This window comes from Gordionus sp. m RMFG-2023, chromosome 2 (assembly GCF_954871325.1).
Source record: "Gordionus sp. m RMFG-2023 chromosome 2, tfGorSpeb1-WG-v2, whole genome shotgun sequence".
Taxonomy (NCBI): domain Eukaryota; kingdom Metazoa; phylum Nematomorpha; class Gordioida; order Chordodea; family Parachordodidae; genus Gordionus; species Gordionus sp. m RMFG-2023.
The window spans coordinates 52164333-52236421 of NC_088776.1; the positions used below are offsets into that span (position 1 = coordinate 52164333).

At 27.2% G+C, this 72089-nt stretch overlaps 2 protein-coding genes across 2 annotated transcripts; both read left to right on the top strand.

The window, feature by feature from the left end:
* Positions 1–8144: 8144 nt before the first annotated feature.
* LOC135923602 (trafficking protein particle complex subunit 13-like) lies at positions 8145–21123 on the top strand. The gene is made up of 11 exons (XM_065458444.1): positions 8145–8199; positions 8241–8409; positions 8448–8535; positions 8575–8699; positions 8743–8860; positions 8946–9073; positions 9700–9806; positions 10009–10094; positions 13961–14061; positions 19862–20021; positions 20817–21123. The coding sequence occupies exons 1-11, from the start codon at positions 8160–8162 to the stop codon at positions 20922–20924; spliced, it is 1230 nt and encodes a 409-aa protein (XP_065314516.1). The 5' UTR covers positions 8145–8159; the 3' UTR covers positions 20925–21123.
* A 6284-nt stretch (positions 21124–27407) lies between these two features.
* On the top strand, positions 27408–49785 carry LOC135924443 (GATOR2 complex protein MIOS-like). Its single transcript, XM_065459500.1, has 27 exons — positions 27408–27474; positions 27550–27620; positions 27668–27721; positions 27933–28068; positions 29139–29240; positions 31223–31335; positions 32601–32642; positions 33273–33334; positions 33470–33534; positions 33897–33938; positions 34398–34555; positions 36381–36506; positions 36841–37100; positions 37227–37298; positions 37573–37688; positions 38052–38195; positions 38746–38906; positions 40226–40294; positions 42132–42204; positions 44505–44685; positions 45573–45614; positions 45698–45761; positions 46929–47144; positions 48183–48282; positions 48343–48462; positions 48892–48994; positions 49665–49785. The coding sequence occupies exons 1-27, from the start codon at positions 27408–27410 to the stop codon at positions 49720–49722; spliced, it is 2817 nt and encodes a 938-aa protein (XP_065315572.1). The 3' UTR covers positions 49723–49785.
* The last annotated feature ends 22304 nt before the right edge of the window (positions 49786–72089 follow it).

Here is a 72089-nt window from a genome sequence, read left to right on the forward strand (position 1 = left end):
TCGTCGTTTTTATTGGATGTTTATAATTATTATCATTATCATTTCTTTTGTTATTAACATTTATCTTATTAACAACTGGCATATTTTTATTTGCCATTTCTTTATCTGCTCGCTCAGAAGCTAATGCCAGATCAAGAATAAATTGAAAAGTCAGTACATTATTATCTCTATCAAGACCGTCGGGATATAGATCTCTAAGATCTCTTTCCAATCCCGGTATTTCCATGCCAACCATAAACTGATCACGTAAACGCTCGTCAATATCATTAAGATAATGACAACGCTTGCCAATTGTTCTAATTTTATCTGCAAATTCAGTTATGGTTTCAGTTGTTCTCCGTAATCTAACGAAATCAAATCTAGAAGCAAAAGCTGTTGACGTCGGTTTAAATAGTTTAAAACATATTGACTAATTTCCTTAAAGATAATCGATAACAGGTCCACCAACTCAATATTCTTATTGCCAAAAAATGTTAAAAATATATCTTTATATTGACATTCAGATGGGCTTACGTTTTTTAACCGAAAACTGGCTTCCCATTGAGAAAAATATCTGTGGATAGAAGTATCCAACTCGAATTTATCAAATTTAATCGTAGATAAATCCGCTATTTTTTTTGAATCTCCATTTAAGGAATTATTTTCTCCATTTAAGGAATTATTATCTCCATTTAAGGAATTATTATCTCCATTTAAGGAATTATTTTCTCCATTTATCGTCGCCATTTGTAGTAATACCAACTACTAATTATAAACAATACGACCACTGATTTATATTTCAATTTATTTTTGATATCAAATTTTTATTTTTCGAATGTTCGATTCTTTTTTAATATACAATATACATAAATAATCATTTATTAATTTATTACACATAGCTTTTTCTAACATCACTGGCCCATTTAGACTGCAATTTTTACTTCGCATTTGTGTAAACCAAACCAATAAAGCTGCTTCTGTCTTTGGGTAACAACTCATTCTAACTCTTTTAGTGGTAGGAGGTTTATTCCTTAGAAATTGTGAGCATAGATTTTCTTTATTCGCTATTAAACGGTAGATTGTCGAGACGTGGCAATTGTAATTTGATGCTAATTGTGTTTTTGATGTAGTGTTTAATTTATCAATTATTTCTTTTTTATGCTTCAGGGTTAATGTTTGGAATGATTTTTTTACCATTTTTATATTAATTTCTGGCGTGGTAATGAATGAATGAATGAATGGAAAAAGGTTAAATAAAAAAAATGATGAATAATTTTTTTGGATAAATTTTTTTTATTTTTTCACTTATCCGATTAAATTAACGTTATTGTTATATAAATGGGACCTGAAAAATTTTGCAATTATCCGATATTTCGCAATTAACCGATTCGCAATTATAAATGTAATTTAACATTATACCATAGTAATAATTATCAAAATCGCGGGGTTTTTTCGCATTTAAAAGTTTTTGCACTTAAGCGATATGCAATTAAACGGTTTTGACTGTAACAATTTGCATTCAACTATTTAACGCCATCTATTTATTTAAACTATTTTTACATTTAAACATCTTATTATTCATCCCAATGGATGTTATAAATTAGATATCTTTTCTTCTCTTTTTTTATGTGTTTTTAGGAAAGCTATTTTTTTCAAATTTGAAAAACAGTTTTGAGTTAAATTTTTAATACAAGTATATTTTTGATATTTTTACAAACTACTTATATTTTAAGATATAATATACCAACTAGAGGTTGTGCGACAATTTATAAAATCTTGATTGTTTTATCATATCATTCTGGTCCTTATTTTATTCCAAAATGTCTAATATCTAATATGGCATCCTTGCCGTGTAAATAACTCAAGGCTTCAATATATTTGAACAATTATTTCTTCCAAAGATTTTTAGTGTTTTTATTTTATTTATCCAACATAATAAATTCTGCTACTAGTTTACATCGTGAGTGTTATGGCTAATACTGTAAATTAACCAGCATCTTTTATTTGTGTTGCTATGTAATTTCAGATTATTACTACAACTATACCTACAAAAATACGAATCGAATCGAATAATGGAATTATTCGTATTCTTTTAAATCGAATAATTTATTATTCGTATTCGTATGAATAATAAAATGATTATTCGATTCGATTCGTTGAATATTCGATTCGATTCGATTCGAAAATTTTATTTACCATGAATTAAAAAAGATCTATTATAAAATTTATTTTGTAAAATTTAACTAAGGATAAAGACAAACAATTTTATTAGTGAGACAAAATAGAAGCATACATATATAATATATTTATATACAATGTGGAAAAATCAATATAATATTCATATCTATAATGTAGAAGATAAATCTGACAACAGCCAATTTTTCAAACATAAAGTTTTTCGGATTGTTTCCTCCTTTAACGACATTCTGTATTTTGTAATCATATGAGCTCCAACAGAAAAGAGTCGCTCACATGGGGTTGAAGATCCCTGTATCGACAATATGTCCCTCGCCATTTTAGATAACACGGCATTAGCAATATTTTACAAATAAAGTGGTAAAAACTTTAGGCAAAAAGTCAAATTTATGATTTCTCCATCATCAAATGAAAAAGAAATATCAGGTTTGCTCGTCATTCTTGATGTGATGGGATTAACAGTTTATTATAATTGTATATGTTATGTGTTATATAAATTACCTTCTTCGTCCATCTCTATCATAAAAGAAATTTCTAAAGTAATGGTCTATTATGAGATAAATTAAAATGGAGTTTCAAAATTTGGCGCAATTTTCATTATTCCACTAGGAGATTTTATTAAATTGAAATAATTTCAAATAATTCCTAATAATAATATATGATTTATATATGATTATTTTCCAATATATATTAATACTATAAATTATTTTAGTCGAATAATTCGAATAATTCGATCGAATAATAGATAAAAAATTATTCGACGAATAATATATTTTCCTTATTCGAATTCGATTCGAATTTTCGAATCGAATAATTGTGTTTTTCGTATTCGTAAAATACGAATCGAATCGAATAACAAATAATTCGTTTTAGGTATAACTACAACGGCTGAGAGCATATGTTTGATTGCATATTTTAGATACAATAATGGTCAAATATGTAGTCGTTTATATATTATATATCATTTAAAATGATGATAATCTTTTAGAAATTTAAAATCTCACAATTATTTTCTCGATTACTTATTTAGCTACCATGATGTTCATCTATAAGGAAGCTCTAACCACTTAATAGTTTTATGATTTGGAATGGGCGTTTATACTATCTTCTTCAAGAATTGTTGATTTGGTTTAGGCCTATAAATTTTTCCTTATTAGTCCATTTATAAATGTGTAAAATGGTAACAGAGAGTTATATTTTGATAACCTTTTGTCAATGTAAGCTGCTAAGAATTATATTATTGCATTATGTGGTTTTTAAAAACTATTATAAATTGAGGCATATGTATGAATTAATTAATCTTTTTTATCACTTGTAATTCTTTAGGCACAAATTTCTTTTATATCAGCAATCGAAAATATTTTATACTATAATAAATAGATTTGTATTAAAAAATTTTATTTTTAGAAATGTCTTGTATTTTTTTAATATTTATGTCAGTTTATTTTGTATGCATAATATAATAAATAAGAAAATTAAAATTCAGAATAATTATTCAGAGTTAGCAAATTTAAAAAAAGTATTATATAATAATATAAAACCCGACCGAAGGCCGGACAAAAGCGGGCCGAATTCCCGCAAATTAGGGGCATGGGTTAGTTGAGCCTCCAGAAATTGTAAAGGCTATCGACATCCCTGTATTGACTTTCGAATAAACTTAGAATGAATATAATATAATAAAATTTAGTTTTTAATAAATTTTATCCAATTAAAAAAACTCTTTCAGTTCAATATTCCTTGAATTTAGATAACTTATAAATAAAACCCGTCTTGAAGCACAACTATTATTGGTTAGGGTCAACTAGTTCGTATGAACATTTATGAAAAAACGTCAAATGACCTAAAATGGCCACAAATATTTGAAGCAATTATAAAATTGTATAACCTTGAAACGTTGTAACAGATTTGACAAATAAATTAAAAAATGCTTTTTATTTTAAATTAAATTTAAATGGCTAAATGGCAATTAATGTTTATATTAATACAAGAACAGTATATATTAAAAAATAAATTGCAGACAATTTACAATATTTTGGTAAACTCTTAATACTCGAGATCTATTAATATATACAGCACAATTGTTTTATAAATATATCTTTGATATAACATTATTAAAATTTATATCAAATATCTCACAATAAAATTTTTAATTAATATATAAAAATGCAATCTTTTTTTTTTGCATGATAATGTATAAATTGAATTAAATATTTGTTAGAATAGATCATATTATTATTGTTGTATTTTGATTTAATCAAACCATATTGAACCATTTGATAGTTAGAATTGTTTTGAATAATAGCTTTGTTTAAAAATGATATAAATATCTAAAAGATACTATTTACTTGGACTAATGGTATTTCTGTTAGGCATCTATTTCCTCCAAGACTTCTTGGTTCATAACTTTGTTAAAAAATAGTTATAGCAATATAATTAAAATTTACTTATACTATTTTTGTTATCCAAAACTGGTTCTTGTAGATTAATAACTTTGAAAAATTATTGTAAATATTAATTTGATATTTTACTTTGGCATTCTGCACATACATTTAATACTATAATATAAATACACAAGCCAATATAAAATTAACTATAAATATCTTTAAAAATTTATAAAATTAACTTAGAAATTTTGGGAATCAATATAAAAATAACTTACATTATATTTAAAATATAAAATTAACTATAAATATATTATAAATATTAAATAAACTTATAATATATTTAAAAATTTATAAAATTAACTTACAATTTTACGTACGTGATACGTGATATATAGCGCTTATGCCCTCTAGTGTTGAAATGCAACAGAGCTACGCTAGGTTTTCCTCATTTCCATCTTATTGGAACAATTAAATTTGGGTATAAAAGTTAAAATATGAGGAGCCCTCCACACGTTTGTGGGCAAGCCGCACGTACTTGTAGGCGCAACATTTCGAAAAATATTACTTAAACCTCTATAGGCTTATATAAAAGGGAATGGGACAAAAAAAGAGCCTATACTCAATAACTACAGTGAAAGTTAATTACGTTGTGGTGGGTTGAGGACAATTTACAATTAAAAATATTTACTATATTAAAACAATTTTTAGTAAGGAAATATAAAATATACTTATGAGAGGATTTGAATGTATGATGGTATTGGAAATGTTTGATAATGATGAGTTTAAATTTTTTGAAATTTATTACGATGGTAAATATACTATAGGATTAATGGGTGATGATAATGTAACATACATTATGAGAATGTATTTTTGTATTTATTGAAGGTAACTTTTCTTGATGCGAAACAGTTTTTTAATGGATCTTTTATTGTTGTTCAGTTTAATGAATTGTTTCATGTTAACGTTTAGATCCATTATATCTTTTATAGTTTTATAGTACCATAATGTTTTGTATTTTGTGTACTGTTTACCTTTATATGAGTACAGCCATGTTATCGCATCATGGACTAAATTATTATCAGAGTTTCTTATTACATGGCCTAATAACTGAATCCATCTTTTCTTAAGAGTAATATTCACTGGTGTGTGAGTAGACTTCCTCCAAAGATTCGAGTTAGAGAATACTCTTGGATAGAAAATCCCGTGTATCGTACGAAGACAATTATTTATAAAAGATTGAAGCCGTCTAATCTCTGTTTTGTTTGCCTCCCAGATATCTCCACCATATAATGCAATTGGAACAATCAACAAGTTGAATATTCTCAATCTAGTAAACACTGAAATTTCGCTAGCTTTCCATATTTTCATATATCTGTAGAAAGCACCTCTAGCTTTCTGTATTCTCATCTTCATCTCATCTTTACAACTTTCTTTGTTATCCAAGATTACCCCTAAGTATTTTATATTCTCTACTATTTTCACTGTATTCCCTCCAACTGTAAAATCTTGAATTAAAGGCGCATTTGGGGAGGGAAGAATAACCGTTTTGTTAAAGTTGATCCTAAGTCCAACTCTATAGCTTACTGTCTCAATTAGATAAAGTAGATTTTTGGTCTCTTCAATGCTTTTCGAAATCACTACAATATCATCTGCATAGGATATTATCCTATTAACAAAAAAAATTTTCTCAACAGATCCTATGTCTACTAGATCTGCAGCTCCCAATACTACTTTTATTATTTTATTGATGATTATGTTAAACAGGAGAGGTGATAGGGTACAGCCTTGTTTTACCCCTTTTTTAATCCTGAAAAAGGGAGAGATTTTATTATTTATTTTGAAACAAGCGAATAAATTTGAATAGTGATTTTTTAAGATACGAATTATCTGGGTTTCAATACCACATTCTCCAAGCGTTTCCCACAACGCTTCATGATTAACATTATCGAATGCTCTACTGAAATCAATAAATGTGTAAAATGACGGAATCTTATATTTATAACACTTTTGCATTATTATCTTCAGAGATAATATGGGTTCTAGTATATTTTTATTTGGCCTGTAAGCACAAATATATTTAGAAAAAAGATTAGGCGTCGAATGAACAATCTTATTCTTTATAAGTTCCATAAATATCTTTGACACACAAGATGTTAAAGCACACGCCCGATAATCAGTGAATTTCAGAGGGTTTGCAGTTTTGGGAAAATTGCATATAAGGGACTTGTTCCATTCAGTAGGGGTACTTCTGTTTTCCCATATTTTATTGAATAGGGCTAGTAGGAAAGAAGATGTCGTTCTAGGTGCAATCTTCAGATGTTCCGCCGTAATGTTGTCAAGCCCCGGAGCTTTATTGTTTCGTAATTTCTTTATTACATTCATAATTTCCATTACAGTGAACCCAGACTGGGGTGAAGCCATATTTATATTTACACTTGTTGCTCTAGTTACTTTACGTCCATCGAAAACCGTTATATAGTAATCGAGCCACAGCGCCATCTGTTCTTCTTGATCAATTATTATTTTACCATCATTTAATACTATTGAGGGTTACTTCTGAAAACTGTTAGGTTTACAAAAATATTTTAATTTCTTATATGCATCATGTAGTCTATTTTCTCTTACATCTTTGTCAATATCAAACGCTTTCTTCGCACTATAAACCCGTCTATCTCTCCGCAGTAATCTTTGTATCATCTTCCAAAGATCCTTATTAGAGCTAAACGCTGTTCTTAACTGGTTTATTTTCTCCAGGGTATCATTCGCCATCCACTCCTTCCTATGGATAAGACTTACATCTGGCAATACTTTGTATGTATCGACTAGGGCATCTTTAAAAAGATTCCAGCTTTTCTCAACACTTGCAAGCCTAATAGTGTTCAAATAGCTGGCTTCTTTCCCACTTAATATCTCATCAAAATATCTTGCATCATCTAATGTTCTTATTTTACTCAGTTTGCGAGTTATTACATTACACAAGGGAGTAGCGCTAGATCTAGTAGAAGATTGTCTATTTCCGTTATGATACCCCCATAAATTTTTAACTATAATAATTGCTCTAAGCAGTCTATGATCTGACAAGTTCATATTAGTTAGGGCTTTAACATCCACGAACCAACGATGAATATTCGAGATGAAGAAGTCAATTTGTGATTGCTGCTGAGCTCTTACAAAGGTATACGTATTCCTATCACTATGACTAAAAAAAGTGTTTTCAATTTTGAAATCTTTATTACAACAGAAGTCAAGTAATTTCTTACTGTATTCGCTATTACTCTGTTCTAAGGTAGCATGCCCAGTGACATTTCTATTCATATATTCCACTTCTCTGCCTATATCCATATTTAGATCTCCCAATATTATGATGTTATATCTCTCTGGTAAGGAGTGTATTATGTTAATCATTATATCTACAAAGGCTAATCGCTCATTCCTTTTAGGTGGGACATAGAAATTTACGATTATACTTACAATTTTGGGAATCAATGGGAATCAATTGGAAAAATTTAAGTTTTAGCAAAACGACAAAACACCTAATTAAAAAAAGGGACGATACCATTAAAACATCAATCCTAAAACATATGGTTAAATTTAAATACGATGAGTGTGACTGAAAAACTACATTTAATTGAGTTGAAAGGTTAATTTTAAGTGTTTGATATGATTATATCCTAATTATAGTCATGCGGCTTACTTTACCTACATTTAACTCAAATATGTTTTTCTGTGGAGAGACTAGGGATTATGGGACTGATATTCTAAAAAAAGATTTGCTCAATGAATTTATATGTTCCGAGTATGATGTACCATCCTCTGTAGGAGTAATGTTGAAGCTTCCTCAAACATTTGGGTATATAGTTTTAAATTATAATTTAACATAAACATTAGTACAATATATCTTGGTGAAACATTTAAAGCCTATGTCACAGTACATAATTTGCAATCAGATCAAAAAGTCTTTCAAATTATTTTAAATGTAACCTAACTTTATTTGCATTTATATATCTTGCATTAGATTTATATCCAAACTGGGACTCAAAAAATAAATATTTATAACCCAGATATTATAAAGGAAATTGATGTAAATAATAATTATGATCAAATTATTCAGCATGAGGTTAAGGAATTGGGCTCTCATGTGTAATACTGAAATTTATTATTATTTGTATCATCTCCTATTAAGTTTGGTATGTGAAGTTACATATTCAGCAAATGAAGGGCAGACAATGCATTTTAGAAAATTTTTTAAATTTCAAGTCAACAAACCATTAGATGTTAAAACAAAATTTTATAATTCTGAAGTAATTAATTTTTAATTATTATTAGAATTATTAAGTATTCACCTGATCCAAATATATATTTATGTAATATATTAAACATAAAAAGACTGGTAAAGTTTTTCTTGAAACTCAAGTACAAAATTTAACCAACCATCCCTTGGTGCTTGAACAAATGGCTTTGTTTCCTCACTCAAATTACATAGTTAAAGATGCCAATTATGATAACAATAACGAGTATATTTAATAAAGAATCATTTATAATTAAGATTTGATCTTTATCATATATTCAAATACTTTTTATTTGTCATATATTATGTCATATATAATATCAAATTTCAAAAACTAATAATTTTTCAATTTAAAAATAATAATATAACTATATTATAATCTTTAATCATATAAAAAAATTTAGACAAAGAATATAGAAAAAAATTCACTTTTGCTCTATCATTGCTGTCATTGCAGGGAGATTAAAGCTCCCTTAACCCCCCCCCCATCCCATTTATTATGGATCGCATCTATTTATTTTTGATTTTTTGAACCCAATTTTCTTTTGGTTTTGATTTGTAAGTTTTTTAAAATGTGAGCTCATTCTACTAGTAGCATCTTTTGGCTCTTTAAATTATTTTGGGTTTATTAAATAAAATATTTATGTAGAAATTATTTTTTATGGATCTACCATTTAAAACAATAATAGATGTATGAACCATTGTTTATGCACAAATTCTGTTATATTTCTTTTAGATATTATAAAATTATTAAAGTTTATTAATCCTCCTATGAACCAAGATTAAGGCATCATTTAAACTGTTAACTTTATTAATCATAATTAAAAATTTTTTTAATGTTTATTAAATAAGATTCATATTTAACAAAATCAATTGCCTGAATCCTATGGATGTGAGACAATACCTATTTTGTTTGTACATAAAGAAAAAACCCATTCAAAACAAAGAGACATTAACTCGTAAATATAAATTATTATTGTATTGAACTTTATTTTATTTGAGCATTTTTAAAATAAGAATCTGAATGTATATTATATCTTTAAAAATTTATAGTACAAGAGGGGATAACATGTTTTTGCAATCATTTTTAAGAATTATTATAATAACTATTCATTTTTAACAAATTTCCCTCTTATATAAAAAAAATACCTTTTATTGAAGTTACTGATGTAGGTAAATTACACATATCCTGGAGAGGGCCTTATGGGGAAAAGGGAGCTCTGCAAACCAGCCAACTACATCGCTTAGTGAGTAGAATATATTCCAAATAAATATGAATAAAAGGGTAGAAACCCTACGCGCCCCCTATGAAAGAAGCTTAATTTAAATTATATTAGTATAGAATCGTATTTAGCTTCATAAGATAAGGCGGAAAATGTTTTTTTTTATTTAAAAAAAAATAGAAACATAGTAAAATTTAAAAAAAATATTTTTTTTATATGATTAAAATACGCGTCCCTACGCGCCCCCTATTAAAGAAGCTTAATTTATAAAGAGTGAACGTAGAATATATAGAGCTTATTAAAAGGTATAAAAAAATGTTAATATTATATTTTAAAACTTATTATAACCTAGTGGGCTTTTGATAAAACAAATTTTTTTTGACTAAACTACGCGCCCCCTATCAAGGAAGCTTATGTCATAAAAAATTAATGCATAATCGTATTAAGAGGAATCAAAAAATGTTAATATTAAGTTTATAAATAATTATTAACTTATTGAGATTTGGAAAAAACACTTAATTTCTTCTTTTTTTGACTAAACTACGCGCCCCCATTGAATATACATTATTTTAAAAAAATGAATACAGAATCATGTATAACTTTTTAAGGAGATTCAGAAAATGGTATTATTAATTATTTTTTTAAAAATATTTTTTTGACTTACGCGCCCCCTATCAAAGAAGCTTATATTAAAAATTAAAGCATAATCGTATTAAGCTCATTAAGAGGAATCAAAAAATGTTAATATTAAGTTTATAAATTAAATTATTTATAACTTATTGAGATTTGGAAAAAACACTTAATTTCTCCTTTTTTTGACTAAAATACGCGCCATCCTTAAATATACATTATTTTTTAACAATGAATACAGAATTAGCATTTTGCCAATCAAAAAATATAATTAGAAATATCGAAATTTTTTGGTAAATATAACGCTACTTATACAGAATTTAGCTTAGATTATCAATAGGATCTAGTCAATGAAATTGATTTTTTTCAAACAAGCTATAAATCGATAGGAGCCCTCGTTATTTATGTTATAAGTTTTCAAAAAAATGGTTTTTCTGTAAAATCTTAACAATTTTTTTTTAACTTTATCAAAAGAAAAGAGAATATTAAAATACCTTACGGACTGATTTTATACTATTAACTTAATAGTTTCGTTTAAAATGATTTTATACTAACTATTTTTGAAAAGTATATATAGATGTTTTTAAATAAATAAAATTAAAACTTTCTTCATTTTGTTATTCTCCCTGCCTACCTTAACATCTTAATACAATTTTCTGGTTCCATCTAAGGGGGGTGGGAGGCATATGATAGCTAGGATGAGAGCGCGTTATCCCAGTATTGAAATATATTTCATAAATGGAAGTAATTTACAAAAAATACATATCTTTTTAGGAGAAAATTGCAATAATGTTAACTATTTATTCTTAATATTCTAATAAACATTTTAATATAAATAAATTATTTTTAACAAAGATACACTAAAATAAGGACGTTTTAAAATAGGTACAATATAAAATATGTTCCTGCTGCTTTATTCCGATTTAAGGAAGAAGTTCTAAACTTTACTTTTAAATAAGCAATGTTAAAATTTAATAAATGGTGTAATGTTAAATGCTTATATTTTTTATGATTATATATATTTCTAATTAATATATTTTCAAATTTTAGTGGCGTATTATTTATCTAAATTTATAGTCAAAAAATAATTATCTCTCAAACTCCTTGTTCAACAGGGATAAAGAAATTGTGGGGATTTGTAAGTGCTGCATGGTCCAGGAGGCTCATTGTATCTTCGAAAACTATTCGCTCGTTTGCGTGGAAGACGATGACGTCGTCTAGGTATACAGAATAATTAGCCCTTTTGATTATTTTTGCACAGAGAATACTATATTTTGGAGAGCGTAGGGCGAACCGGCTCCCATTGGCAATGTCTTGTAGCGGTATTTATTGTTAGCCGTAGCGAAGCCAAAGAATCTTCTCATTGATTGCGCTAGCGGGATTAAATAGAAAACTGATTTTAAATAAATTTTTGTTGCCTTTCTTGCGCTCGCTAGCATCGGTGCAATCATTATCGTTTTTAGTCTAACTGGATATTTGATAAAGTTCTTTGAGACATTCGAAAAATCCGAGATTATTTAAGAATAAGGGTGAGCAAAATGCCGTGTCTGTCTGCTCGATTACCCCGGCGTTTAATAGTTGGTCAATGATGGGCTGGTATCTTGATGCGAGCCTAATGAATCTATTTCGAAAGTACCCCCCCCCCCCCATGATCCGCTATAGCTTGATTGTCGAATTCAGGGCAAAATCCTCTAAGGCGACTTTTCTAGTAAACGGAGATTGCAGAGGATGTGGCTTTAAGATGAACGTCGCGAGATATAAAGAAGCTCCTAAATTTATTGGGACTGCGTCCGTTGTGTCGATACCCATCAGTCTGAGCAACTTATGGAATCGTCCCATAGTTGCGCTGTCGACCGTTGGCGCTGACGGAGGCAAGACAGCGTTGGCGTAAGGGGAAATTCTATCCATAAAAATATTCGCCAGGATTATTAGTTCCCCTTCGTGCTCAAATTGCTCCGTGATGGGTAGGTCGAAGGAAGCTTCTTGGTCTTCTGTTTCTGCGTCGTCTCCCTCGGCAGGTTCTTCCTCTAACACCCCCCCCCCCTGGCGAATACTTCTAGCGCCTGACGTCTCGGATCCATTGGCGAATGTGTTCTTTGTCCAACGACGAGATGCAGGTATTCGCCCAGGGTGCTAGGGCCTCTGAAATTCCTAATTGTTGGGCGGACGGGGGGAGCGAGAGAACGAATTCATTTACGGTTAGGCCTAGTGCCTCGCTTGATTCCGTTCTTGTTGGTGATTGAAATAATGGTCGGCTCATCGTCATCGGTGGTGCCTAGTTTACCTTTGGAAATTGTTGCCTGTTTACGGCCACCTCCATAGGCAGGGTTGAGGTTCGGGGGGGGGGCTCCTCCAACGAATCTGCATATGGAGTTTTGGGACTCATATTTTATTTTGTCCCATCCCCAGGCGACTGACTTGGCGTATATCTGTGTTTTGGATGCGATAGCCCTTAAGTATTCGAGCGATGAATTTAAATTCATTTCCTTAACATATAACTTGGGGGCTGGGAATTCATAAATATCTCTCCCCTTCAATTGGAAATTGGGCATGGATTCGGCCAGACATATTGCGTTAAGAAAATGCTTGGCTGTAAGTTTACATTTATCTGTCTATGCTTGAATATTGAGAGTATGGATCTCCTCTTCCGAGATTCCTCTTAATGAGCTTAATACGATTATGCATTAATTTTTTATGAAATAAGCTTCCTTGATACGGGGCGCATAGTTCAATCAAAAAAAAAATTGTTTTTTCAAAAGCCCACTAGGTTATAAAAAGTTTTAAAATATAATATTAACATTTTTTTATACCTTTTAATAAGCTCTATAGGATTCTACGTTCATTTTTTTATAAATTAAGCTTCTTTAATAAGGGGCGCGTATTTTAGTCATGTAAAAAAATAATTTTTAAAATTTTATTATGTTACCATTTTTTTAAAAAATAAAAAAAAAACATTTTCTGCCTTATTTTATGAAGCTAAATATGATTCTATACTAATATAATTTAAATTAAATTTCTTTCATAAGGGGCGTGTATTTTAGTCGTACCCACTTTTTATAATTTATTTCTAAAAATTCTTGTGTTATACATATAGGTTTTATAATATATTTTGTGTCTATCAAAATGAGATTAATTTAATTTATATATTTTTATGAGATGTGCCAATTTTATAATGGTAGATAAGGTATTTAATTACCAAGCATAATTTTTTTAAATAAATTTTACATTCTTTATTTTACTAAATCGTTTATTTATAAAAGCCATCACAGATACCCGATATATTATTGCAAGTTGAAACCATTCCAGATCAAATTGAAATGGAAAAATCTTTTGCTTTGAATTGTAGAATCACCAATTTTACGTTAGCAATATTTATATATATATTAGTCATGTTTAATAATTATTTAAAAGTAACGAATAAGAATTTTTGTAATGTTATATGAACGCGTTCGTGAATGAAGTGGGGTTTTTGAATAAAATGATGAATAGCATTCTTTTTATTTTTGACGAATTTTGAACTTGAACGTTCGTTCTATTTTAGAATATCTTCTTATTTTTATTCATTTGAAAAGAAAAAATATTAATCCAATTTTTTTTAGAGAAAAGTTTTATTTCTTAATAAGTTGTTTCTTTTATTACATTTTTTAATCAGCCACTCTTTATGTCCTAAAATATAGTTTAGTAATTTGAAGTTATTATATTTTATAGATTAGCATAAGCATGGATGTTGTTATTTCACCATGATCTGATTCTAAAAATTCAGAATCAGAACATTACCATAGTCCAAATATAATAAATGCTTTACAGTAACATCTTACATTAAATAAACTATTCTTACCAAATGTAAAATGTGTCCAAAAAGTATATTATCAGCTTCAAAATCTTCATGTTCTAATTTAAAGTGATAATTGATTGTAATATTTATTATATATTATATACATAGATATAAAATAAATATTTTTAGAATTTATTTATTTTTAGTGTAGTTATTTGAAATTTTGCATTATTTTTAAGTTTTTATCATAGGTTTTATATTTTAATAGTTGAACATAATTTAAAGCATTATAAATTTGTATATTTTATAATTAGATTTTATATGATATATATAAGTTTTATATTTAAAAATATATAGGAAATTTGTTTTTATAAATAAAAATTTCTTTTTATTCACTTTAATTAAAACTATTTATTTTTAACATGGCATTTAGAATAGGCATATTCAAAAACGAATTGAATCATAGATTCGCCTTGAATCAAAAACAATTAGTAAATTATTCGTTTTTCTTGAATACAAATAAATTATTCAATTAGAATTTTTGTTCGATTTTAATAATACAAATATTCAATGAATTATTTGTTTATTAGACAAATTTTTTTTTATTTAAATAATTTGATTGAAAATTCACAATATTCTTAATAATAATTATTTTTTAAAATAAAATTTAATCATTTGTCATTTCTTTTGATAATCAATCGGATATTTAACAAGGTTATGATTAAACTACTTGTGAAAGGCTTTTCTTAGTGGTAACTAATTTGCTGTAAAAAATGCATGTCTTAAAAAGAAACAATAAAAAAAACTCTTCACCTCAAAAATTGCTTGGCAATAAAGGAATTTAATTTGTTTATAACTTGATCACATGTTCTTTTCATCAGTATAATTTTTTTATGTTTAACAGAAATTAATTAATTCAGTACAAATAATTTATATTTGAATATGCCCATCATGGAGTGGCTCTTACCAGACAAATTGGCTCAACATACAGAAAAACACTATTATTATTTTTTCTAAATAAAATTTTATATAATTAAAAATTTATTGCATTTTTATAATAAAAAGTAACAATATCTAAATATTATTAACCAGTTGAGAAAACTCAGCTAAAGCTAGTGGAGTTTTTCCAAAAACTTTAGATATTGCTAGGTAAACAGCTAATTGTTCTTCCACTCCTCTCAAATTAGCGGTAGATACAACAGTCCCATCTTTATCAAAGTTTGATAATGCAATTTCATAATCTACACTGTAATCTGGTGCATTTTGATAATTCCCAAAATTTTGGCGAAGAGCCTGCATAAGGATTCCATTTGGTATAATTGCATTACCAAACGTCCCAATTCTGCCAAGGTAAGCCTCTGCATCCTCATCAAAGAATTCTATTTTTTCAGCAAGGGTAGTTATCCCTTCACACAAGTATTCAGCCTTAACATGATATAATGCTGGATGCTTATTAATGATTGAACAGATATGGTACAAATGAGAGAAATCTGATATTCCTGGGCACATAATTATTGTGGGAAACATAAGCCTTACCATTTCAAATGCTATAAAATGTAGAGTTGTTCCTGCTGGGTTGCTTTTGATCAAGGATTTAATATCATCTCGAGGTTTTATGCAACTATTTGCATCTACTTCAATTACTGGGCATGGAGGGCACACATTGGCTAGGCCTAATTGTATGAGTACCGCTCTTGTAGAAGACCATTGGCCAATTTGATCAATAATGCTTCTAAGTGCGAGACCAGTTGCTGGGTCAAATAGATTAGTTACCACCTCTTTTACATAACCTGTATACTCCTCCTGGCCAGTGTGACAATTCTCTTTGTACCAATTTATTTTTGTAGCTGCTATCAATGTTGTACATACATATATATTATAACTTGATATTGCATTGTTGATTTCTGACTGTTGCTGTGCAGTTATTTGTGCAAAGCGATATGTAGAATATGGAATTTTTCGCCATTCTCCATCTGGAACAATCGTAGAACCAACTGTTTTCGTGCATATAAGTCCCGTACTAAAGCATATGAATGCTGCTCCAATCAGAATCTTTCGTTCTTGTTCATTAGATGTTGGTCCAGAGTGATTGTGGAAAATATCTATTATTGCATGAATGATCGCTCTTTTTTTATTATTGGTTATGGTATTACTATTTGGGTCACACACAACAGCTAGTTTTGCAACTTCTACGTTTCCACCAGTCGTTAAATCTCTGTCCAAGTCCATGGGAAAATATATTTTAATTGCTAAGTATAATTGATCTTATTGATAGCTGTCAAATTTTTAGCAGATGCCAAAATACCGTATCAAGTATAATTTTTTTTACAGGTTGATTTTATTCCTAATATTCAGTATCAGTTTTGGACATAAGGAGCGCTCATAGCTTTCTAAGAGTCAATGGTAAAGAAAATTAGAGGGCCAGTACTTGGCAAAACTAAAATAGTGTAAATTAATAATAGCAAAATTTTGCCTTCCAAAATATGTACCCATCGTTAGTGTTGTTAAACGGCTCGATTTGAGTCTATTTTTTAAAACGGCTATCTTAATATTTTATCCAGAAAAGTATTAAGCAAGCCTGAAAATTTTGATCATAGGTGGTACGATGGCTTGGGCATCTATAGGCGAAATCTTGAGGCTTAGACAATATTTTTCTGACTAAAATATTGAATTAGCCGTTTATAAAAATAAACTTAAATCGAGTCGTTTAACAACACTATTCATATCTACATAAGCGGTTGAGTTAGGAGCCATTTTTTTCCAATTTTTTTGAATAAGAATAGGCATTTTACGGTGGATAGGGAAAAAGTAACAATATTTGTAGATTAAGGATAAATTAAATGGCTTTATAATATATAAATTGATATTTAAATTTTAATGCTGAATCAAAAATTCATTTAATTACAATGATATTTTAAGTTTAAAACGGTTTCACTTTAAGCTATGACCTAAATATATTTTAAAAACCTCAAAATTTCAAGACTTCATAACTTTATAATATTATGAAACATTTCTAAAATCTTCCATCAAAAATATTTTAAAGTTTTGTAAGAAATTTATAATTCCTATTAAATTATTTTTATACTTCCCATTTAATTTAAATGCTTCCCATTTTGATAATATAACTACCCATTTCTTATTATTATCTGAAAAATATAAATTAATACTTTTTTTCCTAAAAATTCACAACTTTTTAAGCTAAGTTTTATTAATTTTTCTAACCTTAAAACATTAATAAAATTCGTAAAAATGATTAAGGCCACTATTTATTTTTTAAAATTATAAGTAGCTTATATTTCTCTTTTTTCGATAGTTACCGAAGTTTATTAATAATATTTTGGATATTTAGCTGACAGCCTTATACATTCTTGAGGTTAATTTTTGTATTACTTAGTAACAACCCAGTTTATTATCACCCACCTAGAGGGTTGCCAGGTCAAAATTTTGAAATTACAAGATATAGATTTAGAATCACCTTTTATTTCCAAAATTACTTTATGTCATATTTAAAACCTAACAAAATCAGGATCGTTTGATTATATTTAATCGGTAATAATTTATTCTTAGTTTTAATTTATACCTCTTTGTAGTAGAATTGTTTTATTTAATATATAAAAGTAAATCCTTTGATTTGATAAACGAGACCAAATTTTTATTAAATAAGACCTATATTTATAAATCTATAAAAAATATATTAATTTTATACAAAAACACACGTTCATTATATTCCAATATAAAAATGCAATTTTTTAAAAAAATATAGAATATTCTAATAATAAATAGTTTGTATAATATTAATTATATTTCATTTGTGATTTTAAATTTTGGGGATTAAATATCTTCCATCGTTATTAAGAAATCTATAAAATTGTTTGCAGAACATATTGTAATTTTATTTAACTATAAGTTTTTTTATCTAATTTTGTCAGAGCTAGCCTATTTCTTACCTTTCTTCAGGGTCTTCATGAGGCTGGAAAAGATGCTAGGGGAGGGGATGCCAGAAAAATAAATGAATGATATATAATGTATGAAAAGGATCTAATTGAACCCATGTTTTAAAAACGGCTGATATATTTTTCCAGAAAAATATTACACAAAGCTTGAAAATTTTGCTCATAGTTAAAGGTTTGGACATCTATCAACTAAATCTCGAGGCTTAGGCAACGGAATTGATACGAGATTGGTATCTAATATTTATGTATAAACATCTTGGAATAGCAATACAACATCACATCTTATATATAGAGCAAAAAATTATTTTAAGGATTTAGAATCGAACGATTTGAAATTTATTCAAAATTAGTTTTGCGGATCCAAAACCTAAGCTGATTTATTTTCCGTTACCAACCCCTTCTTAAATTATTTTTGTTCGATAACATATTTTTAGATGTTATTAACATTCTAAGATGGTTATATTAGAAATATCTGTCAATCTTGTGTCAATTTCAAAATATACATTTATAACCAGGCCATTTTAATATCGGCAAAAAATCGGTTTAGACATAAATCTTAATTACTTGCAGTTCTGTAATTAGAAACCTGCGGTCAAGTTTGTTTTGCTTTTCTTTTAGACAATTGATGTCCTAGCTAGATTCATTGGTTTGTATATTTGTTTCTAGTTCACTACGAATTAATAGTTATTAAAAAGTTTGAAAGACTGTTTCCCTATTTTATTTAGCATATTATTTATAGGACATTTATTGTTACCACGGAATCTTTCTAGCACTATTATATAACTAAACAAATCATATTTTATTAATTTTAATATTCAAATTAAAGTGAAAAAGAAATTTAATTTCCCCCAGAATTTTTCTCCTACCACCCTGAAAAATTTTTGATGTATATATTAGAGATCTGCAAAGTTAGGCCCGGCCCGAGTCCGGCTCGGGCCTCGGGAATAATCGGGTTCGGGCCGGGCCTAATATTTTTAAAAAAAATTCGGGCCGGGTCGGGTCGGACCTTGGAAATTTTATTAAATATATCTAAATTTATCAATTTTATATTGAATTTTTTATGTAAAATAAAAATTTTTATTTAATTTATTGAAACTAAACGCTATATAACATATGTCTTTTATTTTAACTAATTATAAAAATTAATTTCTATATTTAAATAAATTCGGGCCTGGCCGAGCCGGAAAATTTTTTTACATAAATTTCGGGTTCCGGCCGGGCCGGCAAAACTTTTTAAAAATATTTCCCGTTCAGATCGGACCGGCAAATTTTTTTTAAAAAAATTTTGAGCCGGGCCGGGCTTGAAAAATTAGGCCCAATGCAGATCACTAGTATATATCTCCTACCCCCCACCCTACCAATTTCCATTTAAACACTGGATATAAAGCGAGAATAATGGCAGGAAAGAAATAAACTTTTTTTTATGGTTTTAGAGAAAGAGTGATGGATTTGGATATGCGTTTGATAGATGACATGAACACCAAACAAAACATATTTTGGCTAGGAATGACAAAGAAACATCTTGGAAAATTAGAACCAGGTCAACACTCCCTCCTTCCACTCACAGTATACGCTACCCATCCCGGATTTAAGGTTAAAAATTGTAAACCGGATATTATTTTATTATGAGGAAAAAAAAATACATAATCCAAATTTTTTTTAATTAATATTTTCGATGTTAAATTTAAGAAACACTAGATTACTATAATACAAGCCATTTTATTACATAAATAAATGTTCCCATTTCCTCAGGTTCTTTTACGAAATTCACCTCTCTTATTTTAAAATAATGTAGAAATTTAATTTTTGTACTGCTTAATTCAAATAGATAAATTAAAAAAATATATATATTTATAAAAAAAACCCTTATTCATCTATCTTTAAAACTAGCAAATAGCACGTAACAATTAACTGCATCTACATCTTTAATTTAAAAATTAATATTTATCTAATCATAAATATTCATAATTTGTAAAATATAGTAAAAATTTATAAATTTACATGGTAATTATTAGGAATAATATATATGTTTTTTCTGTTTAAAATAAAATTGTTTTATTATTACTAAAATCCATATCGAAAAATATAATTTACCAATTTTTCATTACGCAATTATTTTAAGAAATGATCAATATTTAGATACAAAATTTACTATCAATCATTTTATAACTCGCTTATTTTTATTAAATTATGTTTATTAAAATAAACCAACTTTTTTTATAAGAAAAAGAAAATTAACTCCATAAATTTAATTTCCCTTATCTTCAAAATTTCATTGATATAGTAGTAGCCTGTTTTTGTTCTGATTTTTACCTGTTTTTTACGTTGAAAATAAAAACCATTTTATTTTTTGGTTTTTTAAAAATCCCTATGTTTTTTTTTAAACAGTCTATATCAGGTATACGCTTGTTGGATACCTTCCTGAATCGAACCTACGAATACGATAACATTGGACAGGTGTACGTTATGGATCCGATAATCTCTATACCGGCCTGAAACAAAAATAAAACCCTAATGTCTATCCTATTAGTAAATATATTACGACCACTATCTGTTTCTTTCTATCCAACGTCCATAATAACATTGTAATTAATATATAATGCTATTCAGAAGTGTGTTTACGATAAATTGTTCCTCACAATTAATAATATGACACCCTTCTTACAAATTTACTTCAAAAAAAATGGTAAAGGTTTAAAATGACAATTGTTTCTTTCGCATTTTGGAAAAAATTGAAAATATTCCTAAATAAAAATTACTAGTAAAAGATTTTTTTTTAAAAAAATAAGAAGTCAATCAATATCTAAGTCATTTTCGATAACGGTCCATTCATAATACATCTAGCTTGAATTAATATTCTCAAAACTAATAAAATTTTCTTATCAATATTTTATTTTTCTTAGAAAATAGTCAAATATGATAACAAGTCTATAAGAGTATAAACATTATTATCAGGTTACAATTTTTAACGGTTTATATAAAAATTAAAATTAATACCCTGGCACTCCAAGAACCCAATTTTTCAGCTCAGTCGATTTTTTGGCTCCCGTTCCAAAGCCTAGCCCATGCCAAGTTGTTTCGGAATCGGCTTGAGTGGAGACGATTTTGCATCACTACTTATGTCCAGCATCTAAATGAGTGGGGAGGGAAGAAGGGTGTAGGAACAGTTTGTAATTTTTTTTGAGGCTGGTAGGAGGTAGGGGGCGGGGGGGGGGGGTAGGATAAATTTATTGAGGGGTTATCTATTAAATTAAATATTTAGATGAAATAGGTCAAAATGTATATTAAAAATTAATACTTAGACATTATTTTTTAAATAAAACTTTCTGCTATCCTTTTAAATGAAATTTAAAAGGGTTAGACAGCGAACTCATATTCTTGCCAAACAATATACTAGCTTTGATTATAAATGAGGGAGTTTTTTTTTAGAATTCTACAATATTTTGATAATTTGTTATTAGGGCATTAACAATTTAAGTTATTCATTTTAAAATTTATGAAGAGAGTATCATAAAGGTGTAATAAATAATGTTAAATGGGTAGAAAAGTTTGGACAACTATTAACGAAATCTAGCTTTTTAGTAAAGCTAATTGCACCTATTTGTCTATAATAAGCCTACACATTTCTTTGCCTTATACCCATATAGAATTATTTCATTCGTATTCTACGAATACGATTATCAAATTTTTCTAACCAAATACGAATAAGGAAAATATATTATTCGTCGAATAATTTTTTATCCATTATTCGATCGAATTATTCACATAATTTATCGAGTTATTCCTGAATAATAAAACTTATTCATAAATATTTAAAATATTTGTAAGTATTTAACATGCTCCTTACGGGAATATCTTTTGAGTAAAAAGCTGTGAAGATTTTTGATCAAATTTTACCTCAAATTATAAATATGTGTAATAAAAAAAAATCTTATTAGGTAAATCTTTCATAATTTTTATGCAATGAATTTTTTGAGATGAAATCACAATTTGTTTTTAAAAAAAATAATCAGATCTATTCAAAAAAAAATTTGAAATTTTTTATTATCATATTTTCATTTTTGAAAATATTTAAAAAAAATTTAATAATCGAATTGAAATAAATATGACCTCTATTAAATTGCAGGATCTGGTAACCATATGAATATCTTAGAAATGTATCTCCCATATTCTTAGTTAAGCATTGGGTAAATAATCAGACATTTGCCGTTTAATAAGATTCACTCATCTTCCTGTTTTTAAAGTACAATTATTTGATTTTAGGGCAAAATAAAATAAATTATTTAATAAGCTTCCTCATTTGTGATTTTGAATATTAAATTTAAGTTTTAATTCTAAACAGTATTTAAAAATGTTATTATGTTTAATTAAACAAATAATTGTATATAAAAAATAGATATATTATATTTCTAAAATTTATATCTATAATTGTTTAATCTCATCCCTTAATTATCTAATTTATACTTTTGATGCAATATAATTTTTTAAATTTGCAATAAATTTAGGAATTTGCATTATATTATTATATCACGGGAAATTGATCTGAGGATATTATAAAAAAAATTGCTCTAACATATAAAAGATTGTCTTATCTTAATTATATCTTATACATTTTTTGGCAAATACGTTTAGGCATTTTGCCTTATAATTTTATTTTTAAAATAATATTCATTAAAGAAGGACTATTAAAAAATTTGGATATTTTAGTACATTATTATTTAATAATTTTTAGAAAGTCTTTTGCTGCACTTTTATTTTACATTCGTAGTATAGTATTTTTTATATGTTCATCATTTATTAAAATGATAAATATTCAAAGTATATTTAAAAATTTCGATCTATTTATAATGGTTACGTTTGGTAATACAACAAGACCAACAAATATTCTTTATAATAATTTCTTGATTGATATATATATTACAATTTTATTAATTTATATAAATGTGATATTAATAAATAGTATTTGAATCGTTAATTATAAAAAAAAACTCTTAAAGAATAGCGCGAAAACGAAGGCGGTGATATTTCTGTAGGATGGGGGGGGGGGTGGTTTGATTCCAACTGAGAAAAGCCTTTCACAAGCAAGTTGGTATTCCTTTCGATATGCATTTGCCTTCCACCACATTAACGGGCCAGTATCATTCTTTGCTCATGGTTTACTCAGATATAAATCTATTTCACACAGTTGAATATTATTTTGTTTAAAAACAATGCCTAGTCTGTTATGTTGATATTCATCCTTATTTTTTGATAATAATTATCATCTTTTAAAATTAAATCTTATTTATTTAAATGGGGGTAAAAAATATTTGTATAGCTGTTATAAATCTCTTTGAATTTTTCCTTTAACTTGGATATATCAATATCATAATTAATAGATATTGATTTAAAATATTCTACTTTAAACTTGGAATCATATTGTAGTTATTATTGCATCATCGGCAGTTAAATTATAATGGCCCAACAATTTATCATATGCTTAATTAAAACCTTTGTTATAGGATTTATGGAAATCAATTTTTCTATTTTTTAAGTGTTTAGAATATAATATGATATAATCAAATTATTAGTATGATAATTCTCCCCATATACCATATTTGTAGCTTCATATAAAGGCCATAGGATAGCTTTAGTTTTATAAGATTTCCTAATATATGTTGACAAAGTAATATATTATTCCCTAATTATGAATTTTAGTTTACCTATGATATTTGTTTTCCTTGAATAATTTTGATTTTAGTCATTAATTCATGACAAATTTTGTTATAACAGACTTTAACAATAAGCCTCCAATCATTTGGTAGGTTCACAATCTAATTGTGGTTTTAAAATAACTACATATATTTTTTTAATGAATTTAACTTTTTAGGATTACAAATTTATTTCTCAGTTTAAAAACTGATGGATCTAAAATTTCTTTGGAAATGTGCCTTTATTTTATTAATGGATATTTTAAGGAAAATGTACGAATAAAGATTTTATCATTAGTTGCATTATCCAAATTTATATGTAAAAAAATTTAATTTATCCAAAATAAAAATTGTATTTATTTTAACAAAGGCCTTAAATATATTTTCATCTGAATGTGCTTCATTTATTGGACCAACATTCAATGTTATTTAATTTAAAATGATCATCAATAAAATGGACTGTAAGCCTTAAAAAAGTAACTATGGACTTAGAGACCTGCAGGCCAGGCCAGCGGACCGGGCATGAATTTTTTTAAAATAAATATCCAGGCCAAACCTAATATTTGAAATCGCCATAATTAGCTATAAAAATCAAAAATAAATATAATATATTTTTAAAAAATACAGGCCGGGCCATGCAAATGGTACCTTTTTAGGTCTCTGGTTGAACTAGTCCATATGTCAGATGAAAAATTAATCTGACTTAAATTTTGGATATTATTTCCTTTACCAACTGTTCTTTTCTGCAAATGTATTATACATATGCAATTTAAGTGTATTGGAAAATATTGATTTTACAGAACTATCAAGATCACTTATAAAATCTTTTGTAATATTAACAGTTTTAAAAGGTATTTTTATTTATTAATAAATTTAGCAAGTTGTCTTAAAAATTATTTTTTTTACAAAGAAAATAGTGAAGTAGCTTAGCTTTAAAAAAAGTCAATTTTATAACAATTTTTACGGAGGTGTGATGAATGCAACCTGTTATAATGATTAATAAGAGGGGTTGTTTTGCCTTTATATTATATAATACTCTTGCAATGATTGCAAGCAGCCTTTTCACCGTTTTTATTGATTTGGTATTGATCCCATATAATCGCTCTTTTTGCTAGGAAATTTTGTCCTTAAATATCAAGCATAACTATTTTATATGAAGCATACTCCTATAAGCTAGCTAATGATAATTTATAGTAGAAATGTATTTTTTTATATACATTTGTTTTGTGTAATTTTTTAATATATTATTATGAGATTCAAAAAATACGGAAGATTTAAATATCGCTTCAATTTTCACTATTTTTAAATTTGTGCAAGTCTTTTTATAATCACATTACCTGTCAGATTAGCAGGTTATCAAATAATAATGACAAATATTAAATCTATTAAAAACAGTTAATTAATAATCCGAATAATTTGTTTTATTTGAATCGAATAAATGGTTATTAGATGAAACAATTTTATTATTCATATTCATAATTATTTGATAAGATTTATTATATTCGAATCAATTTTTTTTTTGAATAAGGCAATGACATGTCACTGGAATAAGCCTATGCATGGACACTTTAAACTGCATTCAATGAATGAATTGCCATTTCATTAGTATATATAAATCCTAATGTTGATCTATACTTACTAAGTTATAGTTTAACCATGAATTACATTGCTTGAGCGAAATCGCTATAATTTCTTATTACTATAAACTACTTCAGGGTTAGTGATACAGAATCGCTATCTTCCGATTTTAAAAACGTTTAACTCAGTATTTTATTCAGAAAAATATTATGCAGACCTGAAAATTTTGCCCATTGATGGCACAAAGGTATGGATATCTTTTAGTGAAATCTCGAGGCTTAAGGAATATTTTCTTCATTGGCATCTACTAGAGGCAATGATATATAAAACTATAAATTGACGATTCACTTATACATTATAAAGGCGTCGTATACATTGAAATCAGCTCTAACGCTATTTTGTAATTTGATTGTCAATTATTTGTCAGAAAGAAATATTAATATGGTATATTCTAAAAACAAGTCTAATTTATTTGAAAGATTTTGCTCTTTGACATAATTTTTACAGCTTTTTCTTAAATAATAAAATAAAATTGAAAATTGTTTTAATTATTTTTTGGTCTAATAAATATTTATGAGGGATGACTAGCTGATTATTCTAAAAAATATTAGTTTATCTCACCTTGTAATTTAAAAAAAAATAGTTTAACCTAATCCAGCAAGGTCTTTTAAATTATGTTAATGCATGATGGGATACATTAAAAACAGGTTTTTAATATCACTATCATTTATTATGTTACATTTATAATGGGAGTGTGCTTCTTGTCAAATTATCATAATACAAATCAAATAGAATATAATAATCACACATTTCTTATTACAAATAAATGCTTTTGATATTTTATATAAAAAATATTTTTTTAAATTAATATAGAATTTAAAAATATAAATTTAATACATATTTTATAAGGTGTTAGTCTTGAAGAATTTTAAATCGTTAGCTTCTTTTAATGTTCAAGAATGAAATTTGTATTTATCCCAATGTCATTAATTTATTTAATATAAACAGCATCATCGAATATTAAAAAAATATTTGTAAGGGATATGAAAAAAATACCTAAAATTATTTAGTAAATATGAATCCCATTTATATATAAAATACTTATATTGATATTTTACTCATTATTATTCTGTCTTCTTTTTTTTTATAGATTTCCATTAAAATACAGAGATTTATTGAAAAAATGAGTGCTGGCTGTAAATAGGAAAAATTTTCTACCTCATAAATATAATATTATTTGTAGGAGGGTTTTACACCCAATTGTTTCATTCAGACTTTATCAGGTAAGAATATATTGAAGGAGGAATCGATTCCAAATCTATTATAATGATCGAGACATTTGACAAACGCTCAAACTACAAAATGGCGCTACAGCTGACTTCAATGTGTGGACGCATTAATGAATGAATCGCCAATTTATAGTTATATATATCATTGACTACAAACAATAACGACAGATGACTTGAATAAATGTAAATGCAATATAACTTTACTGTATTTTAATGAAAGTAGTGACAATCCAGTTTATATACATATAAATTTAATTTATATAAAAGAGATTGGTAATAAGAAAAACAAACTTAGATCATGTGATTTTAGTTGCCATTTTTGGCGGTCTTACCAATTTTTTAAATTTAAAATATTTGAATGAATATTTTTATCAGCATTTAATTATGAATTATTGATCAAAATATAAAAAATATTTGATAAAATGTTATGCAATAATGAGATATTTTGGTCTCCTTCATATAAAGATATATTTGTTGTATATGGCGATAGTTTAAATTTATATAAATCAAACATAAAATGTAGCTAATTAAATATTTTTTTTATATATAATGAATATTTTTTAGCATATTCAACAGTTGATCAGCAATTAAATTGTGATCTGATATGGTCTAATAATGAATTTCCATATATCAAAGTAATATAATATCCCATTATATACTTAATTTAACAATTTTGATGCAGGCGATGGATTGGAAAAATAATGGAATGGTCTGTATTGGTAGAACAACTGGCTATGTTAATATTATAAATATAGATATTAAAAATAATTATATTGCAAATAAAATAGTAGAAATAGGTAGAATAATTTAATAATATGAAAATTTTATTATTTTTTTAAGAACCCAAATATAGTCGTCTGATTGGAAATCTAGCTTGGAATCCTCTGATCCCTCACAATGTGAATATATTATGTTTTTGTTTTTAAAAAAAAAACATTTTAAAAAAGTTAGCAACTTCTCATGTGAAGCATAAATATGATTATTCTTTGTCAATATGGGACATTAATAAACTTCATAATAGTAACTCAACATCCAACACTAAGGATCCTAATAAATGCCCTTCAATACCTATATTTAATGCATGTAAGTATGTACATAATTATTTAATTACTAGATTATTATGTCACTTACGTAAGGCCTTACAATTTCATATTTCAATTTTTTTTTAGATTAGACCCAATTTATATATATTTGACAGGATGGAAGTGAATTTATTTTTAGACCTTAGCCCAGTTAGAATTTTATTTTTAGGCATGCCCCAGCTTGAAATTTTTAATTGAAAAAAAATATTTTAACACATTTATAAAGTTAAATAAATTAAATATCACTAATATCATTTTAATCCCAAAGAAATTTTTTTTAGTAAAAGAAGAGAAGTTTTATTTTTCAGAACTTTCTTAAATCCCAGTGAAAAAATTGGATCTGCTACATCTCTTCTATCTATGAATTTGTCAATAATAACTTCATTTCTTTCATATTAAAGACTTTTATTTTCAGAGAAAAATTATAACTCCTTTTTAATAACATAAACTTATAAATTAGCTCAAAAAGCGTAAGTTTATATTTTAATTTTTTGTATGTAATAAAAATTTACTAGTGTTCACTAAAAATGAGCATTAAGTGACCCAAAAATTGGCTTAAGTAAAAAATAGGCAATTATAAATATAACCTAAAAAAGAAGGTAATTTTAAAAAAAATTTCCAAAAATATATTTCTGTTTTTTTAAGTTAAGCCCCTTAAGAATTTAAAGGCTAGTGACATCACTGGCTTAAACTAAAATATGATTTTCAATATGATCAAAAAGTTAGTAATAAATTAAGATAACTATTGTATAACTAGTTATATTTTGGACAAGGTAACTTTTCAATGTAAATAATTACTTTTGAAAAGTTACAATAGCACTATGTTGTAATCTCTACTTATCAATAAAGAGTTTTATTAGTTCATTACTTTCTTGTCCAAAACTATTTTTAAATTGTTTTATTAATCTAAATTTATAATAAAACTTCATTTAAATATGGTAATTTATGTATACTTGGGGTTTTTTTCTCTCTGGAGGTATTGTAATTCTGTTTGATTAACTAATCATAAATACATCCTAGAAATAAATTCAAAATTTTAAATTATATCATAAATTATCTGAATATTTAAAGGTTTAGGAGAAACTGTTTCCTCATTGCAATGGATTCCGAATGCCAACAATTCCTTAATGATTGGATTAAATTACAAAAATCTGAAAGTCATCGATACTAGAAGTAAAGAATAATAATAAAAAATTTCCTATAACCCGGACTATTATTGGCAGAGTTGTGAGCGCCGCTACATTTTTTCAAAAACATCTGGAGTGGCCCTTCTTTTTAAAATTGGGGAGCGGGAGCTAGCTCCTTTTAGGGCTGGAGTGGAGGAGCACCCTCCACCGCTTCTTTAAATTTAATGTATAAATTAAATTATTTTTTAAATATTAATAATATTTGTTAATTAAATTTAATAAAAATGAAATTTAATTTAATTTAAATTTATCCATTATTAAATGTTTAGCCGAGTTTTATATTGGTTTTTCATCTATTCATTTTAAATATTAAACATTAAGTTTTCCTTTTTATATTGAAAATTTTTTGGAAAATCTTGTAAGTCATATTAATATTCGTTTTATAGATATATAATAAAAAATAGTTTTAGATATTATGGATTTAGATATCATAGATGAAGAAATCGAATTTCCATTTACATCATACAAAAAATATTTTAAACTTCTAAAAGTTGTTGATCCAAATGATCAAACAAATTATGGGCAAAATGTCTTTTGTGTTTAAATAAAACTATTTAATTTTCAAAAGTGAGCAGCTTCAATCTTAAAAAGCATCTAAAAGTAAAAAATCTTTCTTTTAAATACAAATTAATTTGGAAGATTTTTTTGGATTCCATGAAATTGATCATCAGGAAGATAATATATTGGACAAATATTTTTTAAATAATGATACCAAAATTACTATTTTCGATAAATTCCCTGAATTAAAAAATATCTTTATAAAATACAATACCCTGCTTACTTTTAGTGCTCCTGTGGAGTGCCTATTTAGTATTGCAAAACAGGTCTTAGGGGAGAGGCGTGGATGTTTGATAGATTCTAATTTAAAATTTATTACTTTTAAAAGCTAATAAAAGGTTATAAATATTCTGATAGTAATTTAATATAAATAAAGCTTTTAGATGAAAAAAAATAAGATTTTATTTCATATACCCTCTAAAAAAATGAAAATCAAAGGAGCGGTTATGGAGTGACACTCCATTACTTAGAGCGGGAGCTAGCTCCTTTCAAAAATGTAGTAGCGGGAGCAGGAGCTATCTTCTTTTGAGAAGGTAGGAGCGGGAGCTAGCTACTTTTAAAAAGGAGCGTTAACAACTCTGATTATTGGTTATGCAATATATATGTATAGATAAATAAGTAAATTCTGTTATCCTCAGAACCGTTTCTTTTTTTTTAAAAAAATTTTAAGAACATGAACCTTTGTTAGTTCAAGTTTCAAACTCTCTGATTGTTAGTGGATATGAAAGATTTTTGAAAAAGGCGTAATTAAATCTCAAAATTAACATATAAAGCATTCTAAGAAACAAGTTTTAAAACACCCCTTTTAGCTATAAAAATAAAATTAGGAAATTATTTTAACTCAGTCGAACTGAATATATACAGGGCCCCTATCAAGAATCTACGTTTTAAAAAAAAGATTTATAAATGATAGGTAAAAAAAAATCGCGACTTTTTCTTCTAAACCCGTCTAACTTATTTTTCAATATTTAAAGAGCAAATTAAAACATTTTCGATAAATATGAGTATAGAAAAACCGCTCCCCTCATTTAAAATTATATTAGATTAAATATATATTTCCAAAAAAGAAGGGATTTTTGGGAGACAGGATTTGGGCGTAATACATCTTTTGTTACCATAATTTTGTTTTACAATTAAGTTTACCTATTAATCTTAGTAACATTGCCACGGAGGAGTAAAAGGGTACTCTGCACGCCTAAAATATTTTCTATCCGAACATTTGTAGAACGCGCTTGAATCAAAAAAATTGCATATTTTTTTAGCATCTTATTCTTTAAGCATAATGCTGATTTTAATTATGCTAGTAGGTCTATAAACGTACTGGGGAAAAAAATTTATGAATAAATTTTTATTACTCTTTTTTTATAAAAAATCAAATATATGTATTTTTTTTAAATCAATTAAAATTAGTTAGTAAACCTAAAAGTTCTAGTTCTTCTTCGAACACGAGTGCATCAACCAAAGCTGTCTTTAATATCCAATTCGATCCCTTCAACCCGCACCAATTTTCTTCCGTATTCGAGGTTATACTAAAAACGGATCATAATATATTAATTGGGCCCCTCGTGTCAGAATTATGTAGTTGGGTAAACGACTCCATCATTCAGAATTAAAATTCTATGCGTTAAGGCGCCAATTAATTTTTTTTCCCCCGATTTATACAAAGTTGGGCTAGATTTTTCGAAACTTAAATAATTGTTCGGCTATAAACTCTGTCTCTCTTAGTCAATTTTGCAGTTGGATGAAACGACTGAAAATAAATGGAGTGATTACCCAACTTATAGTCAATATAACGAGGAAAAGTAAAAAAAATTACTTTTATAATAAGCTGATTTGTCCCAATTTCATTTGGGTGTATATTATATAATATTTTTTATATCATTAAATTTTCTAATATCTCGTCCGACAATTATTTCCCTTGTTTACTGCTTTTATTGATTTATGATAGTGACTATTTGTTTAAAAATTTCTTTAATAAATTTAAAATAAATATTTTTAAATGGTAAAATGACAGTCAGAAGGAGAAAAAAATAGGGTCATTTTTTACATTTTATGATCGTCTAATTTATTGGCACAAATATGATTACTAAAAAAAATTGCATATCTCTAAAAGAAGAAACAATTAGCAAAATTTTATGCCTAGAATGAATGATTTTTTTATATATAAATTTACTTTCAATATAATTTACCTTCATACGAGTATGAATTATGCAATGAAATGTTTAAATTTTATCTACTTTATTGTGTACTAAATAAAATATCTTAAAGAAGTTATTTTTTTTTAAAAAAAAAATCAAATTGTTCTCTTTTGCGAATATGAGTAACATATTCAATACTTACAAAAACTAATAACATTCTATTCTTGCAAAAACGAATGCTAAATTATTCTACTATTCGAAAATTTCGAATCGAATAAATACGAATATTTCATTATTCGATTGGGATAGGTTCTAAATCTCTAAAACAAAAATCGCTGAAAATTGAAAATTTGGGAATCAAATTGGTAATATAATTCCTAGCTACGCCACTGATGGGAACCATTCGATTTGCCTCTCTGGAAGCCTACTATTAGGATTGTTAAAAAGCCCCATTCGTCTCGATTTTTGCTCATAGATGGCAGGAAGGTTTAGACCTTCCCTATTTGCCAAATCTCGAGGCCTACATAATATTATATTGGCTAAAATCAGAATCAGATAGTTTTTGAAAAATCGACCCGAATTGGGCTTTTTAACAACCCTACTTACTATTACATTTATAATATTAACCTAAAAAAATTAAATTATTATAGAATAAGCTGTACTTATGGGACACCCGACGTTTGGAAACACAAGTTACAACTTTTCAAAAAGATTCAATTTTCTTTTTAATTTATATAATGTTTTGAGTAATTTATCATCGACTAAGTTGTGCATTATTTCACAGGCATCCGCATTTCTAATGCCTTCCGGCGTTCCTCCTCTGACCTAAAAAGTGTTTTGTTCAGTTTTGCGAAAGTTTTTAAGGCTCCGATAAGTTTTTCAGTTGCTTTATAATTAAAAATAATTTGTTTCCTATTGATGCATAGTTCCAATTCTTTTAAAATTGATGTTCTCATTAATATTTTTTAAATACAATCTAGCTTAATTATATTAAATTACAGTACAGTCCAGCATGGCAGGCCAGGCAATAGCATAGCACAGGACTGGTCCAATCTAAACTCTACCAGCCCGTGGCTTATTAATATTATATTTCCTTTCTATCATAAAATTTAATATCAAGAGGTGGATATCATTTTCTTATATCATATTTTGTAATAATGAATAAAATATTATTAAATTATCAGAGTTATTGCTGAATATTTACATGGGCTACAGGTTGGGCCTAGACCTAAAGGAGACATATGCTACTGGGTTACCGTTTTTAGCTCTATCATTACACCCATATTAAGAAATTGTATTTTAAAAAAATAACCTTATCGTAGATCAGCTCTTATACGATAAATAACATCAGGCCTATTCACAAAATATCGTGGTCCCCGAACAGGTTATTAAGTATATAATATTTACTTTAGATAAATGGGAGAGAGAGGGGAGTGTTTAATTGGTTTTTTTTGAAAGGCTTTTTAAGAACAGCATGCATATTTGTGTTAAACTATTTATATTTTAAATGCTATAAAAGGCAAAACCTGATAGCCATTTTGCTCGATGAATCTCGTGTCGTTTACTTTTTAGACATCAATACTAGTAAGTCATGAGAGAAAATATTTATTTATTATTGAGCGAATCTTAATGTAATAAAAAAAAAGGATATGAAAATCATAAAAATTAAAGGGTGGCATATTTAATTGTAAAATAATAGTAAATTCAATTATAGCGTTTTTTATAAACTTTCCTAACGTTGATTAATATTTAATTTTTTTTAAAAAAAACCCTATTTAAGCTAGATTTGATATAAACTCTCGAATGAAGTAACTTGTTTTTTTTTAAAAAAAAATTAATTTTTTGGCAAAATATTCTACCTAATGACAATGTTTCGTTAGGCACTATTTCATCTTTGATTTAGAAATGAAGTTTATTAAATATTTATTTTCTATTAACTCGTATAGCTCCAGACGCCGCTAACTTCGAAATATACGAAAAAACTTGCAGTAAAATTTCTTTCGAGATCTTTGATATTAATTTTATTGATATATTTTACGGTATAATTATAATTCCTTATATTATTTTTTAAATCGGGCAACAAAATTTCTTTAAAAACTTTTTGACATAAGGATTTGTATAAATTTGGTAATGGTTCACATCAAGGAATGTTTCAGCTAAAGGAGATTTTTTTAATTGGATGAAATACATTTTAAATTAAACAAGTATATAGAGTAAGGAAGAAATCGAATTTAAAGGTTAAGGTTAGTTAAAGGTTTGACAAATATGGGATTTGAGTTATTATTAGCCTGTTAATTCTGACATGTCGTTTGATTACAAATAGACGAATAGAATTTTTTTAACGAATTAGGTGTTGTAACGGCAATTTCCATGAGTTGGGACCTTGATCATTAATTAAAATAATTTTAATAAAAAAAATTCTTTATTAAATTTTTTTTTAAAAAAAGGTAACAATGATGGAATCATTGCATCTTTTAGTTGGTACAATATGGATCCATCTTCTAGTCCTAATCCTACTCAAACTTTGCTTACCTTAAGCGATCAGCATGACGATCAAAACGATAAACTCTTTTGCAACATTACTTTTCACGAAAAATTAGCTATGGTATAAAAATATAAAATAAACTTTTCTCCCTTCTAGGGTTCGGAAAATTTGGGCAGATTTTTAATCATTATTTCTTTTTTTTAAATATTATTCAAAAATTACTAATTTATTTTTTTAAATCAATAATTAACAATTGAATACTCTCCTTTATTAAAAACATTTTAATTAAAAAGCATTTTGTAATGAACTTAATATTTATATCTCGGATTAAAAAAACAAAAAAAATTGTTGCTCAATACTGAGGCTTTAAATGAATTTTGCTTCTATTTATGGATTTAAAAAGAAATTATAATAGCCACCTGTAAAATCATTTTACTCGTTCAAAAATTTCTCAATTTTTTTATTTTGCAGTTAGAATAATATTCGACAAAATATAGGGTTGGCAAAATTCGTGATTTTTTTTAAAAAAAAAATTTAAAAGAATCTATTTTTTTTACATATAAGCCAAATAAAAATAATTCAAAGTTTATAAAGAATTCGGGATTAAGATTTTAAAATTTCTTTTTTTTTAAATTTCAGTTCTTGCAAGCTAAGGACTAATGCTCAAGGGAACAAGTCAGGAAATTGTTAAAAAATTAAATAATAATATGTTGTAAATTGATATTCTTTTTAAATAAAGAACCGATGACATAAAATATACAGTTATTTTTAAAAAAAATTAAAATCAGTTGTTTGCTAAAATAAATCTATTGTAGAATTTTCTGATTCAAAGATGTCAAATGAAATTTAATTTTTCAAACTAAAATTAACTATTGCTATTTCTCAACCGGTTAAGAATTAGCCCAATTTAAAACCCCGAATGGTTGGAAGAATTTGCAAAGGTTTTTCACTACCTTACATGCTAATAAAGTAGTGATAAGACTTTCAACCTTTTCTAAACGATACAATCAAGCTTTAACTCCTAAACACTTCCTATTCTAACTTTTAAACCTGAAATATCGTTCAAATTTAACAACCAATTAAATGGGAACGTTAATGTAAAACGGCGGACTTTTATATCATAACATTTTATCTATATTGGTAAAGTTTTAAGCAGGATCAGAACCATTTACTAAAATTATGTTTTCGGATAATATAGTAAATAAAGTAGATCCAATTGAATGGTAAATGACCCAAGAATATGATGAAGGATGTAAATATTTTAAAAATAATAAAACAACTATTTACTCCTTCATCATCCTATTCAGTCGAGAGAGTATTCTCGTCGTTTGGATTGTTCACTCGAAGCTTAGGTATCGGTTAGGAACAGGAAAGGCAGGAAAATTAGAATTTTTTTATTCTAATAAATGTCGACGATATAGATTGTTTTTTCTTAATTTTACAAACTAATTGATTATTTTTTTTATTATTAAGTAATGAAAATTTTTTTAAAATATGTGTAGATTTTTGATATTAGTTTCGTTTTATATTAGAAATATTATATAATTTTTCACTATTGCTATTAGGATCAGCAGTTATTTTTCTGCTATGTCAGAAATTGAAATAAAAAAAATAACTTTTATGTCCTGACAAGTGTTAATTACTAGTGCAATTTGGTTATTCAATTTAGATTTTGCTAATCTAAGTCCTTATCTTTCACCACCATAAATTTTGATTTATACCATCGATTTTTTAAAAAAAAATCAAGGTGATTTAAATCAAAATTTAAAAATGGTTTTAAATCGGCTAACCCTACTACAAGATAACATGTTGCACAGTAAATCTAACAATAAAATAAATTTTATTTGTTGAATATTCAAAAAAAGTTACGTTTTTGAAAATTTTAACTCGAAATTTTTTGTTACATTATTTTTTCCTTTTATAAAAACAATTAAAACATTTTCAGGATTACTCCATAAACTATGAAATGGTTGTTGGTTCGATGGGGTCTTCGCTTTATAATTTTACCGGACTTTCTATAGACGATAACTTTTATCGGGATATTTGTATCAACGAAGATTTTTGCCAAAAAGTATAAGCGCGTTTTGAATAAAATAAGTCGAAGATTAAAAACAATTTAGAAGTTTAACATATTTGATTGCTTGATTTTTAAAATGAACAGAAAGATAGAATGAAGTCATATTGATAAGTTGTTGTGATCCTAACTCATACGGAGTTAGATATCTTATAAGACGATTTATCTTTACAATATAGATTTATTATTAATTTCAGACATTTTGACTTTTAAAAAGGTTTGATTTCATAAATCTAAGTTTATATCGAGTTCGATGTCACTTGTTATATTTTATATTTACTTTTCGAAATTATTATATCAAATGGAGCTTTTAATGTTATAAAAATAAAAGGTCATAAGAGATTCAAAACTTTTCCCACTATACAATACTCGGGAATTGTCGGAATCGAATATCGCACACCTTAAAATATTCGATTTTCCAGAAGGAGTCGATAAAATCACCAGCATAAATGATATAGCGAACCATATGAATAACGAAAACCAAAATAACGCGGACAATTATGGGGATGCTAACGATAGCGAATCAGAGGGAAATAATATTAAAGAATTTACCACATTTTCCGAACTTAAAAGATACGATGACCCATTAAGGTTTTTTAATGCTAAATTTTGAGATATAATTTGTGCATGAATATATCTATAATTTATGTTTAAACAAAGAAGGATATAATAAATGTATTAATACCTTTAAATCTGAAATTATTAATAACGAATAAGAAATAGGGCTTTGACACTTTGCGATTGGCAATTCTGGATGCGCGATAAAACATTTTACAGTTACCTTGAAAAGTAAATTTGGCATGAATTCATTTTTTTTTTAATGGATATATATTTTAGTTTTTTATTTACATATTTAATCTGGGTAAATGTTATATACCTTTTGGTTGGGTTATATCTGATAACTGTATTAATAATGAGAAGTTAATTAAAGAAAGAGAGAGAATAGAGAACTAATTCGGGAAAAGTGAAATATAAAAATTTATTAATATTTTTTTATAAATTTATTAATATTTTTTTATTCATTCTTTCTTTCTCTCAAAGAATAATTATTTTTAATTGCAAGCTTAATTAATCAAGATAGCAACGAAAATTTGGTAGACTTATGCAGGGCTATTCTACTATACGTTCTTCGAGGTAACGTCGAATCAACTATAGCTTTACTGACGAAAAAGTTTATTGGTTTACTAAAAATAATTTTCTTAAAAAAAATATTAACACCATTATTTATGCCCATAGGATACAAAATGTTATTCCTTGAAAATAAAAATCCAATCCTAAAATTTCTAATTTATTATCAATCAAAATAAAGGAATTCCTTTTTTTTTGTAAATATCAAAGATGCACGGCTGCCATTTTTAGCCTATATTGCCACTACTACCGCCGTATCAGCTGATACCCAGTATTGATACCGACTGGTACCGTGAGTGTCATGGTTCTATCTGATTAAACATTACACAAGAGAACGATTTTTTATTCTAATTATTAATACAGATAATTTTTTTATTTTTACGCCCCCCCCCCAAATCCCACAAATCCCAACAGAAATTGGAAATTACTTAACGTCACCCATGTTAATTGGAATATTGAGTGGATTTAATCGTTCCAATACCAGTCCATTGTGGGTTAATAATGTCAACTCTACACTGAAAACGCTAGAAAAAATGATTGACATATCCGATATATCAAGTCAGAAAAACAAATTAATCAACCATATATTTTATTATTTTTTTTAATTTCGCTTTTATAGACCCTAACTATACATGTTTTGTTTATTTGATTTAGCATTATTAAAAATATTTCTTTGTCTAAATTATACTGTCAGTAGAAACTTGTTTTTACGACTTCTCTTTATTTTACGTTTGTCACATTTTTGCTTTTCATTTAGAGCATGGTATCCCGGTATAAAAATTATTATCCTATTATTGTATAAATATAAATCATTATTTTTCTTAATTCAAATACTACTAAAAAATTCCCTAATTTAATTAAAGTTGTCTAAATGATGTCCCCCCTAACGTTTTTTAATATTCCTGCAAATTTATATATATATATAAAAAAAATCTTACTCTATAACCTAAAATTTGCTTTGTCATCCCTTATTTTATTTCTTTAAACCAAACAAATGATTAATCTTGATGAATTATAAGATAAGTCAAAATAGAGAAAATATGAAGATTAAAATTGAATTCCTTTCGATAAACTTGTGCATTTATTTATTATAATTTTTTATTTTGAGGTGATATTAACAACAAAACGATTCCTGATGTTGAAATTACCTCTGATAAAATAGGTCTATCCTACCTTTCTTTATCCCTAAAATTCTTGCTACTTCAAACTGGTATTGCTGATGAATCGAAGTTAGACGTGGACCATCGCAGCATTGAGTATTTGGATTTGGTAAAATTTAATAGTGGAATAATATGTATAAATGGTATTCTATTTTTATTGTTATAAAACTGCCCATGTTGCACTTATTAAATAAATTATTTCCTATTGAACTGTTACGACCGGAAAATATTCTTTAATTTATTTTAAGACACAAATTGTTGGACTGTAAGTAAATTGTTGAACCGGGAAAGTATTCTTTATTTATTTTAAGACATAAATTGTTGACGAAAATGATAATAATTATTTCTAAAAATAACCCGAATGATAATTTATCATGGAACAAAATTAATACATTTTTTGAAAACCAAAAATAAAAATGATCTAGTTTTCTTCTTTTTCAAATAAAAATAAAATATATCCTTGAAATCATTGCAAATAAAATCAATTAACCCAATAGAAACATAAAAATTAATCAACAAAATTAAGTAAAATTATAATATTACAACACGCTCCCCCCTCCTTCCTTTTTTAGGAACAAAAACCAGGAGCAAAAATGATATTCGCGAAACTAAAAAATCAGCATATAAAAAATTCAATAAATAACTCACATATTTCAAAAATTATTTTTATGTTCCTTCTTTCTGCATCGTTTCATAGATCTGATCCTCAAGGATGCAGTATTGTTACAATTGATTCATAGCGTCAATTATAACGTTGTTGTCCTCTTCCCCCCCTCCTCCCGCTTTTTTTTATTAGTAGTCACATAAATTTATTGTCATCTTGATATTACGTTGTTGTAATATTATAAGATTACTTAATCTTGTGGATTATTTTTAAGCTTTTTTGGGGGGTTAATTGATTTTTATTTGCAATGTTTTCAAGGAGTATTTTATTTTTATATGAAAAAGAAGAAAACTAGATCATTTTTATTTTCGCATAAAAAATATTTTTTAAAAAATGTATTATTTTGGTTCCATTATAAATTATCATTCGCGTTTTTTTTGAAATTTTCGTTTCAACAATTTATTTACAGCTCAACAATTTGTGCCTTAAAATAAAATTAAATAATATTTTCAGGTCCTAACAAAAACCTCACGCACGATTTGAGCAAACTCCGATCAATCTGGCTGCACCTAGATCTTCGGAAATAATTTAAATTATTTTGATTACCTGGTGCTTTTATAGATCCTTTTTCCTATAAAAAAAATCCACAAATTTTATATTTTCCTTGATCATCTATGACCTCGCTTTCCTTTAAAACAATGTATCACTATCATTTCAAACTTATTATATATTGTTTCTTACTTTAACAAATTTGAAGTGCTACTTAAAATATATATAATTATTTTAGATTATCTTATTATTAAAATTAGATTTTTTTTTCAAAGGATTGTTTTCCATACATCAAGTTCGAAGACAGGATAGCTATAGCGTTTATCTACTTTTCTCACAAAAAGGTATATGGGTAAGAAGGCTGGATTTATAGTAAGCGTGATACGACTTAATATTCAGCTATTTAACAGCTGTTTAAATTTTAAAAAAAATCATTGATATTTATAAAAATTACCCTTATTAACAGCAAATTCTCGATTCTCTTTTAAACCGCTAGCAATATTGTCGCATTCCCTTTATAAAAAAGATATTGATGTCTAATTAAAGATGCACTGATACAAATACTTTATTGGTTGATATCCTCAATTTTAACCGACCAGTGGCTGTGGCATGTATCAAACAAAATATTGAAAGAAACATTTTTTTTAATTTTATTTTTTATATTACTTTATATATATATATCCTTTATCTCTGATAATTAATGCATGAATTCAAAAGGCTATGCCCAAAGCCATTTTAAAAATCGAGTTTTAAAACTTTCGCCAACTTTAATAACCGTTGTTAAATTTATAAAATTTTCCAGTATTATATTTTGGACATTTTTTTATTTATATATTTAAAACCGTATTTATTTTATTTTATTATATTGAATTTACTAAATTAATGAGGAATATAAAGATATCACAAAAATATACATATATATATATAAAAAGAAAACAACGCATACAAAATATATAAATTTTAAAACTAATCATCTTGTGGGATATAGCTGCCCATGAAGCTAATGTAATTAGTCCTGTGAATCTCTATGGCGAGTCTTTGTCTTAAGAAAAAGCCTTCATGAGGTTCATCCGTAAGTGTACGAATGTGCGAGCTCTTTGAAAAACGATAATGTTCTCATTGTTAAGGTTGTGGAAATAATGGGAATGAATATGTATTCTCGTGCTCTTCCTTTTTCTTCAAAGTTAAGTGTTTTATTGGATGGCTTCAAGGAATTCATGGCCAGATGTATTAAACATTGAGGAGAATAAAGGACGGTCAGATAATTGCATTCTGTAAAGGAGTGATTTAACGCAGCTTGCAATAATAGGTCCATCCCATTCCTTTAGCTTATTCGTTTCTTAAAAGTTGGTGATCAGCGATAATTTTTGATTTCCACTCGATAATAGCACCAATATAAAAAGGATCAGGCTCTATTAAATGGGAATTTCAAATATTGGTAAAAGACAACTGGATATGAAGACAGATAGGGCAAGATCGGAAGGATATCTGATACCAAATCCACCCATCTTGATGGGTAAAGAGTCTTGAGTCCACGCTATTTTATTATGGTTAAAAATATTTTCGATGGGATATTTAAAAATGGGAGTTGTCAAAGCGCATATAGGATACGAGGAATATTGAAAAAAAATTTCAAGAGGAAAAGGGCTTTATTGGAGGGGAGAAGGGAAAATAAATCAGCCAACTCAAAAAGTTATTCAAGTGTGGAATGTAGGAAGGAAGATATTGCTGTGTATCCACCAACAGGAGCGCCTAAATGATATCCTCCGATCTAAGTTTGAATTTAATTTTTTGATTTTTAGGACACAGCATAAGAAGAAGAAAAAATTGATTTACAAATTCATAAACAAATAAGAAAAAGATGCTCTCAATTTTTTGTTTTTCTCTATTTTTATTGTTTAATATTGTTGTGGGCATTTATAGTTTCAATATTGAAACGGACTAATATTGGCGTTGGCATAGAAAATGAAATTGGCATTAAAAATGATCTTATATAAAAATAAACCTGATCAGCTGTTAAATCGCTAAAAATTGTATCGCATCGCGCTTATGATAATCTCAGAAAATTATAAAATAAAAATATAGTTTTTTTAGTATCAGTTTCTAAAATGCATTTTATATTTTAGGTAACATTGATACACTAAATAACATAATTTTATTGAATTAAACATTTTTATAAAGCTCAGTCTATACATGGCGAAACTCACGGATATTATCATCTTAGAAGGAGAGATTAAAGGCATCCTATTATTGGGTTAGTGAAGTAAAAAATATATCGGGATTTACCGATATAATATGTTTTCCATTATTTTGTACATTATTATTCCCAAGTGGATGTTTGTGTAATTTAATCGCATTATTATTATACTATTTAACTAAGTAGTAACTTTATCTAAGTAATTCACGTTCCTTTTTAAAAGGAGCGAGCTTCTGCTCCAAATTACAAAAAAGGGTGCCGCTTCTTAATTTTTATAATATAAAATACACAAAACGATTTTTTTTATCCTTATATAATTGAGGAAAATGATATATTAAAAAAAATTTATAATCTTTTATTTGTTTTAAGAGTAGCAAATTTACTAAATTTCAATCTGACAAACATTTACGCCCCACATAAAACATGTTCCATTACCTTGTATAAGAAACTACAAGAGATTGACAAAACTTTAAATCTGCAAAATTCATTTAATTTTGAAGTGAGTTGGAAATAGTTGGAAAGAAACCTATATTCAAACTTTTTGTCAAAGGCTCCTTAACCTGAAATTTATTCATTTCGAAAATATAACGATTATTTATTTGGCTATATTCTTTAATAAATTTAAGTTCATGAGAGTTAAAACGCACAAGTATCCTGTTATCCCATTAATTAACAATATCATGAATTTTTTTAATATTATTTATCTAACATATAGATTCAGAATATGAATTTCATCTTGTTTTATTTGGACATATCAAATATCTTTCCAATTTTTAAAATTTCTAATATAGTTTTAAACCTTCTGTTCTCTAAGCTTTCGCCTCAGGCACAGCATGAATGCTATCGATAGAAAATCGCGACTTTCTGCTCTGTTATTCGGGATAATCATCGATATCCACTAGGTTTCATCATCCATTTAAAAACTCAACCTCATTTAGAAGAGAAAAATATTTCATGGTATGAAAAATTTATTTAATCCATTTCAGTATCGTTTGTATGCTAAGCAATTGAGGCGTTGGTTAATTATTTTTCCCTCTTTCAAAGTTTAACTATTTTCTAATGAAAACATTCGAGATTGAGTTTGTTAGTTTTCTTTTCATCCAAAATTCTAAAATAGAGTAATTATTTAACTATAGTAATTTGTAGGAAAAGGGGTACGTTGGAAATCATTATTTAAAATTTTGTTTTCTATTCTTCCAAAAAGAAAAATAAGAAATAAGGCTCGCTCATTGTCTGTATTTATCGAAGGGGACTAAATTCTATTGGCATCTGACAATCAAAGCAATTCCCGAGATATGTTTTCCCCCGTTTTTTTATATATATACTTCCAAATTTACCTATTTTAAAATATTTTAGGTGTTATCCTTAAATATATAAGGATGCATTATCTCAAATCATAGTATCTTGTATAAAGAAGAATATCTTACATTTTACAAAATTGAATGCATAATCACCCCATATATAAACTAATGCAAAATTAAGATCTAATCGTTACATTTTATCAAAATTTATTTTCATAATAAATTTTTAATTATCAATTCAATTATACATTTACTATCTGGAATCTACTTAATAAACCTTATTAAATTTGCTTCTTAAATCCTATGTTTTCTCTTAATTCAGTTTCCCGTGTTCTACTTTTTTTAAAGAAGCAATTCATTTAGTTACAGATTGTTTAAAGCGAAACGAATTCTCAGGGCTTGCAGATTAGTTTTCTTAAAACGGCTCAATTCAAGCCTATTTTTTAAAAAATGGCTTCAATATTTTAGCCATAAAAAATTTGCTGTAATATATGTCGAAAACTTTCCCATCCTCGGAGCAAAATCTTTAGGCTTGCATAACATTTTTTCTGGATAAAATATTGAGTTTGTTGTTTTTTAAAATCGGCTTAAGAGTCGTTCAACAACACTACTGCGAAGTAAATCTTGAGGTCCTCTTGGATTTGAAAAATATTGTTTCATTTTCAAGCCTGTCCCGCGATTTATTTTTTCTTGCCCACGAATTTTATTTTTGATTATTTTTTTAGCCTGGCTAAGAATTTTTAAAATTTTGTTAATTTTGAATATTTGCAAAAATTGTTTTAACAGGAGAAATAAAAATATGAGCAGTAAATGAATATTAACGGCTTCGTTATACGATTTTTCAAACTGTTTATAATAAAGCCTGGATTTTTTGAAAAAAATATTATACTCGAGCCGGGTCTGCAGGTCTCTGCTGATTCTTCAACTTATATACGCTACGCTAATTATACTCTTAAATTCCTATCCCTCCATTTGAAAATATTACCCAATTAACAATCTTCCTTTCCCCTTCCTATCAATTCTGACTTTCCTCTTTTATACCTAACTATTTTTCAGGCTTAGGTACCTCGGAAGAAGAGGATTGCGAGGATATGTATCACAAAAACAAAAATTGGTTAAAATTGCTGCAAAATTTTGTAAATAGAACTAACGACATTACCATTCCCATAGCTTTGATTATGCATTCCAAGGTTGCCGATCTCGTGAGAAGCCAAACATTTCTGAATTGGGTTAATAGGTAAATATTTTAAAAGACAATTGTTTTTTTTTTGAAAAGTGGGAGAAATTGTCGAGAATATCCTTTTTGTAAAGGTTTATTAATAAAATTGGAATTTAATCCATAATATTCTTGAGCTATTATGTCTAGTGATGCAAATTGCTCCATTTGAGCCCATTTTTCAAAAACGGATAACTCATAGTTCAAACCTTTTTACCATCTATGAGCATAATTTTCAAACTTACGTAATATTTTTTTTTGATAAAATACTGAGTTAACCGTTTTTAGAAAGCTGCTCAAATGGAGCGATTTTGCGTTACTAATCATGTCACTAAGTTTAAATGTTTTTTTTGTCAATTATAAAATAATGTGTATAATATAGTGGACACGTTGGTATTATTAATAAATAAAGAGTAAAAAAAGATAACGAACTAAAGAGAAATATAAAATCTTAATTTTAGATATAGCTGATGATGTGATCGTTTTTCTTTGAATGTCAATAAATAAAGAGGAAAAAGACAACGGATCTAAAGAGAATATCTTAATTTTGAATATTGCTGATGACATGGTCGTTTTTCTTTTTAATTTGTAATCATCTTCTGAGTCGTAAAATTTTTTGAAGATCAAATTAAAAATTTGCTCATAATTATTAAAATATTTACATAAAAATTTTTAAAAAAAGTTATTTTTGAGTAATTATTATGAAATATATTCGGCACATAAAAGTAACTTTGAGCATAATTATAATTCAGTATTCCTAAGATAGTAATTACTTGCTCAAATTTTTGGGCTGGAAAAAATCTTCGGTTCCTCGAGGGAAAATTTTTTTTTGTAAACTCTGTTAAACAAATTATTGCTTATATATATTGATTCATGAATTTATTCACTTTTCTTTTGTAAATTTAAAGTTATAGAGCGTACTTGGATCGAGGTCAGCTTTGGGAAAAGAGGTTAATAAATTATTTTTTATTAATCATTATTATTCAAATTAACTTTAACATTTTTTTTTATTTTAAAAAATAAATATATATAGAGCTGAGTTTGATATATATTTTTACAAGATGTGCGAAAATTTTATCTATCCACCAGATTTTCAAGTACCAATTTATTTTTATTTTTTACAATACCCTTTAAAAAAAAGGTAATAAGGGGCTAATGTTACTAAATGCGCCGTAGAACCATACTAAAAAATATTTTTTAGACACCATATGTATACACATTTGTATATGTTTTTTAGAAATCTAGTAAATGAGGTAAATTATTCTTTTCCACAGACAAATTTTAAAAATTGTGAAATTTAACATTATACTTTTGGCGCAAATCCATATCGGCTAAACCCTCTTTTAATTTAATTAAATTGATAAGCAAAAATTTAGACTCCACCTAAATGTTAATCTTTATTTGGAATTTTAGGTAAAATTTGATTAAAAATCCTATTTGTGCATTTAAAAAAATATTCAGGGATCTTTTTAAGAGTTTTTATTTTGAAGAGCATTTCAATGCGGATATTATATTTTTTTCAATTTTTATTTAAGAAGTAGAAACGATTTATATATATATATATATATATTTGAGCTTTAAAAATTTATTTAATTTTTTAATATTGAGTTGGGAATAAATTATTTCTCTTCGGCTACATACAACCAATTTTTAAAGTGTGATAACTCTTGGACCAATACTCGCCCCAATCTAGAATTTTATACAAATATAAGACAGTATTATTTATAAGTCCACCCACCCTTTTACGATGTAAATGTTCACTTGATCACCATTTCTCTATGAATAATATCAGTCACAAAGGCAAAATTTTCTTCTTTCTTGTGCTTGTTAATCTTTTTCCCCTTGATTGTGATAGGAGGCTAGTTGATATCACTCTCTGGGTCGGGTAACAAATTTTCCACTAAATCAAACACATCCACTTTACTAATTTATCAATCAGAAATTCCAAAAATTAAAAGTAATATTTGAATTTACAGAATATCTTGTTTATTCCTCAAATTTATCACGACACTAGCAAATATTTGAAAACGATGCCTTTTCACCAATACAAATTTTAGTAAGAAAAATATTTAAGTAAAACGGGGAATGCCAATGTGGGATATTATATCAGGCTTTGTTTATCTCTCGAATTACGCGAGCATTCACGGTCCTCTAGGGAACTAAATTTTGATCTATTGTAAAATAAATCATAAAATATATCAGTGAATAAGACAAGCGTTTATAATTAATTTGATTTTATAAACATATTTTTCGTTTGAAAAAAGATTTTCGTAAACTGCAATTTTTGCGGCAGATCCTTATCTACTTCCTTCTCTCCGGAGGAACATATATCCCAAATCGACCTACAAAATGATAGCGAGAACCGGGCTAATTCACCTAGCGATTCTTTTAACCGTACTAATTTATTTTCTCGTCCTATCCCTGCCGTTTCGACTTACAGTGTTATGCCTAACCCGAATCAAATCCCTAATCTGAGAAAAGTTTATAATTTTGAAAACATTTTAGGGAAGGAAGAGGGAGTTGGGCATCTCAAAAATGAATAAAACTTGGTATAAAATCAAAATTTTAAGCTAGTTCAACCAGTTCTAAAGGTGTACATCTTATAAGTCGTAAATGGCACAATGCGCGATTACATTAAATCTTCTTTTTTTCAAAAAATATTTAAGAGTTATAAATTATATATAATTTTATAGTCCTTAAAATTCTAGATTGAAAAATATCAAAAAAATCCATTTGTTTTCTTATTTCCGGTAAAATTAACATTGTTGAGATTTATTAAAATCACGCATTGCACAATTTTCGACTTTGAAGAGGTATGTATATCTCTAATTGAGCGACCGCTCTAAAATTTTGATTTTGCTGAAAATATGCAACATATATAACTATCTTGACAAGTTTCGTTCGTTTTAGATGGTCATCCCTAAAATCTCATTTTTAATCAATTTATCTTGGAACGACCCCCTGACCATTATCTGCTACATAAAGCTAACCCAGTAGAGTGGAAATATGTAGCATGAATTGGTTAAAAAAATGGGCCCCGCCGAGTAGAAGTCTGCAAGGGGCGGGTTAGAAAAAATTTTGGAAGGTAAATTTGAAAATAGAGGGAAATGGGCAGAACGGCTGTGTCCTCCTTCGACTTAATTTTGTAGGCTACTAGGACCCTATTTTGGTTTGTCTTAAATATTTGATGACATTTTTATATTTCTCTTCTTTTACTTTTAAGGCTATTAGTCGTAGCTGCAGTCGATTGTTAGGTAAGAATCGAAGTGGACACGGCCAGCGTAATTTTTATTAAAAAAATTTTTTTCTATAAGTTTAAGTGAAAATACATTAAAATACCTGCGTGCAGAACGATTTTATAGGCCAGGCTTTTATCTTTTAAAATTATATTATTTTAAATGTGGCTGTATTTTATTGAAAGGGTGAATATTTTAAATTAAGAATATTCTCGTTTGAAATTTAAATCATTATATATTTTCTGTCCCGTCTCTTCCATTCCTCTCCTCGCTTTAAATTAGAAGACTAACAATTGCCCCCATTGCAATAAACCCCTACCAAGATGCTCTATATGCTTAGCTAATCTCGATTATGGGACCTTAAATCCAAACTCCGCACCAAGTTATACGATAGATCTTTTCATTATCTTCTATTAATTTTAAAAACCTTATTTTTTTTTAGCAGTTACCAACATAAATTTCAGAACACAAACAAATATCGATGATGATGATAGTAGGATACCTACTAGGATCAGAGGTCAAGATGCGACATTCGATACTAATGCCGGAGAGAATATTATAGGTAAATGGTGCATTTGAATATTTAGCAAATATAAAGGTGTTTTTTTTACATTTAATTTTTAAAAAAAATTGTAAAATGAAATGTAATATTCTAATAATAATTTAATCTTTTTTCAGATTTTTATTATTAATTAGAACTTTTTAAGAGGATTGCTTCGTTATTAAACACTCCTTCTTGGTGGGAAATTTTTTTTAAATATGTTACTATCTATTTCTAAGTTTCTTACCGTTTTTTATAACATAGATTTTGTCAAAAGTTCGAAGGGTGGTTCTTTAATGACTATTGTCTTCTTCATTCTTGTCTATTTATAACACTTTAATGATATCATATGTAAGGGTGGTTAATTTAAAGTTATTTTATATGGGTTATATGTCCTTTATATATTTTTATAAAATTGTCTTAGATATAGTTATGATAAATTTATACCAGATCCCGCAAAAAGTCACAAAATGAACGCTTTAAAGGAATGGTTTTGCTGGTGTCAATCATGTCATCACGGTGGGCATTCATCCCATATGCTCGAATGGTTTAGGTTAGTTGTAGTTATTCGTTTAAATGAAAAAAAAGAGAGTATTTCTTATTGATATAATATTTTATTGTCTTTGGAAATAAAATCTAGGAGAAAATCATTTCTATATTGAATTTAAATATTATAAAGCTTCGAGTATATACAATACATATCTAATCAAAAAATAATTTTAAGCTTTTAGATTCCGCCTTTTACTGCGGGTATTATATTTATGCATAGTTTGGAGAAGAAATATTTTGAGTATTTAGGTTAAAATTTACAAACAATCTTGTCTTAACAAAAATATCTACTCGTAGAGCTCGAAACTACTTTTAAGTAGTTAAAAAAAACTTAGGCTAAGGCGAAGAGCGTTTATTAAAAAATAATAAAAATATAAAATATGGCAATTATTCTAATTAACATCTGTTTACAATAAAATTTTTGAAAATATATTTTTCACATCCTCGATTTTTTTTACATTCTATCTTTTAGCATTATGCGCTAGAGTGAAAAGCTCTGATGTGACCCTAGCCTTAATTTTGCGGCTAGGCAAGTTATGCTATATTTAAATTTATAAAAAGTAACTAATGACGTTTATATGTCCTTAAAAGGAACGTCTATTTACTTTCTTTTATAGCATTGATATATAGTGTTTTATTTTATAAAGACATAAAATTTTATTATTATGTTTTAGTTATAATGAAGAATGCCCAATCACAGGCTGCCGTTGCTTATGCTTTGCCGAACGATAAATTTTGCCATTTTTTTTTTACAATTTCCACATAATTTTATGTATTTTAAATCATAGAACGACTTAAATATAAATTTTTTAACATCTTTATTATGTAAATTATTCATTTTTCAAATATTAGTTATTTTTATTGTTATCAATCAATGTCTTTTGGTTGAATATCTTTTGAGTGGCGGAGAAAATTTTAAACGGGATATCATACCAATTTAGCTATTCAGTTCCATTTCTTAGGTTTTTAACAAATTTATTTCGGTTTCAAAATCACTAATTTTAAAAACTATTATTAAAAATAAATTACTAAGAAAAATATTTTTTGATTTGACTAATTCTACCTCTCGTTTTACAATAGTCGAGTTCCATAGATTTACTCGACTAAATTAGTTTATAATTAGGGCTGTGCTAATCCATAAATTTTTCGATTTGAATCAACTAAAGGATATTATTAAAATTTTTACAAACGATTTTTAAATAAATATGATATAAATTATTATTAATTTTTCTAAAAAAAAAAATTTTTTTTAAATGGATTTCTAATATTAAAGAAAATATATTATAGAAAAATTATATGAAATAAAAATTAAGCCATATAAAAGAGTTATGAGATAATATAATTTAAGGTAAAATGTCTATGAAAACTGTAGAGGACCATGAATTGATTTTAAGGCTTAATATTGACAATAAAATTTAAAATAAAACATAAAATTACAAATAAATTTAAATGAAAATCAGATTTTTTCAAAAATGATTATTTATTTACTTATATTTAATTTTTAAAAAAAATTAGACAAAGTAATGGAATAAATAATCATATTCAAAAATAATCGAAGAAAAATAGAATTGAAAAAAAGTAGCACGATATCATCTTAGGTGTGTGAATGCATAAAAAATTGGAGCTGGATTTAGAGCGGAAGAATGTAAAATCCCTTGTACACCAGTTTCTACAATAGAGGGGATACAAAGATGCTGCAATAAATATACAAGAGGATTATTCCGTATTTTCATTGTTTTCTAAAAATTATTAATTCTGACATATATTAATCGCCTATTCTCCCACCACATTACGTACAATCGAAACTGGATGATGAATAAAGCAAAATTAATTAAATGTAGACTACTAAATCTATTAACGATCATTTCTTAGAATATTTATAATTTGCATATAATATTACCGTGCTTGTGGAATCACTTACCTTAACGGATATTTAAAATAAAAAGATTAAAATTACCGATTCCATAAATCCCAACATTTCTTAAGAAACTATTTCCATTGTCCTATTGTGGTAGTTTTGAAGATTTGAAGAAAAAAAAATAGTAATAATTGCTGTCAAGTTGATTTTACTGAACTACATAATTTAGGTTAAGGACTGTCGTTTTTTCCAAATTCACCCCAAAATCGGTGTTGTTTTATTTTAAAATCATGACCCCGAATACGAACAACTCTAAAATAATTTTTTTTTTATTGATTATTAATATTATGGGTGTGAAAGATAATTAAGGTCCATTTTTTATTTTGAGACTTGAATATTTTTAGGTAATACATTTAATTAACTTCAAATTGCTTAAAAAAAATAGAAATGAATAATTTACTAAAAATGTGAATTACGATAATAAAGCTTCCTCAGGTGCTTTATGCCAGAGTAAAAAGAGAATATATAAGGTATATTACCCGAATCATCATCTGTCCATTTATAAAATGAATTCAAAGGCTTATAATGAACCCCTTTAATTTTTTTGGGTATGATACCGGTCCAAAAGACATCCTCATTGGGAAAAGGCTTAGTAGAAGACTCAAGAGACCAATTGTAAAAGATTCCAGCTAACTGGGGACTCATTAAATAACCCCACCCGCTGCAAAATTTGGGGTAATACTCAGCCTTATATTCTTCCTTATCGACAAAGTTTTTGTGGCCATATACACGATTGGTTGATAAACCTTCCCATACATAGCAATAAAGATTCTTTTGGAATTCCATTAATTCGGCTAAAGGAGTTATCTCTTTTTCAATGTTGTTATCGCCGATAATATACGCATCATTTTTGTTGTGAGAATTATTCTTTGAAAATTTTTCATTATTGATGACCATTTTATTTATATTAACTGCCGATTCTATACTAACAGTTGTAATTTTTTCCAAAACACTCATCAAGATATCTAATCTGACATAGTTGTCTATGTCTACCTTTAGCAAGAATTGGGCCTTATTACAATGAATAGATACCCATTTTAAAAGCGCGCCCGTTTTATAAGACAAATTTCGGTAATTTTCCCCAAAGGTAGCTTGTATTATGTCGCCGTGAATCATCGATTCAGCATTTATAGCTTTTTGCACTTCTCGTCTTTCTCGATTAAAATTTTTATTCCACCTTTCAACTTCATGTTTGCTTATATTAACTGATTTGCTCATAAATTCTTCAGTTTGTGGCTCGAAAATTCCCAAGACAAACACAGTTTTAATCTTGCAAACAACCATTTCATTATGAGAATTGTTAAATGTCAAATAACTTCCTATATAGCCATCACTTATCGAGTAGCTCGACTTTAGGTGAGCAGAAAAGGGAGAGGCCCATATTTTTCTTACGTTTTGTCTCATTTCAAACTCTTTGGGCCGAGTGAATATGCCTATAATTAGTGACATTTGTTTGTAGGGAATGGTATGTTGCTTACCTAATTGTGATGCGGGGTCGAGTTTTTCTTTCAACAAATAATCTTGGTCTTCTCTATTGCTCATTCCATCATTTATGAATTTGAGATATGATTGATATAAGGGAGATAAGGTTTCGTCATTAGGTGGATTATTTCGCTCATTTTTATATTTAATTTTATAATTATCAACAGATTTATTTAGGAATTTAGAAGAAAAGTCATAATGCCAACCCATGTCAGAACACATTTCAGAGGGATTGTGAATAAAAAATGCTTTCGGAATATTTAGCAGCTGAAACCTGGGATAATTCGTTGTGTTAGAATTTTCGTCTAAGAACTGATATTGACTCTTCTCATTTTCGTTTATTTCATCATGGATATTTTTTATGTCTGTATATGGATCAGAATAAATATATTTAATCCCATCTAAAGGGTTAGATTTGTCTGGATTACGAAACCGATATTTTTTATAGGCTATATTAACTTCCGTCGTATACCAATGTTGGTAAAGCATCGTTAAATACAGCAAAGTTGACATCATGAAAACGCTGAGAATTGGGATAAAACGTTTATCTCGCATCGTAAATTAATAAAACTGACAAGAAAAGATGTACATTTTTGCGATTGATACAAAATTAGATATTACAAAATTTTAACCTATATAACTTATAAGAAGAAAAACTTGTAAGAATTTATTTATTATTCAAAATTAAGGCGTTTTATTAGGACAAAATTAAGTAATAAACATGATATGATTAAATAAGAGGGGAAAAATATATAATTAAGTTATAAGTTATTTTTTTGATAGTATAATTATAATGTTAGATTATATAGTTATAAATACAAATATTATAATTATACAAATAAAAATTTATTTAGGCATTTACCCTTCAAACGTTGTTTGCTTTTATGTGTTTACCACAAAATATCTAAACCATTAAAATTTTATAATATTTGCTTTTATCAATATTTTTATTTATAATTAATCTTTTGATATTTTCTGCTAAATTCATAAAATACTTTTATATCTACTGGTAAGAAATCCAGATAAAATTAAAACAATTGTATATACTGCTGTAAAGTAACGTCAAAATGTTAGTTGTTACTAATTTCGTTATTTTTTTGAAGAAAAGAAACACACCGTTCGTGATCTTCTACTGAGGTAACGGTAACGCTTTTCTTTTTTGAGTAAAGATAACGCAAAGCGTTACTTAAATTTTTTCTTAAAAAATAATTAAAAAAAGAAAAACATTTTTTATTATACTATAAATTTCTTTTATTTATTTTTTAATATAAATAATTTAAGCTAAGTTTTTAATTCATATAACCACTATTCCATCATTTTTTTATTAAATTCCGTTAAATTTTCATTCGAATATTAATCAAATTAATATCCAATCAAAATTCAAAGTAAGTGTTAAAAATAATATTTACATCTTCAGATGAAAATGATTTCCAATAGTAACATATTTAACACCAATAAAGAAAATTAAGGGTACAAAGTGTACACTTTGTAAATGTAAATTGTGTCCCAACGCAAACCTCAATGTCCAGCAGTTCAAACTTAATAAAGCATATGAAGGTAAAAAGATGAATTAATATATTATTTTAAACATTACTTTAATAATAGAATATTAAATCATGGGTATTAAAAGAAGTATTCCTTCATAATATTTTGAAATGCTTCATGAAATTAAAATATAAGCAATTAAATTATACTATAGTATAGGGGGAACCAACATTAAAAACCCAAGATTAACAAAATATTGGTGTTGGTTCAAAATATTTATTCGGTTTAAACAATATCCTTTATTTCTTGTTTTAGTATTGCAATTGTTAATAAATTTAAAGAATAGAATACTGATTTTAAAAGACCTTGTTTAATATGTATTTTTAAATAGATATATATAGTATAAAACTATGAAGCAATATTGTTTTAGAGATCTGAACCTAGATATTTTCCTGATTCCCTTTTTTATGATAATTCTGAAAAAGCTAAGAAATTGAAAAATTATCTCTGGCAATCAAAATTTGTAATTTCAATGTTCTCCTTGACAATAAGCTTAGTGAGAGGGATGAAAAATTTAATTTCAAAGTTATTTTTAATAAACAGGAATTAATAATATTTTAATTAAAAAATTACAGACTGCACACTCCTCAAAAATGAAAGAGATTAATGAACATTTGAATAGTAATAGAGAAAAAAATTGAAACCTGATGTAAGAATCAGTAATATTTTTGAAAAACCCTTTAGCCAACATTAGTTTTTTTGCCTTAGGAGATTCGTATTCAATATAAAATTTAAAATAACATCCCAAGAAAATATTTATTTTCTCCACTGCTTTTTACAAGAAATCCTGGACTAGGTTTATTTAGTAGCTTTGAGATATTGAGGAATATATTCTATAAATTTTATATTCAAAGAAGAAATACCAGCTAAAAAAATTGTTTTTGATTAATATTTTTTGAATGCTCGTTATTAAATAAATATATGGTATTGACCAAATTTGAATCAATCCCAAAGGATGAAAGGTTATAAGTGCCTTTTTATACCACCGACCATATATCTCCGGTTTAATGGCATTTTTGTATCGACCCTCACTTCCTTCCAATAACCATAAAAAATTGATAGTTGTGAAACAAAGTGTTGATATTTTTTATACCTATTATATTGTCCAAACAGCCAATTTTTAGGATACAACTCTTATATGTTATTATATTTTCTTCTCACCTCTCTCCTCTTTTTTAAAAAAATATCTTATCTATAAATTATATTTTATCTTTAGATTAATTTAAAATATTTTGTCAATCTTGCAATTTTTTAAGAAATATGTTTAAATGAAATTATATTACTATGATAATTAATATTTCATGTTTATGGAAATAATTTTAAACGAAGAGCAGCTTATAATAATAACAACTTCATATAACAAAATATTTTTCTAATTTTAATCTTGGCCAGTCCGGTGTAACCCGTACAAGTGATCTATGAGATTTCGAAATCTCACACCATCAAAATTCCATGGATGACTTTTGAGTTGATATAAATAGCCCCCAAAGTTTTTGAAGCCTTAAATCTAAAGTAAAAATTTTCATGACATGAATTTAAAATTTTAATTAATCGTATAAACCCAACTGTTAAATTATAATCTATGTTTTGGAATAAAATTGAATAATTCTTTGCAATAGATATATTGTTTCATTTTAAGAGCACATCTTTATATTTATAGATTATTATGTCGAATAGTAGGAGATATAAAATAATTAAGTAATAAAGTAAAGGATATAATACAATTTATATATAATATTTATGTTATCGTCAATTGGTTTTTTCCGGCAATGTACTATTTTTTCAAATTTAAATAATTTTTTAAGCGCATTTTTAAATATCTGATTTTACCTGAAATGTATTCCTACATGTTTGGAATATCTAACCTATGAATTTCAGACAATTTTCCCATAAACTTTTAAACTTAATATAATTTATATTAGATTTTTCATATATAAATTATAAATGCCTCAAAAGGTTAACAGTAAAAGGGTCTACATTTCATAAAATAGGTGCTCGAAACATAATAGAATATATTTCCGGTAAAATCTGATTTTCAAATTTAAAAATAGATGATTAACCTTTAAGAAAATATTTGCTATAAAGAAATGTTCTTATGGAAAATATGATAGAAATAACACTCATTTTCATATTTATTTTATATTTCACCATAATTAAAAAATATTAGCTTCATATTCTCAATGACTGATACCCCCTAATCACAGAATCGGCGATGAGAAGAGCAATTAAGAACAAGAGAGGGATATTCAGATGGAAGTCAACAAAAGAACCAAACCCTAATCACAGAATCGGCGATGAGAAAAGCAATTAAGAACAAGAGAGGAATATTCAGATGGAAGAAGAAAAACTGAAGGGCAAACTATGAAAACTCATAATTCTTTTAAATCATTTGCTCAATTTATTATATTAATTTACTATGTATTTATTTATATTATTTAAATATATTATTATTTATCCTTAAAAAATATACTAACAAATGTGATTATTTTTTAAATTGACATATTAATGAAATTTACTATTATATTGATCGTTATTATATCATACATTTTATATTACGCCTATTAATATATTTTTATGTTTAAATAAAATTATATTTTTGAAATAAATAAATTAAAGTTAAAAAAAAAATATAATAAATTAACTAATTTTTTATTATAACTTAGACGAGGAGCCTCTTTTAAGATTTTTTATATGCTCTGCCATTTACGCAAGTAGTGCGCATTATGCTTAGAGAACCGCTAATTTTTTTTTGAAACCTTAATATTGAAGAAAAATTTTTTTTATAAATAAAACTTAAAATTACAAATTTATTTAAATGAAAATCATATTTTTTTCAAAAATGATTATTTATTTACTTATATTTATTTTAAAAAAAAATTACATAAAAATATGTAATAAATGGTCATATTCAAAAATAATCGGAGAAAAATAGAATTGGAGAAAAGGCACGATGTCATCCTAGATGTGTGAATGCTTAAAAAGTAGGAGCCACGGATTTCGAAGCTGAAGAATATAAAATTTGTATGCACCACTCTCTACAAAAGAGAGGAGAGGAAGAAAAGATACTGCAATAAATAAGAGGGTTCATGATTCCGTTAGATTTGGTTTGTTTCTAAAAATTATTAATTCTGTATAATACTTATTAATGTTATTAATGGGTGATTTTCCAACCACATTAAGCACTGTCTAAATGAGGTGAGGTGAATAAAACAAAATAAATTAAATGTAAATTAAGAAATCTATTAATTATAATTTCTTTAGAATAATTATAATTTTAAAATAATATTACTGCGCTTGCAATCACTTATCTTAATTATTTTTACTTAATGGATGGTATTTAAAATGAAAAGATTAAAATTACTAATTCCTTATCTAATAAATCCCAGCATTTTTTGAATTAATTCCTATCTATTTCCATTGTCCTATTGCGAGTTTGAAGATTTGGAAAAAAGATGGTAATAATTACTGCCCAAAAAAATACATGTTGATTTTTCCGAAATTCAGGTTAAGGACTGTCGGTTTTCCCCAATTTACTAAAATCGGTGTCGTTTTATATAAAACCCGAATTCGATAAACCCTAAAAGAAATATATAAATATGATTAATAACATTTGTTTTTATTGATTATTATGGGTGGGATTAAGAAAGATAATTAAGGTCCTTTTTTTTATTTTGAGACTTGAATATTTATAGGTAATACATTTAATTAACTTCAAATTGCTAAAAAAAATAGAAATGAATAATTTACTAAAAATGTGAATTACGATAATAGAGCTTCCTCAGGTGCTTTATGCCAGAGTAAAGAGTGAATATATAAGGTATGTTCCCCGAATCTTCATCTGTCAATTTATAAAATAAATTCAAAGGCTTATAATGAACTTCTTTAATTTTTTTGGGTATGATACCGGTCCAAAAGACATCCTCATTGGGAAATGGCTTAGTAGAAGACTCAAGAGACCAATTGTAAAAGATTCCAGCTAACTGGGGGCTTATTAAATAACCCCACCCGCTGCAAAATTTGGGATAAAACTCAGCCTTATATTCTTCCTTATCGACAAAGTTTTTGTGGCCATATACACGATTGGTTGATAAACCTTCCCATACATAGCAATAAAGATTCTTTTGGAATTCCATTAACTCGGCTAAAGGAGTTATCTCTTTTTCAATGTTATTATCGCCGATAAAATTCTCGTCATTTTTGGTGTGATAATTATTCTGTTCTCCATTATTGATGATCATTTTATTTATATTAGCTTCCGATTCTATACTAACAGATGTAATTTTTTCCAACACACTCGACAAGATATCTAATTTAGCATAGATGTCTATATCTACCTTGAGCAAGAATTGGGCCTTGTTGCAATGAGTAGATACCCATTTTAAAAGCGCGCCCGTTTTATACGACAAATTTCGGTAATTTTCACCAAAGGTAGCTTGTATAATGTCGCCATGAATCATTGATTCAGCATCTATAGCTTTTTGCACTTCTCGTCTTTCTCGATTAAAATTTTTATTCCACCTTTCAACTTCATGTTTGCTTATATTAACTGATTTGCTCATAAATTCTTCAGTTTGTGGCTCGAAAATTCCCAAGACAAACACAGTTTTAATCTTGCAAACAATCATTTCATTATGAGAATTGTTAAAAGTCAAGTAACTTCCTATATAACCATCACTTATCGAGTAGCTCGACTTTAGGTGAGCAGAAAAGGGGGAGGCCCATATTTTTCTTATGTTTTGCCTCATTTCGAACTCTTTGGGGCGAGTGAATATGCCTATAATTAGCGACATTTGTTTGTTGGGAATGGTATGTTGCTTATCTGATTGTGATGCGGGGTCGAGTTCTTTCAACAAATAATCTTGGTCTTCTCTATTACTCATTCCATCATTTATGAATTTGAGATATGATTGATATAAGGGAGATAAGGTTTCGTCATTAGGTGGATTATTTCGCTCATTTTTATAATTAATTTTATAATTATCAACAGATTTATTTAGGAATTTAGAAGAAAAATCATAATGCCAACCCATATCAGAGCATAGTTCAGAGGGATTATGAATAAAAAACGCTTTCGGAATATTTAGCAGCTGAAACCTGGGATAATTCGTTGTGTTAGAATTTTCGTCTAAGAACTTATATTGACTCCTCACATTATCGTTAATTTCATCATGGATTTTTTGTTTGTAGCGCATCGTTGAATACATCAAAGATGCCACCATAAAAACACTGAGAATTTTGATCAAACGTTTACCTCGCATCGTGTATTAAATAAACTGATAGGAAAAGATGTAAATTTTTTATTTTGCGATTGCTAAAAAAATTAGATATTCCGAAATAACCTATACAATACACAGGAAGAAAAATTTATTTTTTATTTAAATCAGACATTTAATTAAAGCAAAAATATAGTAATAATCACGATAAAATAAATCTGGGGAAAAATAATGCTAGGCTAGCATTTTACCCTATCAAACTTGCTTTTATTTTTAATAAAATATCAACTCACCGATGACGTTTTGTTTATTAAAATTTTAAATTATATTAATTTTTTTTATCAATATTTTTATTATTTTTATAAACTATCTTATATTTTCTTCTAAATTCAAAATATACTTTTATATCTAAATCAGGCGCGTAACCAATGGGGGGGGGGCAGGGGGAAAGGGGAAATCCTTCCCCCCATCGCAAATTTGACTGTTTTAATAAATATCATTATAAGCTATAAAAACTTTACCCCCCCCCCCCTCCTCCCATTCAAAATTTTACAAATATTTGAATATAAATTTAATTTTATTAAAATTTCCTTTCCTTGTTAGTACATTAACATTATTCAAAAATATTAATAAAATGGAAAAATTTTTAGTCAAAGAAATTGAAATCAAACTATAATTTATTTTATTATTATATATAATTATTTTATTAAATTCAAAATTATTGGTAAATTAGAATTAATAAGTATTTTTAATAATATTTTAATTATTAATTAATATCTATAATTTTTTAAATATTTTTAATTTTTACTTCTATTTTGTAGAACAGAAGAAAAGAAATACAAAAGTTAAATAAGGCTGAGCATGGAAAAAAGTAATGTGTCGTCAGAAGCGATAGCATTATTGAATTCAATTGATCAATCAGAATTTATCATAGCTGCTATATCAATAAATTATTTTCCTATAGCTCATTACTATGTAGAAATTTACAAAAACCAAATTTAGATTTGGTTCTGATTATTGATTTAGTGGAAAATATATATGAACAAGTAAATACAATAAGAATGAATGTAGATGAATATTTTCATAATATTTATCTAGACATTGAATCGAAGGCTAAATTTAATGATATAATACTAATTAAACCTCGTCTCGCACCTAGGCAATTATTGAGATGTAAAATAAATATTGGCTCAACTGAAGAATATTATAAAATATCAATTTTCATCCCATTCTTAGATACATTTTTATCGCAAATAAAAGTACGGTTTTTAGATAAAAAACAAGTCAACAAGTCTTTAGCAATCTTCAAGTTTTATAACCCAAAGATCCTTCTTCTTTTTTTAATGCCACTATTGGTAAAATTAAATATTTACCAAAATTTTATTCCTATGATCAGGGATCCAAACCGAAACGAATATCGGTTCGGGTTTAGGTTCGGATAAAAATAACGGTTCAGGTTCGGTTCGTAAAAAATTAAAATATCTGTTTGGTTCGAACCTATAAAAAGCGGTTTGAACACTTTTGTATCTAAACCTACATTCGAATTATGTATAAGGAAAATATTTATTTTTTTTTATCATCAATTAAAAAAACACATGTATAAAACCTTCATTTTTATTAATTGCACATTATAAAATAATATTTAATTTATAAATATAAAAATATATATCTGATTAATTTTAATATGAAAAATATTTTACTTTTTTAACTTAAATTTTTTTTATTAAGCCGCACAATTAATATATTTTCAAAATTCGGCTCACTCAAATTACATCTATAAGGAGATAGTATAAATTTAATTGTTGAAAAGCATCTTTCCACTCTAAGGTAGCCGGCACTGCCAATATGATATCAGATTTGATGAGTCATTTATAATAATATTTTGGATTTAATTTTTCTCTAAGCATTATAATTTATAAGCTTAAAATATTTTAAAAAAATGTTATAAAATGACAATATACTAAAGTTTATAAAAATTATGACCGACACTTATCAATCAAATGTGATTGATGATAATCTTAAAAATAATTTGAATGTAATTGAAATTTTTTTAATATACTAATAATAACTTACATATTATTTTATAAACTTAAAATCATGAGGCTCGAACCGGTTCAGAGGCATTTTAGCGGTTTGGTTCAGGTTTGCCTAGAATATTTTTGCGGTTTAGGTTCGGTTCAGGTTGGATAAAATATAGTGGTTTTTAGCGGTTTAACGGTTCGGTTTGGGTCCCTGCCTATGATATTGATACGGAAATAAATTTAATCAGTGAATTCGAATGTGGTATAAATATTTACTAAGTTTAGCTATTTTACCTGAGCATGCTATTGATGCGCTCAATCGGTGTAAAGAAACCTTGGCTCAATTTCCTAATATTTTGAAGTTGTTTTATATTCTTGCAGATAATTTTACCATTAACCTTTTGAGTCATCTATCATTTATATAAATAGATGGAAAATCTAATATAATTTATATTAAGTGCAAAGGTTCATGGCAAAATTGTGTGAAATTCATAGGGTAGGTATTCTAAATTTGATGGAATATATTTTCGGCAAAATTAAAAATTTGAATTTAAAAAAATACGCTCAAAAAATGATTTAAATATGAAAACATAACACATGGCAGTAACATTGACGCAACATATATTTTCATTTCTTAATAATTAACATTTATTTAATATTTATTCATGTATATAAATAAATTTTACATCCAAATACCGGTTTAATATAAAGAAAGATTTTTTTCATATCTCTTAAATTTATTTATTAGAAATAACCTTTACATATAAATAAAAAATATTTTTACATCTAATTAATATATAGAAAGAAGAATCAGATGCGTACGCAGGAATTCGTTAAGGGGGAGGGGTAAATATTTTTCTATAAAGATTATTCTAGGAGTCATTTAAGAATATCTTAAGGCCTCATTTACAGTAAACGCGATAAGTTCAGGCATTGCGTTATTTACAAAATGGCAATAGATATAATTTATAAATATTTAGCATTATGATGATAGCGCTATGATAAAATTTGAAAATATATGTTGAGACGTATATTTCAAAAATTATTAACACTACGAAGAATCAGCTGTAATTTCGATAGCGTTAATAACCCAATGCTTGAACATAACGCATATATTGTAAATGAGGCCTAAGTAGTATAAATTTATTAATAGTGACTATATTATCTTGACGATTTCTAATAAACAAATTCAAATATAAATGTAATAAAGCAGTGGCGGAGAGGATGGTGTCCATTGTCAAAAACTGGTTAAGAAAATCAAAGTATGAAGGAGTATTTGGATAGTAGTGCCATATTTCAACAACAGTCGGAAGGGAGAAACAGTGGCATATTACAACAACAGTCGGAAGAGAAGAACTATCTCCAAGCCAGGAAGATCATGGAAAATATTGAACAAAAATTAAATCGAGTAAAATTTATCGTTATAAGAGGGGAAATACGGCATTGGGATCAATTAAAAAGGGGTGTGGAACCTGGGATATTACGATCGGGAGTATGAATGGGAGGGATTAATCGATCGGAAATTTGTGGTGGAGAAATTATCTTATATCCGAGGAAAATCTAAGAGGGCAACTAGACCAAAGATAAGCTAACTCAATACCTTAGTGATTGGTAATAATAATTAGACCTGTGCGCCGATGTCTCAATTGACGGCGGCGATTTTTTTAAAATTTTTTATTGGCGTTCGGCGCGCCGATTTAGCCGCCGCCTACTAAATTGTCGGCGGTGGCGCGATATTAAAAATTTTTTTTAATAAATTTAATTTATAAATCAATGTATTACATTTTTTTATAATTTGGCGCTCTTTTCTAACACATTGCTAACATAGTTCATTTCTTAAATTATTTCCTGTCTCACTTCAATTTAAATTCATGTATTTTCTCATTCTCAGAAATAGACTAAGGAATTGCATTTTCACTCAGATCAGAGTCACATAAACAACACATATTAGTAATATTCTATTGATTTTTATTATAACAAATATATATTTGGAATGCAAACAAAATATTAAGTAAGAAATATAATAAATCAGAATTCAGATTTAGCTAAATTATAATTATCATGAATAAATAGAATTTTATCAAGATTGGTGGGATATAAAGAAGTCCTTTTTGCATTGAGTATTAATCCAGCAATGGAAAAAATTATTTCGCTGGGTGTACTGGTTGCAGGTATACAAAGAACCTTCCTAGCTAAATTAGCAAGCCTAGGAAGTTCCAGTTGCTTTTTCTTCCAAAAGGTTAATGCATCCTCTTCTGGGATATTATTTTGGCTTAGCAAAATATGGCATTCTTGTTCTAAATTACTTATATTTTTATAATCACTGCCTGGAATGGAATGTTTACGAGCTATTTTGGCGATATAAGAACTGGAAGTCTCCCCATTATCTTCAAGTGCATTTTTATCATTTTCTAAAAGTTTTAAATGTCTTGTTAAAAATTGCAATGATGTAGTAGAATTCGAATTTAAATATTCTGACACAATTTTCAGATTTTGAAATCTGGGATCAAGGAGAGTCGCTAATATCTAATGTTCAAAATATAATTTTATTAATAAAAATATAAAATAACTTGAAGTTCAGTAATGGGAAACCTATGGTCAAGCTTTTTTTGCATATTTTCTTTTAAACAAATAATACTGAGGAATCAGATATATTGATCTGTATGTGGGTTTCTATTTCACTGCGAAATAATAACCCTAGATTTATAGTCGATCCCTTTTGGGAGGAAAGAAATTCCACCGACTCTCGGAATGGAATTAAAACGGCATAAAGCTCGTCAATCATATCACATTCATTATTAAATAGTTTTAAACATTGTTTTCCTATTTTATTCAAAACATTATTAATAGGATTTTTGTTCACGCTACGAACACTTTCTAGCATAATTAATGTGATGTGCCAGCGGGTAGGGCAATTTAATTATAACGTTTTTGTGTTATAAAGATTGGTTAGTGTAATGACATTTCTATTATCCCCTTCGTTATCAAAATGGTCATCAAGGTATGGATCAGAATCATCAATATCCAAGATATGACCTGTCTCATAAATTGACTGGAGACATTTACGATGCTCATCTTCAATTTCACATTCCAAATCAGCTACTCGATATCTGAGGGCTGAAATAATTTTTCTAATTTTTTAAGGAGATTATCAATTCTGGCAACTTTTTTTATGCCATCAACTGTAACCAAATTATGTAGTCCATGGCCTAAGCATAAATAATGCTCATAATCCCCCAATCTGACGCTTCTTTTGACATTTGCCCCTGCATCAGTTACCATTTGTATTATTTTGGCTTTTAAATAAAACTCCTCTTCGATACCATATCTCCGATAATATGGTTTCCCCAGTATGCTTTTGAGTCACATTTCGGGTTGCCAGGGTAAAATATTTTAAATCAAAATTTTCATCTAAATGATGAAGACTAAATGTAATATAATTTCGCCGCTTGAAATGATCGGTCCATAAATCAAAAGTAATGGAACAGAATTTTGGACCAGCATCAATCAGGTTTAAAACATGTGCCTTTATAAAACAATAAACATCATCTAGTGCTCCCCGACTAATAGTTGTCCTATTAGGCAATTCTGATGAGGAATCAATTATCTTATATTTCTATTTTTTTAGGCAATTTATTTTTTAATAATCATTTTATTTAAATTTTAAACCTTTAGAAAATCTGTCATCCCATTATTGCTTATAGAATCAAATGGCAATAAATCTAAGCAGCACATCAAAACATAATTTCGCCCTATTAGAAAAAAAGATTTTTAAAAAAGAGAAACAAATAAAAAATTTGATTTAGTTTTGAACTTTCAAAATAAAGTTTTACATAATTTAATAAAATATATTTTTAGTTTATTCATTAAAAGGATCTCAAAATAGAGCTGACAATTAACAAACTAAAAAATTAGTTGTTTTAAAGTTTTACATAATTATTTTAATAAATTATATATTAAGTGTGTACATTAAAAAGTTCTCAAAATAGAGCTGACAATAAACAAACTAAAAATTTAGTTGTTTTAAAGTTTTACATAATTATTTTAATAAATTTAAATTATATATTAAGTTTCATTAAAAGTGATCTCAAAGTAGAGCTGACAATAAACAAACTAAAAAGTTAGTTGTTTTAAAGTTTTACATAATTATTTTAATAAATTATAAATTAAGTTTGTACATTAAAAGGATCTCAAAATAAGAGCTGACAATAAACAAACTAAAAAATTTAGTTGTTGTAAAGTTTTACATAATTATTTTAATAAATTTTCTCATCTCTTCTCTTCTCTTCTCTTCTCTATCTCTCTCTCTATCTTCTAATCTCTACTATACTCTAGTTAAAAATTTAAAATGAATATTAATAAACATTAATATTAACCTAAGAGCCATTTTTTATCTTTTATATTCTTGCTACATGTTGGCGTTGGCTTTAGAAACATTTTTAGAGTTTGAATGGATTTATTATTATTAGTTTTCTCTGATATTTAATGCATATTAATTAAGTGACGAGAAAGGTTACTCGTACTTATATTTTTGCTATAACATTTGGTATCATAACTAAAATATAAATTATATATAAATATAAGTCTAAAATTAAAATAAATTACTGTGAAAATGGATTATTTTTATCCGAATCTTCCTCATCTTTTTTCCCAAATTTTAAACAAGGTTCACAATAAATATATCAGGCATTATCGTTCTTATTCTCATTCTTCAAAATAAGATTTCCAAAGTATTTCCACACAACTTTATTTTTGATTAGTAGAGAGAGTTGTTATTTCATAATTGTATATAGGGTGGTTTAAAACGCGCAAATCCATAAAAATAATTAATATAGCTGAAATGAATATGGTGTATGAATGAATGTAAATGATATACACTATTCTATTATATAAAGCAATAGAATACAATTCATATTTTATTATATTAATGTTAATATTCAAATTTAAATAATAATAATTTAATATATAAATATAATTAAACAACATTCTAAATATTATACACGCCGCGCCGCCGCCATAAGAAAAATCGGCGGCTAGCCGACTCACGCCGCTGATCTTAATCTGCGGTTGTCCCGGCGTGAATAAAATTGCCGGCGGCGAGGGGAATCAACAATATCGGAATTAGAGACAAAATGGTTATTGGGATGTGCAAATGGTATGGAACCAAAAACCAATAAGTGATTTCTACAGGGAATCAACTATATCGTCGAACAAAGAGGGAAGACTCAAGGACCTAAGAGCAACGATAAGAATGTTACTGTGCGAATCATTGAAAATACGATAAAATGCAATAGTTATGGGAAGAAGCCGGGTACGAGGTGAAGTGCGGAGTTTGGTTTTCAATTAGTTAGGACGTGTTATAATGGTTGTTTTTTATGTTAAATTGTGGAATCATTCTTTTTTTTTATGTTAAATTGTGAAGTCATTCATTTTTGGTGATGGATATTTTGTTTTAATTATTTTGCGCAATCATTCTTTTAATATATAATTCAGAGACCTGCAGAGGTACCATTTGTACGGCCCGGCCCAGATTAAAAAATTTTCGGCCCGGCCCGGCTCGGATATCTAAAGGATTTATAAAAATTGTTATTGTTAGATTAATTATATTATTAATCAATTAATATTTATGAAAAAAACGAAATAAAATAATAGTGTTCTTCCTTTCAGATATTATTTTTATTATTTTTCTTTGCAAGTTTTTTTTTGCTAAGCTGTTGAAAAGCAAAATCTCTTTTTATCAACAATTTAAATATATTATAATAAATCAACATAAAAATTAGTAAATAATCAATCATTTTATAAGTTAGGCAAAACGGAAATAAAATAAAAATGTTTCAAGACTGAATTTATGTTAAGTGATAAAATCATGAAAATGTAATTGTAATGCGATAAAATATAAATAAAACTAAAATGTTTTCAACCATGACATGAGGCATAAAACTAAAATTCCTCCTTTGTTTTATTCAAGTGGGAGGTTTTCTAAGACTAGCGTTACGATTGTTGCCTTGTTTGGTTTATTATTGTCATCGTCAACATCATAATCTCGTTTGATCGGTTTTCGTTATCATTTGATGTTATAATTATCATGGTAATATTTATAATTATTTTAATTTATCGCGAATAGAATGATGTAAGAATGAATTGGAATAATATGAAACGTATGAAATATGGTATATAGGAATAAATAAAAGGAATCAAATGAATTAAGAATATAGAGAAATATCCACAATGTTGAAAAATAAAATGAATCATCAATACTGATTATTATACTTTCATACTTAATTTTTTATTACTTATTAAAAATTGAATTATTTATCACCTTGTTCCATGAGTTTATGCCTTCCTAAAATCTCCAGGAAATTATTTAAACTTGGCTCCTTTATTTTATAAAATGTGTAGTATTTTAATATTTTAGAGTCCTTAGTGTCGTCGACGTTTTTATAAAACAAACTCATAAACCTAAGTGTTTTTTAAATGTTAGTTATATCATATTTTTATAATTTTAATTTTGTATGAAATATGGGCTTTATCATATTTTTGTCAATTTTATATTTTAAAGTAGGATTCGAATTTTGATTACTAGAAATTTTGTTTACATAAATTTTAGATTTCATATCAATTTTCTTTCTAAATATGTTCTCTTTTCTGCATAAATTAAGTTAATTGTGAATAAATCTTTTAAGATTTCATCTTGTGATATAGGTATATGTATATTATCATAATTTTTTTTTGTAAATATATTCGGACTGATTTTAATATTTTTTTTATTTTTACATTATACTAACTTAATATTTACCTTACGGATCATTTCCTTCTTTTTATATGATATTAATTTAATAGTTTCGTAATATCTTGATCGATTAAATGATTGTCATTTTACATTAACAGAGATTGTAAAATTGAATATTGTAAAGTATATATATAGAAATTCATTTGATTTAGTTAGTTATATTTTTAAATTAATAAAATCAATATAGATTTCATCTTGTTTTTTGGTTATTTTATTTTACTCCCCACAATTTAAGCATCTTTAATTACTAAAATTTTATTAAATGGTATATGACTTATACTCTTACTACTGTTACAGTCATTATAATGATAATCTTTCTGCTTATAATTAAATAAAAGCTTTAACTTTTTCTTAGATGAACCATCTGGACTGTATCTCATCTGTCAAAGCCCAAACGTTTTGATATATGTTTTCGGATAGGTTTTTGTTACAAAAGTTGCTTTTTTGCGATCGCTTAACTACTCGTCTCAAAAAAATTATCAATATTTAAATGTGAGAGTATATGTCTCAAGTTTCGGTTTCACTCTACCCCGGGGTTCAGACCCGGGGTTCAGACCCGGGGTCCAGACCCGGGGTTCAGACAGCCATAATTATTTTATAATTAAAATTTAAAAAAGTCCTGTTAAATTAAAAAGTTAAGGAGACGAAGAAAATTATATTATACCTAATGAAGACTCGAAGAGGATATTTCTGAAGAAAAACGAAGAAGCATCAACATCTTGTCAATTCCATATTCCAGAATTCGTCAAAGCAAAAGTGAAAATCAGGACTTTGTATATAATTTAGAACTCATCTTTAAAGTAAAAAATATTGTGGATCATAATAATAAAAAAGATTGTTACTAGTATACATAGGTAATGATAACTTAATTAAAATAAAAAATTTCCATTACCAAATTTATTTAGAGAGCATTAATTGCATAACTTTACTTGATAGTTTGGAGAAAATATTTAAGGATATCTCTAGTACTTTTCTACATTGAATAGTTTTTATGCCTTATAAAGAGGCGGATAAACTATTATAGATTTCGATCATATTAAAAAGTATTTGCTCACTATTTAAATTTAAATCGTCCCTTTGATGAACTTTTAAGAGATATTTTTACCTTAGGAGTAGGGGGGGCTGCCTGAGTTGAATCAAAGCTTCGGTAAAAGTATACCGAAAGCAATATCACTTTTGAAGATACCGTGGGTTTAGCAATCGTGTCTTCCTTGGAAAAGGAAACATTAGAAGTTAACAAAATCATTAAACAAACAGTATTTTAGGAATAATAATTTAAATAACGGTAATAAATTCAATAATAATAGTTATAATGCAAACAAAGTACCTCATAATAATTATATTCTTAATAATTATAAATATAGTTTTAAACCTAACTTCATACAAAAAAATGTTATATACTTTCGATGCGGAAAGGCTAACCACATAGCAAAAGATTGTAGAACTCATGCCATCAGATGATTCTACCACTGATACCACGTCTTTCATTTCCTAATAAAGCTACCATTGATGCGAAGATAAGTGGTTTACGGTTTGCAATAGTGTGATAGATGAAGTTGCCTGGATACGCATTGTCAAGCCATCACTATCGACTGCGTATAAACTAGTGAGGTATAATAATATCAAAATCGAAGTGTTGGGTAAATGTACAGTGAAGATCGAAGTAAAAAACATTTCTAAATTTTTACCTACTTGGTTAGTTAAAAAGAGAATTCCCTTATTTTTGGTATGCCTTTTCTTATAGAATTCGATATAAAGCTTTCTGAAGAAGTTCAGATGAATAATATAAATATGATTAAACTATTGCATCAAAATTTTCACATGTTTTTTAGCGATTGATAACGATTTACTACCAACTTTTGTCTACCTGATTGCAGGTGGTAAAATATTTTTGACGAAAGATTTAAGAGATGTTTACAATTCGGAATTAGTCCAGAATGTAGTGACTAGTAATTTCGACTCATATTGATTTTTACCGATACCTAAGAATTCCTTTTGGGTTGACCAGCGCTCCGTATTTCAACGCTTTATGCAAAACCTATTAAAGATTTCTATGGTTAGCGTATTTTTCGACGACGCAATAATTGTAGGCGAGAATAATTTTGATCATATAGTTAATCTAGAAGAAGATTAAGAAGATTTGATAAAGCTGGGCTGACAACGACGACAGATAAAAATAAAATTGGAGAAAAGTCAGTTACTTATTTGGGTCATGATTAACGAATTCGGAATTCACCTTACAGAAGATAAGATTATTGCCATAAAATATTGTAAAACACCTTCAAATGTGAAAGATCACGTTCGCTTCTTGGGATGATAAATTACCAAGAGTCGTATATTCAAAATTTACATTCCATTTATGCGCCTTTACGCCGACTAACTAAAAATGTTAGTTAGCTTTGGTCAGTTAAAGAAAATGAAATATTTAAGTAATCTTTGAAATTAGATGCTCAAATAAAGACATTCTTGTTCTAAGAAAATATTCTCTAGTTGCCCATTACTAGAAATTTAAAATATAGCATGCTACTGCATTATTATCAAATAAAATAAGCTACTTTAGTAATACGGGAGTAAACAGATAGGGTCATTTTAATTTTTCTGTAAAATCTCTACATTCCTACCCCATTTCATGGAAAATATGATAGAGACTGTTATATTTGAGGTCATAAGATATATAGAGTATGAGATGTGGAAGGAAGAAAGGGAAGTCATAAGATTTGGTGTGCCGGCTTGTTCTAGATTAGGATTCTTAACCAATCATAACTTCGAAAGCGCGATTGTTATGTGTTTTTTTTTATTAACCAATCTGGTGTTTTAGAATCAGTGTTGTCAAACGCTATTTAAAGTACTGCGTTTTACAACGAAATTTATAATCTGTGTTAAAAAAATTTGAAGATAAAAAAAATGTGATTAATTTGGCAAGAGCAACAAACTAATCAAACATTATGGAATTAAGATTTAGTAAGGATGTACTTTTCTCAAGGGGAGGATGGCAAAAAAGAAGACAAAATGGGTTAAACATGTAGGAAGTATTATAATTGTTATATCATTTTATAAAAAAAAAATTGATCAAATTTTGTTGGAAATAAATCTGTAAGAGACAATAGATTTGAAGGTTCCACGTCAATTCGGCGCACGACAATTCGGCACGGCGAAAATTCAGCGCACGACAATTCGGCGTGGCGACAAATCAGCGCAGCGTCAATTCGGTGCGGCGACAATTAAGCGCGTATCTATTATAGTTGCATATATATTACTTAGTATAAAAAAATAAGGATGATGAAATCATTTTGAATGTTGGTCCTATTAATTATTTCTCCATATTTATTGTTACAAAAATCTCAATTTTATTTACTAAATGTATATCGAAAAAAATTAACTAATATTTATACCTATTTCTTTAATGGACCATTTTACCACATTATAAGGTATGTTGATTAGTAGTCAATATTATGTAAGTCTGGAGATTTTGCGCCTAAAAGGAAAAAAGAAAAAGAAAGATTTGACCTCTATCTCTAATCTTTTATATTATTTTGGCTACAATCTTAATCAACCGTTTTTTTTAAATAGACCCAAAATACCCCCCCCCTGATAAGTACTATAATGTTAAATCTTAAATACCCTTTTCACGCCTAATTTTAGATAATAAAAAAATAAAATAAAATTATAAAAGTTTAAAAAAATAATATACCCCCATGATAAGTAACATGTCCAAAATCTCGGTTTACATAACACTGGCTACTAATCAACATACCTTATGTGATAAATTGGTCAACCAAAGAAATAGGTATAAATATTGGTTGTTAATTTTTTTTGATATTACACATTTAGTAAATAAAATTGAGATTTTTATAGAAATAAATATGGAGAAATAATTAATAGGACCAAAATTCAAAATGATTTCTATTTAATCATCCTTATTTTTTTATACTAAGTAATATATAATAAATTGCAACTGTAATAGATAAGCGCTGAATTGACGCCGCGCCGAATTGATGTTGGGCTGAATTGTCGCCGCGCCGAATTTTCCGCGCCGAATTGACGTGATACCGGATTTGAATTTGATACAGAGTATAAAAAAAAACTATTCAAAAATTTTTTGAGCAAGTATCTTTCAAAAATCTTGAAAT

Excerpts from the sequence above, each read along its gene's own strand:
- LOC135924443 (XM_065459500.1), top strand. The coding sequence starts at position 27,408 with ATGTTATGCAATAATGAGATATTTTGGTCTCCTTCATATAAAGATATA. Across the intron at positions 37,689-38,051 it reads ACTGACGAAAAAGTTTATTG|AAATTGGAAATTACTTAACG; the intron begins GTTTACTAAAAA and ends AAATCCCAACAG. Across the intron at positions 42,205-44,504 it reads TAAAGGCATCCTATTATTGG|GCTTAGGTACCTCGGAAGAA; the intron begins GTTAGTGAAGTA and ends ACTATTTTTCAG.
- LOC135923602 (XM_065458444.1), top strand. The coding sequence starts at position 8,160 with ATGAGTGTGACTGAAAAACTACATTTAATTGAGTTGAAAG. Across the intron at positions 9,807-10,008 it reads AAACAAAGAGACATTAACTC|TTACTGATGTAGGTAAATTA; the intron begins GTAAATATAAAT and ends CTTTTATTGAAG. Across the intron at positions 20,022-20,816 it reads CTACCCATCCCGGATTTAAG|TCTATATCAGGTATACGCTT; the intron begins GTTAAAAATTGT and ends TTTTTTAAACAG.